A 72,089-nucleotide genomic window follows, 5' to 3' on the forward strand; every position below is an offset into this window, starting at 1 on the left:
GATTGGGAGCAGTGACCATAGTGCTATTAAATTAAACATACATGTAAATGGCCAATTGACAAGAAAATCCAACACAGTCACATTTGACTTCAAAAGAAGAAACTTCACAAAAATGAGGGGATTGGTAAAAAGAAAGCTGAAAAACAAAGTCTAGAGGGTCACATCTCTCAAAAATGCTTGGAAGTTGTTTAAAAACACTATATTAGAAGCGCAACTGGAGTGCATACCGCAGATCAGAAAAGGTACCGCCAGGGCCAAGAAGATGCCAGCATGGTTAACAAACAAAGTCAAGGAAGCTCTTAGAGGCAAAAAGTCTTCCTTCAGAAAATGGAAGTCTTGTCCGAATGAGGAAAATAAAAAGGAACACAAACTCTGGTAAAAGAAATGCAAGAAGACAATAAGGGATGCTAAAAAAGAATTTGAGGAGCACATTGCTAAGAACATAAAAACCAACAACAAAAAATTCTATAAATACATTCAAAGCAGGAGACCATCTAGGGAGGCGATTGGACCCTTGGATGATAAGGGAGTCAAAGGTGTACTAAAGAATGATAAGGAGATTGCAGAGAAGCTAAATGAATTCTTTGCATCTGTCTTCACAATGGAAGATATAGGGCAGATCCCTGAACCTGAACTAACATTTGCAGGAAGGGATTCTGAGGAACTGAGACAAATAGTGGTAACGAGAGAGGAAGGTCTAAGCTTAATTGACAATATAAAAACTGACAAATCATCGGGCCCGGATGGCATCCACCCAAGAGTTCTCAAAGAACTCAAATGTGAAATTGCTGATCTGCTAACTAAAATATGTAATTTGTCCCTCAGGTCCTCCTCCATGCCTGAGGACTGGAAAGTGGCAAATGTAACGCCAATCTTCAAAAAGGGATCCAGGGGGGATCCCGGAAATTACAGGCCACTTAGCTTAACTTCTGTCCCTGGAAAACTGGTAGAAAGTATTATTAAAGCTAGATTAACTAAGCACATAGAAGAACAAGCCTTGCTGAAGCAGAGCCAGCATGGCTTCTGCAAGGGAAAGTCCTGTCTCGGTAACCTATTCTTTGAGAGTGTCAACAAGCATATAGATAGAGGTGATCCAGTGGACATAGTGTACTTAGACTTTCAAAAAGCTTTTGACAAGGTACCTCACCAAAGACTTCTGAGGAAGCTTAGCAGTCATGGAATAAGAGGAGAGGTCCTCTTGTGGATAAGGAATTGGTTAAGAAGCAGAAAGCAGAGAGTAGGAATAAACTGACAGTTCTCCCAATGGAGGGCTGTAGAAAGTGGAGTCCCTCAAGGATCGGTATTGGGACCTGTACTTTTCAACTTGTTCATTAATGACCTAGAGTTAGGAGTGAGCAGTGAAGTGGCCAAGTTTGCTGACGATACTAAATTGTTCAGGGTTGTTAAAACAAAAAGGGATTGCAAAGAGCTCCAAAAAGACCTCTCCAAACTGAGTGAATGGGCAGAAAAATGGCAAATGCAATTCAATATAAACAAGTGTAAAATTATGCATATTGGAGCGAAAAATCTTAATTTCACATATACGCTCATGGGGTCTGAACTGGTGGTGACTGACCAGGAGAGAGACCTCAGGGTTGTAGTGGACAGCATGATGAAAATGTCGACCCAGTGTGCGGCAGCTGTGAAAAAGGCAAATTCCATGCTAGGGATAATTAGGAAAGGTATTGAAAATAAAACAGCCGATTTCATAATGTCGTTGTATAAATCTATGGTGCGGCCACATTTGGAATACTGTGTAGAGTTCTGGTCGCCTCATCTCAGAAAGGATATTATAGAGTTGGAAAAGGTTCAGAAGAGGGCAACCAGAATGATCAAGGGGATGGAGCGACTCCCTTACGAGGAAAGGTTGCAGCATTTGGGGCTTTTTAGTTTAGAGAAAAGGTGGGTCAGAGGAGACATGATAGAAGTGTATAAAATTATGCATGGCATTGAGAACATGGATAGAGAAAAGTTCTTCTCCCTCTCTCATAATACTAGAACTCGTGGACATTCAAAGAAGCTGAATGTTGGAAGATTCAGGACAGACAAAAGGAAGTACTTTTTTACTCAGCGCATAGTTAAACTATGGAATTTGCTCCCACAAGACACCATAATGGCCACCAGCTTGGATGGCTTTAACAGAAGATTAGACAAATTCATGGAGGACAGGGCTATCAATGGCTACTAGCCATGATGGCTGTGCTCTGCCACCCTAGTCAGAGGCAGCATGCTTCTGAAAACCAGTTGCCGGAAGCCTCAGGAGGGGAGAGTGTTCTTGCACTCGGGTCCTGCTTGCGGGCTTCCCCCAGACACCTGGTTGGCCACTGTGAGAACAGGATGCTGGACTAGATGGGCCACTGGCCTGATCCAGCAGGCTCTTCTTATGTTCTTAAGTTTGCCAAAGTGTTTTATAGTCTTTTTATCCTCACAACTGCCCTATGAAGTAGATCACAGTGCAATTTAGGAAAACAACAAAAAGAACAGTACTAGCACTTTAAAGACCAACATGTTTACAAAGGTATAACCTTTTCTGGGCTGAAGTCATTTTATCAGATCAGTTTTGGTAATCCATGAAACTTTATAGAATAATATATCTGCTTGTCTCTGAAGTGCTACTTGAATATTGTTTCATTTCTGTTCAGAAATAAAAGGCATGAGCATGCACAGGGTGCACCTGTCTCACCAGTGAGGAACCTTTCTTTGCATTTAATAAGGTGATTCCACAACAGGCATCCTTTGCATAAACAGTACATCTTATAATCAGCACAGTAGAGGAGCCTACTGGATCAGACCAATGGTCCATCTAGTCCAACATCCTTCTCTCACAGCAGCCAACCAAACATGTACACACAGCATTTTTTAAACCTAAAGAAAAACAGGAATGCAAAAACTCCATTACTTCTCACAAACACTACAGTTCTAACAACATATTGGAAGTTGCAACACACAGAAGCCACCCATCAATCCTCCTTCTCCATTCACAAAATAAATGCAAACGATTAAGTAAAAAAACATACATTATAGAAAGATATTCACACTCTGTCCACCATCGCTCTATTACAAACATTGTTTTTAAAAAACTACTCAAACTAGCAACCACCCCCTTCTCCTGGCTGGCTACAAAGAATGTGCTTTAGGACCTCTTTCCCATAGCTATACCTTCAGGTAAACAGCTCTGAGCATGCTCATACTGCCCTTCAAAACAGCCCTACTAGGCTTGTACTGAAACTGTTGGTTAGTCCTCATAACAACAGATGGAGTAAGACCCTTCCTAAACTAGGCTGGAAAGCTGTCAGCCCTACTACTCAATTTTTACCTGTTTTTCTGCCTAGAGACACATGGGAGGGTCCTATTTCTCATAGCTATACTTTTGGATTAGGATTGGCTAAATGCTGCAGAGACCTGATTGGCCCAAGAAAAGTAGATTGACAGAAATGTTTGCAGAGCTTCTAGGAGTTCAAACAAAAGTATAAAATGTGTGTGGGATAGGTAAGTGTGCACTGTTGCCCATTTAGTTATTTTACCACTAAATCTAGCGTTTTTAGGTGCACATCTGGTGGTGAATTTACCTGTCTAGTGGCAAGTGGGAAATCTAGTGGATGCCAAACATTTTATGGTCAGAATCTGGCAGTTTTTACAAATCAAGTGCATAATTTATTTCTCCATGTATTTCATGGAACTGTCTAGCCAAAATCTAGCCTTTTCTACACTTATGGTGGGACTGTAATAAAGTGAGACAATTCTGATGTTTTTCAAACTTCCAGTAAGGTTCTTAAAGCTACAATTACCCCAGATTCAGCCTTGGCACTTCTTTTCCTTAAAGGGGATCCCGATGTTCCTAGAACTCATATGTCTTGTCTATCCAGATTCCTACTTGCAGCGAGGATTAAAAAGCCAAACATTGGAAGGTGACAGAACATCTATCAATAAAAAATGTGTTTATTAGACTTTGGCAACTTGTTCTAGGTGAAAAATTAACTCGATAGTGAAAAAAACCTTGGCGGGAAGATATCTGATAAATTCACTCCAATGCAGTATCCTTTTATATGTTATGCTATCAAAGATGGAGCAGAAGCGAGACCACCCTCATCATTAACTTCCTTTTGGTGGGATGTATTCCCTGATTTTTAATTCTATTATCTTGCTTTCTGGTATTCTCTCTTATTTTGTACGTAAAACTGCTGTTGCTGAATGTACTTTCTTTTTTATGTAGAGATATGTTTGTTGTACTTTGATTGTTATACTTTTTTTGTTGCATTTACTGGAAATCTCAATAAAACATTTATATAAAAAAGTTCTAGTTTTAGACATTTTCTTGTATTTTTCATTATTTGCATTTCTGTTCCTGCGTACAGTCTCTAAAGTGCTACCTGGCTATTAATTTCTGCTGTAAGCCATGGCTAGTTGGCTACCCTTTTGATTGAAAGAATGTCTGAGTAATGTACCCAGCACTACACAATGAGCCAATGACAGAGAGGAGGATTTTTAAGTTAAGTCTCCAGATCTTCTGGTGTGCTTGTTTTTTAAGGGTATAAAGACAAGGAGGTTCTTGCCAATTGGCTTCCTGAGAAGGAAAATGTGCAGGCAATATTCTATCCAATTAAAACGTGATGCAGCCTAAGCACCACCAACTCCTCCTCACAAACCGCAGCCAGTTCCCACAGACTTGAGCAGACAAGACATGATGATTAGGAACTATAAACCTCAGAAATACATGGCACAAGCATGCACAGGGTGCACCTGCCTCACCAAAGAGAAACCTGTGTGCTTAATAAAGTGATGCCACAACAGGTATCCTTTGTATAAATAGTACATCTTATAATAATTACAGGAAGAGCCTGCTGGTTCAGACCAAAGGCCCATCTAGTTCAGCATTCTTCTCTCACAGTAGCCAACCAACCAAACACACTTATGCAGAGCAAATGACAAAAAAAATGTTGTTCTTTCAGCTAATCTGGCTTGTATTTCAAATTCCTTGAGAGCTGTCCTCTCCACAACAGTTTCCCCCCTTCCCTCCACCAATAGTTGCTAGTACTTTTAAATTCTATATCCACCTTGTTAAGCAATTTCTCATAATAGTGTTTCACAATAACGCAAAAATGTTATCAAATGCAGTTAGTGGGTTATGGTCAGATTTTGGTGGATTTGGGGCATGGGTCTGGGGCATATTGGGGCATATTGTTGACAACACTGTAAGTATGTGTAGTTTTGAGATGGGGTAAAAATTGCTTGACATTCTCCTTGGGAAGGCTGTGCCCCAGTAGACCCAATGGACCAGTCTCCACTGACTACAATTGGCACTATGTGTGTGTGTGTCTGTCTAGATGTGTGTGTCTGGGTGTTCCTGTGCTTTTAAATAGCAACCTGACTTAATGAAATTAAGTAGGTAAAGCTTTTTCTCTCCACTCAAGCTCGTGTGTGAAGCTACTAAGTACAGAAACAGGTTTGGATAGAGGGGGCGGGAATGGTGACAACCATATTCATTACTCCTCCCTGGAATGATCCAAAGGATAAGTCCTTGAGCAACTTCAGTATGCCTCTGGGTACCAGTTACTGGGAAACAAGAGTGGGAGACAGATTTTGAGCTTACATCTTGCTGCTGCCCTTCCCATAGTCTTCTGGCGGTCTACTATGAGAGCAGAATGCTGGACTAGTTGGGCCTTTGGCCAGATCTAGTGGGGCTCTTACGTTCTTATGAACAGGGTCAGGTTGGCAACAGGATCCAACCCAGCTAGCCACTGACCTGTCCTGTGGACAGAAATATAGCAGGGCCAGACAGAGGGGGATTTGTCCCTGTGCAGCCCAGCTACAGAACTGTTACGGGAGCAGAGGCCCTGTTTCATGGTCACTAGGGATCGAGGAGGAATCCATTTTAGATGGATTAAACACAGAATTTGGCTGTCCCAACCCAATTGACTTTTGCCAGTATCAGCTTCATGCACTGAGCACCCGCTTATGAGAAAGCCATTCATGCATTTACAATTTTTCTTTTAAAAAGCCCAACTAATTATATACAACATTACTTGCGAAAACATACATGTTATATTGTATTTTATACAATAGTATCCATTGTTGTATGTGTGGATACTTTATGGGCTGGTTACTTTAGGAAATCCGGAGTGTATATTTATTGTTGTTGTTGGGTCTGAAGGGAAGGAAGTGGTCTTTCTTAATATGCATATAATATTATGTATAACAAGGTGCATAATAATGCATATGTTATGTGAGAATTGTTCCTACGTGGAGCAATTTGTCTGATCAATTTCAATAACTAACAAGACTCTGGAATGCTAATTTCAAGGCAATCACATATTGTATATCGTATAATAATATTTATTGAATGTATATCCTGCTCTTCCTCCCCCAAGAGCCCTGTTAGCAGAACCAGTAAAACAAAACCCCTCACTTCTTGTTGAGATCAATGAGTGAGATGGGAATTAGAAAAAAAAATCTGTGTGGAGATTTTCAGAAACTTTTCAGAAAATACTAAACACCCTACTGTTATACACGCTGAGCATCTGGCAGGCCAGAGTACATGCCTGGTGAGTTACATTTGGCTTGGTGGCCCCATGTATTATGCAAGTCTGATTTTAATGTGGTGGGGGGATGGTTTAGGTTAACTATTGGTGAAATTATTACTTCTCCTTTCTTGTATGCAGTTATTCCTTATTTATTGAAATATTCCATCATAAATCCAGTTTATTTATCCTGACCGTAGTATTATATAGCTGTTGTTATGTATAGGGCCAATGCCATCATTCCAAGCAGTTTTTATCTCAAAGGCCTTAACTCCTCTCAATGTTGGCAGAAGCAGCCATCAATGTACATTGAGGTGTTGTTTGGGGAGAGATGCATGAATGCCACTGATCCTAGCCTGATATAACAGCTCAAGTATTTAATGTAAAAAATTGCATCATGACAAGAGATAATAATTTCAAATGCTTAATGAAAAAATCAACATTTTGCTGAAATAACTTGAACAAGCAGAATATAGTATAGAGTTCCTACAAGAGAAGAGAAAGTCTGCTTTGGAGTAGATGTTTGGCATCCCCCCCCTTCTTAAAGAGATATTTAGTTAGCCAATTTCCTTAATGGCATGAAGACATAAGAAGTCTGCCACTAGTAAAGTACTTGAGGTAATGGTCATTGCCCCATTAATTGGCCACAGCCAAGAAATACAAAAGAAACTCTCTCTAGCACTGCCAATTGAAAAGCCTTAATTTATCTCCTTCAATGTAAAGAAGATCTATAATTTACAGTGGGCAAATAATGAGGATTCAATTGTTATACACATCCAGGAAAGCTCTTATTGTTCTGGGATATTTGATTGCCTTTAACATCAGGACGGTATATTTTTTATACATAGCACCAATATTACTGTGTTTCTCACATTTTTTTTACTATGGGGTCTTTTTATAGATTTAATATTAACAAGAATGCTTTTTAAAATGTTTTTCTGTTCATTCAAACCACTGCAGTAATATAACAATTTGATTCATTTAAAGAGAAATTAGCCAAGGCTATTGGACATTACTAACCACCTCTGAATACCTCTTCCCATGAAAACCCTATGAATCTATCCTAAGAAGATTCATAGGGATGCCATAAGTCATAATTGACTTGACAGCATAGAACAATAACAATTGGGCATTACAAATCAATATTTGTTAGTTTATTTAATCTGATATGCCATCCTTTAATTATTATTATTTTAATTTATTATTTATTTATTTATTACATTTATATACTGCCCCATAGCCAAAGCTCTCTGGGCAGTTTACAGCAATTAAAAATATTAAAAACAAATATACACATTTTAAAACACAAAAACAATTTAAATAATTTCAATTATTAATCACCTTCCAGGAGGCATCACACAGCAATTTACAATAACATATATTATACAGACACAAGAGTGGCTGTATGCTATAGCCAGCATGGATTTTTCGCAAAGTTAAATTGAAAATACTCCCATGCCATTCTGATGCTTCCCATAAGCTCATTTCAAAACAAAACCTTACAAAACTTATAGTCCTGGACTCAGAAATGCTTCCTTAACAACCCTCTAGATTTTCATGGCAATGCACAAAACAGTCAGAGAAAATCAAAAGTTCAAAGTGTAAAAACAGAGAAAAAAATCCAGACCCCTTTTGCACTTTTTTTATCAGAGTTCAAAGAATTTGTTGAAATTAATTAAAAATCAGCCATGTTCACAGAGTACCTGTAATCCTCTTACTGACCTTGCCCCATTCTCTGACCTTAATCTTCTGCAGTTTAAAGGTTTAAAAAATGCCTGGCTGATTTTTAATTAATTTAAGAAATTTAGCATTGGAGTCGATGATAAGCATGGGCATGCTCAGTAAGAACCAACTGTCAGTGTTCTAAAAGCCAGACTCACAGCTAGAGATGTAACATTTCTGGAAATTTTGAAGCCATGGGGAAAAAACTTTTTTCTAATTTTTTTCAGAAAAAAATGAAATTTTCAGAAAATTTGAAAAAATGCAATGTTAGCACTTTTTACAGATTGAAAACCACTTTGTTACTTCAGGAACATAAAATGTAATTATGTACAAGTTGGTTTAGCATAAAAGTATCACATTTGGTATATTAAAAGTACATTTTATCCAAACAATTATTACAAATTGAATTTATTTTTTAAAATTTTTATTTTTTTGTAACAAATGGATCTACAAGATCATGAACTGTAAGGAACACCTGAACTGTAAGGAACCTCTTTTGTTTTGCAAGTTTATGAGGAGCAGGCAAAAAACAATTTTTTTTAAGAAAAGAAGAAACCATCAATATTAATAACAAAGAAAATTATTTATGTCTCCGCTAGTCCTCCACAGTGTCAAGCAGACATAAAGCATCAATTCCCATAAAAAGAACTGAGAAAAGAGAGGGCAAGATTCAATGAAACATTTTATTCATCATGCTAAAATAAAACATTCCATAATCCATTTGAGGAGGGGGGGGTGGCTTCAGGAAAAAAATGAGGGAAAATGGGTTTTTTTCAAATTTTTCCAGTTTTTTCTGGGCCTTCACATCTCTACCCACAGCTGCTTGGCTTGGCTAATCAGGGGGCCACACCCACCCCAGATATTTATTTCACTTTAGACAGTCATGGCTTCCCCCAAAGAATCATGGGAAGTTTAGTTTGTGAAGGGTGATGGGAGTTGTTAGGAGATTCCTATTCCAGGTCCTCTTCTGGGGACTGTAGCTCTGTGAGCGGAATAGGGCATCTCCTAGCAACTCTTTGCACCCTTTACTAATTACACTTCCCAGGATTCTTTGGGAGCAGTCATGACCATCTAAAGTGAAAGAATGGTCTGGTGTGGATGTGTGCAGGGGCAGCTTTAATTTAAATTTGGGTGGGAGACTACACGTGCCTGCTATAGAATAAAAAGGTGGGGAAAGCAGTGAAAAACAATAATATTGTTCACAATGTTTTCCTTTTGAACAGGGGCTTTCCCTGTGCTCAGTGCCTGCCCACCCAATCTCCTCCCCTCCCCTCTTCCCCCTCCCCGCTCCTCCCCCAGATCAGTTTCATATATCCTAAGCATGATTGCACAGGAGTAAATCCCATTGAACCCCAAAAGCATGCAAATGATCAAACCAGCCCTCCCCTCCTCCCCCTCCTATCTCCTTCCTCTTTCCTCTTCCCTCCCCTTACTTTGACCCTCCCCATCCCCATCCCCTTCCAATCCCCTCCTTCCCTCTCCTTCTTCTGCTCCCCTGTCTCCTCCCTTCCTCCTTCCCTCTCCTTTCCCCTTCTCCTCCTCCTCCCCCCAATGGTCAGTTTTATCTATCTTAAGCATGATTGCACAGGAGTAAATTCCACTGAAATCAATAAGCATGCAAATGATCAGACCTGCCTTTCCCCTCCTTCCCCTCTCCTCTCCCTTCCTCCTCCCTTCTTCCTCTCATTCCCTCTTCCTTCTTCCACCTTCCCTGTCCACTCCAGGCCTCCCTCCCGTGGTCAGCTTTACCTATCCTAAGCATGATTGCATCGGAGTAAATTCCACTGAACTCAATAAACATGCAAATGATTAAACTTGCCCTTCTACTCCCCTTCCTGCCTGTTCCCCTCCCCCACCTCCCCTCCCCATCCCCTGTGGTCAGTTTCACCTATCCTAAGCATGATTGCAGGGGAGTAAATTCCACTGAACTTACTAAGTTTGCAAATGATCAAACCTGCTCTCCTCCTCCGCTCCCCTCCTCCCTCCTCCCCTCCCCCTGCCCTTCCTCCTCCCCTCCCCATCCCCCATGGTCAGTTTCGCTTATCCTAAGCATTGCAGGGGAGTAAATCCCTTTGAACTCAATAAGCATGCAAATGATCAATCCATTCTCAGCAAATTTGCACAGGATCCCATTTCATACCTCTGAGATTAAAAAGCAGAGAAATTCAATAATGGGCAAAAAAAAAACCTTGCTGTTGAAGAACATACCTATAGCCCACGTATATTTCTATCAAACTTTAAAAAGCAGGGAAATTGGGCAGCTATAGTGAATGCACCAGGGGAGCAGGAGACCTGCCCTACAATATATGAAAACACCATTTGGGTTGGTCTTTCATAGTTGACTTCCTGTGTAGTTTGGAAAATTTTGGTAACGTGTGCTTCTGAGCATATGGTGAGTGGTGGCAACACCTGCAATCAGCCCAAATAACAGAAACAAAGCATGTTCTGTGCTGATCTCGTTTTAGCAGGAAGCAACAATATCAAAACAGCTGATATAGCTCAGATAGTCACTTTAAATATGTATGATTTACTTTGCAATTTTAGTGACGTTTCCTATAGTAAATCATTTTCTTTTGCTTCTGTTTCTGTGAATATGTGAAATACAGCAACACTTCGCAAAATTTACAGTAAAAAAACTCCAAAAACACTGACTATTCCACAGAATAGTCTCCAATGGACATGAGGATTTGTCTCAGCTTGCACAAGATAAAACAGTGGGAGGTGAAATATATTCTAGGAAAATTCTAGATGTGCTCCATGTTTTTGATTGACTAAGCCCACCTTTCCTTCAGTGGAATGGTTTAAGTAATCAGGCTGAACACATGCATCTTGGGCAGGCCAAGTTTGTTTTTTCCAACAGCTAGAGTCATTGCTTAAGCAGCAACATATTGTAATTTGTCTGATTTTACATCAAACTGCAGTTTCAGATTCAACCGCTAATGTACCCAAAATAGAAATAAAACTAACCTCCAGTTTGAACACAAAAGGCTGTCTTCACCATCATATGTCAATGACCAATAAAAAGGCTTTGAAATTAATAAAAGTAAATTTGACACAGATTTCTAGGATGAATAATGAGAGAAATATAATTTTCTAGGTTAGATTTTCTGTAGAAACAGTAGTGACACAGGAAAGGAGCAAAGTAAGAAGAACACCAACAAACATACAACAATGTAATTCTCCATCTTTGGAGATAGCAGGTGTTGCCACCACTCACCATATGCTCAGAGGCACGTTACCAAAGTCTTCCAAGCTCCACAGCAAGTGGATTGCACTGTGAAAGACCAACCCTAATTGTGTTTGCATTTTGACAAATTTGTAGGGCAGTACAATATCTCAGAGAGGAGTTCAGGTCTCCTGCTCCCCTGGTGCATTCACTATAGCTGTCCAATTTCCCTGATTTTTTAAAGTTTGATAGAAATATCTGTGGGCTATAGGTATGTTTTTAAATCGCAAGGGTTTTTTTGCCTATTAGTGAATAAAACAGTTACATATATCAGGGCAGCTTACAACAACAAACAACAAATTAAAAATGCATACAATCAATAAAGCATATAAAAACATAGCCCAGATAAAACAATTTTTAAAGGGAACAGGTTAAAAGGCTTCAGAAAATAAAGAGGTCTTCACCGGGCACCGAAATGACATCAAGGGAGGTGCCTGGTGAGCTTCTCTGAGAAGATCATGCCATAGTCAAGATGCCACTACTGAAAAGGCCCTTTCCTTATAGTCATCTGCTGCATCTCATCCAGAAGGAGCACCCAGAGAAGGGCTTCAGAAAAATATCTTAAGGAAAGGCAGGTGTACACAGAGACAGGTATTCATTCAGGTACCCTGGTTCCAAGCTGTGAAGGGCTTCACAGGTCAAAACCAACAATTTGACTTGGGCACAGAAATGACCTGGGTGTTCAGTGAACTTGGCAAAGCATTAGTGTGTTAAGCTCAATATATAAAGTTGTTGTATACAGTGTCAAACCACTGGTCCTGGTACAACTTACCCTGTACTGTTCACCAGAAGCAATTTGCTGAGTGGGGCAGAGCTGTTATGCTAGCTTCCCAGCAGGTGAGTCACTGTTGCTTAACAGGAGGGAGAGAAGCAAGGCAGCAGGGAGGTTGGCATGGTGGAAACACACGAGCAAAAGTGCCAGACTGGGTCCACCAGTGTGTTTGCACAAAACTGACTAAAATGATATTGTTAGTCAATCTTTAGAGGAAGGGCTGTAGATTGGTGGTCATGCATCTGCTTGCATGCAGAAGGAACCAGACTCAATCCCCAGCATCTTTAGGTAGGGCTGGGAATATCCCCTGCCTGAAACCTTGCAGTGATGCTGCTAGTCAGTGCAGACAGTACTTAACTAGATGGACCAATGGTGTCTGACTTGCTAAATGGCAGCTCCCTATTTAAAGAGGAAGGCTGGAAGAAGTAGGAGCCGTGACCACTGCATCATTCAACAATTTAAAAAATAATCTGAAGCAATATTTAATCAGGACTCAAAATTCTTCACCCAATTAGCAGGTGGCTAAATTGAGGGGGAGGAGATTTTGCTGAATATTCTCAAGAGCAGGGAGGTGAGGCTAAAATTCTCCAACCATTGGGTAGGCAGACAATTTCAGATTTTCTAGAAATTGAGGCCCATCTCTAGTTCTAATACCATCTTTTTTGTCCTCTCATGGACTCTGCAAAATAGGCCACTATTACTCCTATTTTACAACTGCACCACAGGTCTTTATGCTCTGGTGTATAGAAATGATGTTGCTGGGAAGAGATAGTGACTTGAAAACCTGACTGGAATTCAGATTGGAAAGTTTCAGTAAAGTCTCTGAGACTCTGTGGCCAGCTATATATACTAGGCAGTTGTCCAGGGCTGACAGTGCGCTCATGTTAATAAAGTAAGGGCATGGTTTACAGCAGAGCTATATACTGCAAATGAGAAATGGGTGAGCTCTCAAGCAGTGTGGAATAATCTGTTTCATACTGGGTTCCAAGAAGCTGACATTGCTTCCCATTGTTTGATGCTTGTAGCTGTCATAGCTGCTCTGTTCCTCGATACTATTTGTAATCCTTCTAAATATCTGACCTCTTCTAGAATCTTGCTTATTTCTCGGCTCCCACTTCATCCTTTGGCACTGGATTCCAATCAGCTAATTTTCTTGTGTGTTGGTTTGGACCCATTCCAATTGGTTCCTACATATGTGCTTAACTTTAACCATGTCTTCAGTTAATTTACAAGGATGTACCAGAGCTTTGCTAAATGGAAGCCTTTAATTGGTTTCCCTTATAGCATAGCATTCCTTCACCTAGAATTGCTAAGAAAGACTCATGTGTGTATGTGTGTGTGAAAGTTAACCCATGGAAGTCTACGCATGGAAGACAAGTTCAGCTTCTTAATCCCGGATGGGCTGCACTTACATAGTGCCAATGAAAATACACTCTGTACATCCTCGTATTTATTTGAAATGGCAAAAGCTCATTGTCCCTTATATGACCTTAGTTCAGAATTCTTCTTTTTATGTACATTGGCTGGTAGCCACCTTGTTTGTTATCATGGGGATCTGGAGACAATTTTCCAGGGAGAGCTAAGTAAATACTGCAAACAAACATGTGGAGAAAGTGAATAGGGAAAAGCTTTTCTCCCTCTCTCAATATACTAGAGCTTGGGTCATTCAATAAAGCTGAATGCTGGAAGTTTCAGGACAGAAAAATGAAAGCATTTCTTCACACAGTACATAGTTAACCTATGGAATTCATTCCCAGAAGATGTATGATGGTTTTAAAAGAGAGTTAGTCAAATTCATGGCAACCCCTCCAACCTTCAGATTCCTCCCATGCAGTCCCTCCCCAAATATCATACACCACTTTTGCTCCCTCCCTCTCTCCCCCCACCAAGCAAAATGGCCATAACACTACTGGTATAAATGCAGGGCTGGCATAACTCATGCTATCTCATCCACAGCCCTGCCCCTTGCAGTGTGGGTATAATGGTGATGATGAACTTTATCAGCATTGGCAGTAAAAAAATTTAAAATGTTTACAAACTAAAAAACACACACCACTTTTTAAAATAAGATCTGAGTTAGAAAGATCATGAAATCCTGTCTGCAGCCTTTTGGTTTTGGGTAGACACATGTATTCAAAAATATGAACAAGAATATTGTATTTTGAGGAGATGGGTGGAGTCCAGCAACCCCCTTTAATGCCCTATCTGGGGCCTATGTAGTGGCCTGAATCTGTTGAATGATACACTTAAAAATGTAGCTATGCCATTGGAATTAGCCTTCTTTTTAGGCTGCATGATGACGCCAGATGTCATAAGTCTATCTGAAGGAGAGCCTACAACATCATCAGGGATGCCGCTCAACAAGATCAGCCACAAAAGGCCTTCTCTCTATCCCACCAGTGAAAACAGCTAGACTGGTGAGAACTAGGGAGAGGGCTTTTTCAATTGTGGCCCCCACTTTGTGGAATTCCCTCCCAAATGAGCTTCCGCCGGTGAAGACCTGGCTCTTCAGGCAGGCTTTTGGGGTGGGTTAGGTTTTATTATTGTTGTTGAGATTTTTAATGTTTTAATGTATTTGTCTGTTTTTATTTTGTACGTCGTCCAGAGTGGCTGGACAGCCAGCCAGATGGGTGACTAATAAATTTAATAAATAAATAAAATTTAATAAATAAATAAATAAGGCGGCTCGGCAAGAGGGGCTGTGGACTGTAGGTCAATGCCACAGAGAGAAAGAGGGTACATCCAGGGGGCTGGGGACTTCAGATCAGTTGCCAAACATCATACATGTACAAGACTAGCATAGGAGCATCCAGTTATCTTTACTGGCTAATGGATGCCCCTTTTAAGTAAAGTGAACCTATGGCCTGGCAAGAGTACCATCAAGACCCAGAGAATGGAATGGAAATAACAGTGGCTCAGATTCAGAAGCATAGCAAAATTGTATATAAGATTGATAGTGCCCCTTGCTCAGAGAGATCCCACTGCGTACCTTGAGACAATGAGGAAGAGGAGAAAGATGTGTGTTAGGATTGTCAGGAGTTTGGCCACTGCTGTAACAACCAGAGAGGAGATTCACCAGCAAGTGAAAGAGCCATAAGATTTATCTGCTTTGACTTTGCCTTGTTCTTTTCCCCATCAACCTATGAATAAAAGCTGTTAAACAGCACACTTGGTGTTTTCTTTCATTGTCTATCTGAATCCTTTAAAGAACCTATGCCCCTGTGGCAACACAATATACTACTGTGCAGCCACAGCTACTCTAAATCCGTGGATATCTGATTCCCCACCCCATGGGGCAGCAATCACTTCTCCATCAGGGAAGACCAAACTAGAAGGCTTTAAAATGAGCCAAGAAGTTCCTTCTCTATACAAAGGGTGTGTGACTCTACCTGCCCTTTATCTAGTTGGCTAGATCTCCTTTCCTCAATGTCAATCATTGCTATGACTTCATTATTGTTGTTGTTGTTGTTGTTTGTTTGTTTGTTTATTACATTTGTATACTGCCCCATAGCCGAAGCTCTCTGGGTGGTTTACAACAATTAAAAACATTAAAAACACATATACAAATTTAAAAACACTTAAAAAAACAATTTAAAAAACAGATGCTAAAATGCCTGGGAGAAGAGGAAAGTCTTGACCTGGTGCCGAAAAGATAACAGTGTTGGTGCCAGGCACACCTCGTCAGTGAAATCATTTCATAATTTGGGGGCCACCACTGAGAAAGCCCTCTCCCTTGTTACCATCCTCTGAGCTTCCCTCAAAGTAGGCACCTGGAGGAGGGCCTTTGATGTTAAACATAGTGTACGGGTGGGTTCATGTCGGGAGAGGCATTCCATCAGGTATTGTGGTCCCAAGGTGTGTAAGGCTTTAAAGGTTAAAACCAGCACTTTGAATTGAGCTCAGAAACATACAGGCAGCCAATGCAAACGGTGAAAACCACGGAAAGGCTAGTTCTAACAAAACAAAACAAATGAGGTGGTAGCGCCTGCACATTTTACATTGGTTCTTTGGTTCAATGAAGGCTGGAATCTTTTTTTAAGTGAAAGTTGATACTCCAGGGAGTATAGCTCATCACGGGGTGGTGGAGCAACTGCCTTGTTGCCTCCCACTGTGGACAAGCATTTTGTCATTCCAAAATCCAATTTCAACCAGTTCCAACAGATTTGCTAAAAAATCTATAGATTTGTGGTGCCCCAGTAATGTCACTGGTGCACTGTATACCACGGTTGAGAAGCCTCAGTGTTTGCATGGATTGTAGCTGCTTACTTGGTCTTAAGCATGTGTACTGCAGGATCTTCCCAAAATTCAGCAACTGCTGCAGCCACCATGTCATTGAGCAAACCCTCTCTTGCTTTCCCAAGGGGGACTGAGGGAGGCACAATCCATGCTGTACTGGCCATATGAGGTGCAGAGGCCTCCAAGTCCTGACATGAACCATGATGTCATTAGTACAGGCTTAGTGCTGCCTGGTGCAATAAGAAAACCCAATCCAGGACAGAAAAAAACTCCCTGTTCAATCTAGTATTTTCTTCCTTCCTCTGCTTTCCACAGAAGGTTCTATCCAATCAAAAAAACCCAAATCTCTTGTGGAATTCCAAATGCTTCAAGAATTTTGCAGTAACCCTTTTATATACTGCTGCCACAGTTGAGGTCTGACATTCAAAACAAGTTCCACCTTGTTTTTCACTCATACCTGAAAAATGGCATGCCAATTTGTTGATCTATTTTTTCTTTGCTTTGTTTTCCTGACAGATGCAACATACAAACTATTGCCAAATCATTTATGAAAAATAAATTAAAATAACTTATTTTTATTTAACAAAACATGTATCTGCTTGCTCAGTAAAAAAAAAACCCAGTAAGCAGTTTACAAAGCACAATCTAAAATCTTCAATAAAATGCCAATAAAAACAAACATTAAAAACAAATTAACATAAACATTCTAAATATAAATAAAACCTGCAATCTTAAACCCATGATACCTAATAAATGTACATGTAAAAAATGTGTTTTAAAATTATATGCCTCAGTGGGCTTAATGAAACAAAAAAAATTAGTAGGTGCTAAAAACAACACATCAAAAGCACCTGCCTAATATGAAAGGGCAGGGAGCTCCAAACAGTAGATGCTGCCACACTGAAAAATCAATTCCTTGCAATGGTGAAATTGACATTATGTGGCACTTGGAGAGAAAAAGTGCTCATTTCACATATCAAAGCATAAAGGGCAGAGCTTGGAAGTAACTCGTTAGAAATAACGAGTTACGTGTAATTAGTTACTTTTCTGCATAATGATTGGGTAACTTTGTTACATTTTGCTTGTAACAGAACAAATGGTAATTTAATTACTTTTCAGCTGCAACTGTAACATTTCTGGCATTACATTTTAATGTTATGGGGGAGCAGGGGAAGTCTTCTGCTGCTGTGATTGGTGGAATGGTGGAGGAAAGACATGTGCCTCAAACTGGGCTTCTGCGCGGCTTAGCTCTTCCCTCCTGTTCTGTGTTAGGAGGCACGAGGGAGGAAGTGGAGAGCCAGACCGCACTGAAGGGCAAGGATGAAGGAGGAGAAGGCGGCAGCAGCAGAAGGTGAGTACCTGTGGAAGTGAGTGACGGGGTGTGTGTGTGTGTGTGTTACCCTTTCCGGCCCACTTGCCCTGCCGCCCCTTGCCTTGCCACCCCTCAGCCTGCTCCCCTGCCTCCCCTGCTTGTCCTGCCGCCCCCTCCGTGCACCCCAAAGCTCCTTTATCAGCACCACCACCACCTCCTCCCCCCCCTCTCAGCTGTCACCTTAGGTGCGAGCGTGTGACTAGCTCCACCCATTTCAATGAACATGGCTGGGGGGGAATGGCTGAGGTGAAGAGAGGCTGTACTGTTTCGTTCTTGTTGCCTCAGCTGTTGAGATGTGTGTGTTTATATATATATATATATATAGTGTGTATGAATGTGTGTGTGCATATGTTCAGATTGACTTCCCATCAGCTGCCACGCCACCCTCCCCCCACCTCCCGGTCAGGCAGAAGAACCTCATGGGGATGCGCCCCATGCACCTCCGCTGCCCCAGGAAAAGAGAGTGCTACCTGCGTGCATTATCGTCTGTCTCACATGCACACGGAGCCGCCCCCCCAACCAGCCAGTTAAAGGCATTTAAATGGAGCGACACTGTCCATGCTTTCAGTTGTTCTCCCTCCGCAACCAATGATGGTGTAAATAAATAACCCCACTCAGCGGGATTGGGGGGAAGCCTTCAAACAGCTCATACCTTAGCTCTGGAACCATGCCTTTGAACATGTGCAGAGTGCCTTCCTTTTTCACACCTCCTCACCCTCAACCACAAGCACTACCCCCTCCTATGGGCCTACTTGTGATGACATTATGGGGGGGAGGGGATCCCAGCACCTCTCTTTTACAAAAGGTGCTATGTACACAGAAGCAAGCCCCGTTGAATTAAATGGGACTACTATTGTTGCTGACCAGGGATTAAGAGTATTAAGTCATTTCCTCCCATTAGATAAGCTGTACACCTGACATACATGTAGCAACTACATGGAGGTGTGCATGGGAGGGGGTCAGAATACATTCACTCTTGCTTACAGGAATTTATCTGGTTTATTATTATTTATTATTAAATCAACTCATTTTGTCAATAACAACTGTTAATGCAGTCACCACCTTCTGTACTTTTCTGGATTTTTATTCCCTTCTGACTTCACTACATACCATCTAATATATACCTGCAACTCAGGAAAACAATATACGTGTGTATGTATGCGATAATAAACTTGTTCATCTAAGATAGTTTTTGCTACAAGAGACTAACACAACTACCCCTCTAAAAATAATAATAAATAATATTTCTTATAGAATTTGTGCATCATCTACACGAGAGCCTCTAGGTGACTTAGGGTTAAAAATAAAACAATATCACACTATGATTTTTAAAAAAATACATGAACAAATCATCACAATCAAATACCCAATAACAAAACTCCTTTTCAAGGTCTGAGAAAAATATTTAACTATACAATGTTCAATTCTCTTAATAGTGCTAAAAAGACTTGGGGAGGGGGATCTTCATTTGGCAGCATTGAAAAAATTGTAAAGTGAGTGCCAGGTGAGCTTCCCTCACAGGCAGGAGGGGCCATCACTAAAAAGGCTCCTTCTTTTGTTGCCATCCTCCACATTTCAGCAGCAGGGGGCACTCTGAGTAGGTCCTCTTAGATAACCTTAAGGTCCAGGTAGGCTCATATGGGAAGAGGCATTCCCTTCAGGTACTAGGGTCCCAAGCCATGCAAGGTTTTATTGGTTAAAACCAACATCTTGGATTGGGCCCAGAAACTCACTGGCAACCAATGCAAGTGGTTCCAATCAGATCACCCAGTCCATGTTAACAGCAAGTTTAAAAGCTGACTAATCCGCATTAAAAGTTCACTATTATCCTCCTAATCTATTGCCATTAAACCATTTTCTTCCCTAAAGATGCACCAAAAAAATGAATGATACAGCTCTGTGTAATAAAGGGGGGGGGCAATGCCCAGACAGAGTAGCCTTATGAAAATCATCTCCATGCCACAAGCCTATTTTTTTAAAAATGAAAATAGTATCCAGCAGACATTTGTGGGACTACTCCTCAGTCAGGATAAGTACAGGTATTTCTCTGGGTTTATCTATGTATTTAGCATTTGTACTAACAGGTTATCACAGATTCTCCCTATTTTATTACTGTTAGGGAGGATACGAGCCAGTGTGGTGTAGTGGTTAAGGTATTGGACTACGACCTGGGAGACCAGGGTTCGAATCCCCACACAGCCATGAAGCTCACTGGGTGACCTTGGGCCAGTCACTGCCTCTCAGCCTCAGAGGAAGGCAATGGTAAACCACCTCTGAATGCCCCCTACCATGAAAACCCTATTCATAGGGTCGCCATAAGTTGGGATCGACTTGAAGGCAGTCCTTTTTTTTTCCAGGGAGGATACAAGTGGTTTCATTTTGCTATCATGGTTTCCCCTGAAGAGACCTGGGAATTGTAGTTTGAGCAACATACCAAGAATTTCATTCATAAAAACATAAGAACAAAAGAAGCAAGTCCAGCATCTAGTCCAGCATCTAGTCCATTATATATATTCTCACATTGGCCAACCAGATGCCTGTGGGAATCCTGCAAGCAGGACCTTAACACTCTTTCCTCTTGCTGTTTCCATTAACTAGTATTCAGAAGCATAGTGCCTCCAACTATGGAAGCAGAGCCTGGCCATTGTAGCTAGTAGCCTTTGATACCCTTTGTTGTTGTTATGTGCCTTCAAGTCGATTACGACTTATGGTGACCCTTTGAATCAGCGACCTCCAAGAGCATCTGTTGTGAACCACCCTGTTCAGATCTTGTAAGTTCAGGTCTGTGGCTTCCTTTATGGAATCAATCCATCTCTTGTTTGGTCTTCCTCTTTTTCTACTCCCTTCTGTTTTTCCCAGCATTATTGTCTTTCCTAGTGAATCATGTCTTCTCATTACGTGTCCAAAGTATGATAACCTCAGTTTCATCATTTTAGCTTCTAGTGACAGTTCTGGTTTAATTTCTTCTAACGCCCAATTATTTGTCTTTTTCGCAGTCCATGGCATACGCAAAGCTCTCCTCCAACATGACATTTCAAATGAGTTGATTTTTATCTTATCCGCTTTTTTCACTGTCCAACTTTCACATCCATACATAGAGATCGGGAATACCATGGTCTGAATGATCCTGACTTTAGCTTTCAGTGATACATCTTTGCATCTGAGGACCTTTTCTAGTTCTCTCATAGCTGCCCTTCCCAGTCCTAGCCTTCTTCTGATTTCTTGACTATTGTCTCCATTTTGGTTAATGACTGTGCCAAGGTATTGATAATCCTTGACAAGTTCCATGTCCTCATTGTCAACTTTAAAGTTACATAAATCTTCTGTTGTCATTATTTTAGTCTTCTTCACATTCAGCTATAGTCTTGCTTTTGTGGTTCCCTCTTTAACTTTCATTATCATCATGGTCTGTGGGGGGGTAGGAGGCAACAAGGGAGGAGGTAGAGAGTGAGACAGGGTGGAGTGGAGAAAACAATTGTTTAAAAAAATGGAGTGGAGGGAAAAAGGAGCCGGAGGGCAAGAACATGGATAAAGGAGGAGAAGGAGGCAGCAGCAGAATGGAGATAAAGAATTGTGGAGGTGAAAGATGACAACGTGTGTGTGCTTGCACTTGGCACACAAAGTGGCCTCCACCACCGTCTCTGGCTACTGTGCTGCATTTGCAGTATTTTAACTTTTTTGCATCTCAGAGGAAAATGTTTGCTTGGGTGAGTGTCCCTTAGCGATGGCAGGGCAGGGCCCGGGAGGTGGTTAAGTGAGAAAGATTATGCTTGCTGGCTGAGTGGGGGGGGGTTGCACTTGGTTTGACATGCAAAGATCTGAGTAACGGCCTCTGCCTCCCTCCCCACCTCCCTTACTAGCGGAGAAACCACCACTGCTATCATGGATAAAAAGAATTATTCTACTACCTCTGTATGTGTGTGTTTACTTTTAATGTTGCTTTAGGCTGCTTAGATGTGCAGCAGCCAAGGCCAGCACCTTGTAGGCGGGTTTTTTTTAAAGTAACTGAAATGTAACTGTAGTGATTACTTTTGAGAAAAAGTAAAGAAGTCAGTTACTTTCAGAGCAATTGTAATTGTAACGGTAATTAAAACTTTTTTGGGCCATGTAACTGTAACTGTAATTTATAACTTTTTAAAAGTAATCTTCCAAGCTCTGATAAAGGGTTAAACCATTTCCCCACCAACTCAGACCATCTTCCTCTTCCCACCAAAGCTAAACAATCCCTCTCATTTCCTCCCAACCCTTCCTGTAGCCTCCAATGTTGTTTTGAAAGTTCCAAGGGCTTTCAATACTTCCACTGATCAATGTACCATTAGAGTTGCTCTTTAAATATTTAGATATAATGTAGCTTTGTATAGACTAGTATCATTTATGAATTAGTCCTGAACTGTCACACTTCTTATTCTCGCTTGTCAGAAACACAATGTGAATTTCTGAGAAAACTCAAGTCTGTTTGCATTACATTTCTATCCTGCAGGGAATCAATCTGAATACAGAGTGCCATTTCCCCCATTCAACTATAGAAAATGATCCACACTAAAATATGTACCTGAGAGTGAAAAGGCAGGGTATTCTAATAGGCCTTAAATGGAGAGCTAATAATTGCAATAGTGGGGGAAAGAAATGCAAAATGTCAATGCTTTCTTCTGGAGACAACAAATCTATTCTAGAGGTTTCCCCAACCCTCTGGACCAAATTTGGGGAGGGCATGGGACATATGCGGTAGGAAGGGGGGAAGTCCCCCATTTCTTGCAGAAATTCTTGCGCTGATGGTGTGCATTAGCTGAATACTGTGCCACCCCATACATTCCACATGAACATCAATTTTTTTAAAAGAGGAAGCACTAACATTCACTGGAAAAACTTTCAGAAGAAGGAATTTTCAGATTAGAAATTGAACACTACCAAGTTTCAGTGCAGAAGCAATCCATGGACACCAGATGTTATTCTTTCCCTGAAGTTGCATCCTAAGAGGTACTCGGGCCGGAATATTATCAATTGCTTTTTGCTAGCACAAGTTTGTGATGAGGACTAAAATAGTCAGTCCCAGGGCAAAGTACCCACCATCCATTGTGTCTTTTCTCTATGTGAGTTACAAGCAATGCTGTTTTGTGGGTTCTGAATACTGCTTGTGCTGAAGGTGGAACAAGTGAAGAAAAAGAACACCTAGATGCAGCCTTCACACAACCATTGTACATGATCTTGTCACACAATCATTGTATATGATCTTATTGTTCTCCTACTTTATAACAGAAGGAAGAAAGATGAAAGCAAAAACTCCACACCACTCTTTTAGTATGTCTTGTGTTTCTTCACACACATTTATTCAGCATTACAGCACTAAATTGGTGGAATGACCCTGATGAATTAGGGATGGAAAGATCTGTCAATTTTGGTTCTCTTGGTGTCTCATTTTTCCAGTTTTAACTTCAGTTGTCCACATTTCTGCAGCAATTTGCAAATTACTTTTTAAAAAATCTTCATAAAAATGCTCCCCTTTTACTGCAATTTTCTCCTAATGTACACATTTTTGCATGTTATTTTCACTCCTATATTCATTTAATGCACACTTTCCCCTAATACATACATCTTTGTAAATATTGTTTAGTTGGTGAACTACACTGCAAAATTCAAATAAGTCTGAATTTTAAAGGATGGCTGTATTTTGGTTATCATATTGTTCAGAAAGTGCGAATTTGATAAATTTGGCTTGATATGCAAACTGAATCAAAATTCTTGCCCATCCCTACTCATGATATATCTTCTCCATTTATAATGAGTTTGACTTTTCTTTGTGAGAAATCTGGGTTTAGAAGTGGATTCCATCCCTGCCTTCCATATCTCAATTTTTAAAAGGATGCAAGCTGTTTTTAAAAAACATTTAATGAAAATTTCCTTAAGGACTTTGGATAGGTGTGCACCCTGCTTGTTTTTCACGCATCTTTGAAGCAATTTTTAAAATGACGGTCCTGCCCATTTGGTAGGGGCGGGTTTGCCTACACCCTATTTCTAGGAAGGCTCGGGAAGGTTCCAGAAATTGTGTAAGAGGTCAGGTGGGGTATCTTGACCAATGGGGTAAGGGTTTTGAGCGGCTATATATAGCCTGCTCCGCTTTAAGAGTGCACCTTTTTTGCCTTGCGGCACGTTAAGAAAAGGCTCCTTGGGTGTCCTGCTACTGACCGTCTTTGGTGAATTTTCCTTGTAGAGGTTTCCTGCTTTCTACCGCCGGTACCCTCGCACCTTGTTTAACTTTGGCCGGGCGCAGGGGAGGGCTATTGGGGGGGTGCTTTCTCATCAGCTGAGAGGCGGGTCTGGGGCTTGCCTATTGGCGTTAGTGCCTCGTCTTACCTACTTCCCGGGCGTTCTTCCTGTTTGTTGCAGCGTTCCTCTTTTTCCCGCGCATCAGCTGGGCAGCGGTGTTTGACCGGCTGCCTCGGCTTGCCAGCTGGCTCTGGCGCTGCGGCGCTGAGCCTGCACGTGGCTGCTTCCTGGAGTTCTCCCTCATCGCCTTCCTTTTGTTGGGCCCCTTTTCCCGCGCGTCAGCTGTGCAGCGGTTGCAGTGTTGCTTGCTAGCTCTAGTGCTGCTGCGCTGAGCCTGCACGTGGCTTTCTATAGGACTTCTCACACTTTGCCTTCTGTTGTTGGGCCCTTTCCGTTTGTCAGCTCTTCCTGGAGCTGGCTGTTTGCAGGTGCGTTCCAGCACCAATCCCACCCCATTTATTTCAGGGGCCTTCCTTGCACCCTATTGGGGCCTTGCTAGAGTGGGCTTTAAGCAAGTGCTTTCACAAGCAACCCCTCTTTGTGGATGGTAACCTTCATTAACCCCCCACCTCCATTCAGCCTGCTACATAATTCTTCCACCCCTTTTTGGATTGTGGGGAGTTGGGTTGTTTACCCCTCCCCTTAGCCCCCTCCCTTGTTCCTTTTGCCTCTTTCATGGGGGAGGTGTGAGTTGCTCACAAGGGTGGGGGGTGTCTGCTTGTTTTGTCTTATTAATTAATTATATATAATATTATTTTATTATCAAATATATAAATAAATAGATACGTACATGAATTAATTTTCAGATATTTCTAGATATATAATATGATTTTATTATTATTAAATAAATAAATACATGAATTCATTTTAATATTTATAGATATGTATTTAGATTCCCCCCCGTTCCTTTTGCTTTTTTCGCGTAGGAGGGGTGAGTAGCTTGGAAGGGGGGGTGTCTGCTTGTTTTGATTTCTTAAATTCTTTATTATATATGGAATGATTTTATCATTATTATATGAATAAATACTTTGATAATATATAAATTAATTTTAAAATCTTTATAGATATATGGATAATCATATATAGATATATGAAGCTTATTCTGGCTGGTAGCATTGGGGATGTAGGTTTTAGATTGATCTTCATTGTTGCTTATCCCCATATCATTTATTTTATATACTTAGTTCTGTTTGTATTCCTGCATGCATGTTTTGTATTTTAAAATGATGTTCTCGATCATGTAGCTTCATAATTTGTTGTATTTCTTATGCATGGAGGAAAAGTATAGATGCTTCTACAATAGCGTCTCTAAAGGGCGATAGTTTATTTTAAGGTGAGTATAGAAAAATCCCACATCTCATATTTCTTTTGCGGTTTTTAAAATATGTGAATAGGTGTGATTCCGAGAAAGGTAATCTATGCTATGTAAGCTTATAGGAAATGCTCTGCAGCCAGATGAACTCATTGTTGTGGCGTTCTGAGCCAAGCAGAAAGGAAATGTCCTACAGCCAGGTAAACTCATAGTTGTGGCTTTCTGGGAGCCAATATGTTTAAGGTTAATATATATCTTTCCTGTAGTTTTAAATGCTCTGTTTTATCCCTGAAATATCTAAAATGAAACATTATGCTTAATTTGAGATTGACAGTTTATTGGTCCTTGATTAAAGTGCTCCTCTAGCATTGGGTAACTCTTTATTATGACGCTTTTCCACGGAATTTTTAAATCAATTTAACTTTATTCCACAAATATGAATTGTATACTGCTTGTTTCACAAGATACAGGTACCCTCTTCAATCGCATCTATTTCATGGCAGTCTCGTGTACACTGGGCGCTGCTACCAATTTTCTTCAACGGCCGTTCTTTCTTCAAAGAACAGAGGACTTCCTCCTGTAGCCTGAACTGCAGGTAAGTTTTGATACAGGCTGTAGTTGATAATTTGGTGTCAATTCAGGAGCTTGGGCGTGCCAAATAATGGCTGGCTGCCTTTAGGTGCCTGGGGGCTCACTATAGAATTTATTTTCTTGGATTATATTCCTACAGTGCCAGCGGTACATATGTGGCCTTCTGCCCTTCAGATCTGCATGATACGTTCAGTGCAGCACTTGGCTATGGTTATGGGGTAAATCCCCAGACCCTCAACGCTATTTGAGCTATGCGCTTTGTGCATGCGTTTATTCTGCAAAGTATAATACAATATCTATTCATCACTTGGTATGTCTGGGTTTACGTGCAGTCAGGAACCCATTTTATGAATATCACAAAGGGGTTGGTTACAATTCACTCTAATGCCACCTGATCTTATGAGGCCATTTCCCCCCCCCAATGAACGAATGATGTACACCTTGTTGCAGTTTATTATCTACTAAAGAGGGCAGGACGTTACCATTGGGAATATATCTTGCCTCCTTTCTGCCTTTGTCATTAATTTTCTGGCCAAGTGCATTAGGGAACCCATTTCATGAAAACCAAAGGGTGTTAGTTGCATTCCACCCTGAGACCGCCTGGTCCTATGTGGCCATTTGCCCCGGATGTGCTATCGATACTCCTGCCTTCGATGATTCTTAGTTTTCCCCCCCTTACAGGACAGTTGTCCTGGGCGGTGGCCTTAATAATATTTTCAGTGAGCCTTTTGCCCTGGAAAAATTAGCTTTCTGGGCAAGTCATTGTAAAATTTGAGCCCTGCGCTTATTTTGGCATGCTGTTTTTTTTTTTTTTTTTTAGCGCATACGCTTAATATGGACCAGTGGGCTAGTGACTGAGTGGTTAAGCTGAGGGGCTGCCCATCGCCCACTCTGTCTCTGGTTTCCCTTGGATAGAGCTTTTTCTCTGTTAGGCCAGTACTATCTTTTCATATTCATTAATGGCTACGTATTGATTTAATTTTGATTATTGCTATGTTGTTCGTATGGCCATTATGTTTAGAGGTTGCATTTCTTTCATACAGGAGTGGCTGCAACAACTGCCCTAGCGGGCATGCGATCTGGAAGTATTCTGATATTTATGCTATATTCAAAAGGGCAAAATTAATTCTGTCATAATTATCGCTTGACACTCTGCGCTGGCCTTTAATCCAAGGCAAGAGGAATGCAGGATCATTCTGTAGATTTAGGGTCAGAAAGGTCCTTGAGGGTTGGTTGTGTTCCGCTCCCAAGGCCACTGACCGGAGGAGGCTAATCACACCCGATATCCTCCTTCAGATCCTGCCTTTATTTAGGTCAATGTGCTCATCTCTGTATGAGTCGCACCTGTTCGCCGCAGTAACTCTGACGATGTTCTATGGTGCTTTTCGCCCTAGTGAAGTATTGGTTTCCTCAAAGCGCGATGTGTCCTGTAGTGCTTTATGCTGGCGATTGCACGTTAGGTGCAGATTTAATGAGGTTTTCCTTAAATGTCTTTAAGACTGATCAATGGGGCCGTGGCAGTTCTGTATCTTTATTTAGTTGCCAGGTACCTGAATTATGTCCAGTTTCCACTATGCGGCAATTTTTTGTGTGTGTGTGTTTCAGGCCAGCGGGCCAGCGTTATCTCTTATACATGCAGATAGTTCTGCCCTGACTCAGTTTCAATTTTGGGCCGTTGTTTGGCGGGCCTTGTTGGCCAGTGGTTGCGATGCTGGAGTCTTTGGGCTGCATTCCTTTCACATTGGAATAGCTACGGCCGCTGCCCTCGTGGGCATGAGCATCAAGGACGTCCAGACGATTGGCAGGTGGCGTTCTTCAGCTATAACTTCTGCCCTTGCTCCCAGCTCTCAGAGGGCATACCAGCGTGCCTTGGGAACGTTCAGGCGTTCCATGCCAGTAGTGCTTTGCCTCCTGTATGGCCTATCCCTGTTTCACATTTGCTGCAGTTTAAGTTACATCTGAAAGGGCAATCTCATTCTGTTTCTACCATCGCCGGACACCTCTCTGCGCTGGCCTTTATTTCCAAGGCAAGAGGATTGCAGGATCATTCTGTAGATTTTAGGGTCAGAAAGGTCCTTCAGGGTTGGTCGCGTTCCGCTCACAGGCCCGCTGACCGAAGGAGGCCAATCACGCCCGATGTACTCCTTCAGATCCTGCCTTTATTTAGGTCTCTGTGCTCATCTCAGTATGAGTCGCACCTGTTCGCCGCAGTAACACTGACGATGTTCTATGGTGCTCTTCGCCCTAGCGAAGTATTGGCTTCCTCAAAGCGCGATGTGTCCTACCGAGCCTTTTTGCTTTGGAGATTGCACGCTAGGTGCAGAGATAGTTAGACTTTCCCTTCGAGTCTCTAAGACTGATCAAAAGGGCCGTGGAAGTATTATTTCATTGAGAGTTTGCCAGGTCCCTGAATTGTGCCCAGTGGCTGCAGTGCGTTTATTTCTGTCAATGAGGCCAGCGGGCCAGCGTTACCTCTTTATACATCCGGATGGTTCTGCCCGGACTCAATTTCAATTTTGGGCCGTTGTTCGGCGGGCCTTGTTGGCCAGTGGTCGCGATGCTGGAGTCTATGGGCTGCATTCCTTTTGGATTGGGGCAGCTACGGCCGCCGCCCTCGTGGGCATGAGCGTTCAGGACATTCAGGCGATTGGAAGGTGGCGTTCTTCCGCTTTCAAGTCTTATGTCAGGTATTGATTCTGATGTATTGTTTTTTCTTTTCTTAGGTGTGCTGAGCCTTCCTGTGCCTGCGAGGGTCGTCATGTGTGGCCACTCTATTTTATTTTGGGCACATCGGAGAGCCTTCTCTACGCTTGCCGGGACACAGCTGCAGCTTTCCGCTAGAGCAACGGTTGGCTGGGAGGCTCAGAGGGGCATGCTTTGGGATGCGCTCATGCCTTTGGTGTGTTGCCTTATGGCATCGTTTAACCGGCCACATGTGTTGGTGGTTCATTTAGGGGAAAACGACTTGGTGCAGCGGCCAGGTATGGATCTGCTGCTTAGGATCACCCGGGATTTTAATGCTCTCATCCAGTCATACCCAGACCTTGTTATAGTGTGGTCCGACATGCTGGTGCGACGTGTTTGGAGGGGTGCAATGCACCCCAACAGGATCAACAGATCCAGAAAGTGGGTAAATAGGAAAGTTAGGAGTTTAGTTTTGTCATTGGGTGGGGCATATATTCCTCATGACAGAATCCGTTTTCATGCACCGCATCTGTTTCGAGATGATGGTGTCCATCTTTCGGATATTGGGTGTGATTTGCTATTGGAGGATTTTAGGTTGGGTTTGGGGGCTTTGTTTTCTTTGGGTTGAGGGGACCAAGCTTAAGCTGATCCCCTCTTGTGGCTTCGGACAGGTGAGGTAATTGGGGTTAAAAAAAATGGAGGTGGATGAGGCATTTGGGTAAAGGGCACTCCCTGGTGAAACATCAAGGCGTAATGCCTGGTGTGGATCCGGGGGGTGTCCACATGGGACCGGCTTGCACATCATGGTGAACGCCTGTACGGTGGGGCCAGGATGCGGAGGTTGGAACCACAAACCTGACTCCGATTGCAAGGAGGGAGAAGTTTTCCCACATCCTTGTCTGGGGAGTTGCAGTACGATGTGACTGACTTGCCTCCTGGTTTGGAGGGTCTAGACCCTCATAGATAGGTTGAGCCTCACCTGCCCGAAGGATTTGAGATTATTAATTGGCGGATTGGAATTTGATTGATTATGTGTTATATTTTAATAAATATAACATTTCAACCATACATGTGTCACGAGTCTTCCTTGGTGTGTTGGCAAAGGATCTTTCAAAAAAACACAGGAAAGCACTTGAGCACAGCTAGGCTGCATTCAGACATTGGGTTTATTGTATTATTTTTCCTGATTATGCTAGTGCTTCTGTCCCAATTTCTAATGTTCCTTTCACACTGCAGTACCTACTGTGTTATGGAACTGGTTTTTTCATCAATATACCACCATGTCACACACTAAATTTCATTCACACCAGTGGGCATGGTGTGACACAACAACAGCAGACATAATTGGACGTCACCTTTCTCCACCCTTTATATGCCTGTGTGCTTCTGTATGCCAGAATACCGCACCAAATTTTGTTATGTGAGTTGTGTTGACATGATCCCCAGAAAACTATGAGGAAAATAAAACACCCAACTCCTGCAAATTTTCAGGATAACAGGGGTGCAAACTTATTTTTTTCTGGAAACAATTAACATGGAAATGAGAGCTAAACTTACACTTTGATTTCACTAGATTTCCAGAAGTTGCTTTTACATTATATGAAAGATCACATAAAACACAAAAATTAACAGGTAAGGAAACACTGAGAAAATGCAAGTGCTGTCTGAAACTCTGAATGCAGCTCTTTAGATCTCTTTAGTTCTTTAGATCCTAGCTATTGAATGCATGCTGCAAACTACCCTGAGTTTGCTTTTTTTAAAAATCTTTGCATCAAACCCAATCATTTAAGAATAAATCTGCCGCCTCCCTGATATAGTCTCAGACACAGGCATATATTTATGCTTAAACGCCATTTCCCCCACTCCTTATTTTTCAAGAAAGAAAATAATTTCCGAGATACAGCAATGATATCTGTAAGAAATGTCATTCGATAGTATGCAACCAATACATTTCCACATTGGAAATATTGTGACACACACTTTATTACCATATGATATATAGCCATGTGGGCCTAGGTGGCAAATCAGGAAATATACAGGAATTTCATGATGTCACACAGTTCCAGTGCTGCCATGCACATATCAATTGCAAACATATATAAAAGTACATTTCAAAGGAGGGGGAGCACAAAAATCCTGCCAAGGGCCAAAGATTTGCAAGCCTGAAACTGGTGAGTAGTTTCAGCATACAAAAATTCCATTCATCAGTTATTTTCATGGAGCATGCTTTAACAGAGCAAGCATCTCAGTGTCAGTGATGAAGTATCAAGGTAACAAGCAAGTTAGGCAGTTGTATGAGGAAAAAGTAAGTGCCACCTATTTATTTATTAAATTATCAGCTGAAACTGGAAAAATGACACAGCAAAAGCACTGCATACCTGGAGCTAGATCCCAGAGGTTAAATCTTGCAAAATCTTACAAATTATTATTATTATTATTAATTCTTACCCACCCTTCACCACAAGATCCCTGGACAGTCCCAGTAACTCAAACCTGGGATGATAAGCCTGTAGAAACGGACTTTTCAGCTGTACTCTATCAGTGTAGTCTTAAGTGGCTGTAGCAAAATGAGGAAGCGGACTACATAACGGAGCAGTGGCAACCTCCTGACAGCTGAGTCACTGCTACTTACCAGAAAGGGAGAGGAGTAGGAGGTCACCACAGAGTACTCTGCCAGTGCAGTTCTACCATGCAAACCTCCCTGCTGCCTCACTCCTTCCCTCCTCTTCCCTGTATGCAACAGCAACTCAGCTGTCAGGAGGTCAGGTGAACCTCAAAACCCCATCACAATGTCCACTACTCCTAAAATGTAACCAGAAACCTTGATGAAATCCCCTTCTTGAAGAAAACTTTAAAAAGCTACTATATAGCACTGTACTTTGCATACCAAACTAGTAGAAAAATCAGCTTAAAATAAAAGTTTAGGCTTAACTGTCAGCTCAAACTCAGTGTGGGCTCAGTTTTTGATTTATCAAGTACAACATATAAATAAACTAAAGGTAGATCTCAGTCCAAGGTAAGGGAAAAATTAGCTTTTGGTTAGTTTTAAATCTTAATCCCATCTTCCATAAACTAAACTGATATGAACTCTCCTTTTAAATTCCTACACATTTGGTGTAGATCAGCAGCTACGCCACACCTCTGTGTGTTTTTAAAGCAAAGCCTCTGGATCTAACTGTTACAATAGCAACAACTAAGGGGAAGATAGCTAAGACTATAAATTTAGGGCAAGGGAGTGCTAGGCAGAAATCATGAGTGTATGCTTGGTGTAATGAGTAGGTGGGCCTCAGGGATCAAGCTTAATCTCTTGAGGCTAAGGCAGTTGACCTGATGAAGATGAGAGAGGCACTTTTGCAAACTTACAAGGTGGTGGGAAAATTGTTGTTAAGACTAGAACTGGGGGGGGGAGGTCTCCTAAGATGTTTTGGAAGGCTCTTAGGGAACCATAGATATTAACACTTTGTGATGTTAAGCCCGGTGCTGTGTCTTCTGTAGTTTCTCATTCTGAGCATGGTAGGAGTCTGAATTTCTGATGCTCACAAAGTGCAGGTTTTGTAAGAAAAAATTCTTTCATCAGAAGGACTAAAAAAACCACTGTAATTCCCAGATTATCAATGGATAATGGATAACTAAGCATGCTTCTAAATTTGCAGCTTTGTAATGATGGCTTCTGAAAAGCCCTTGGCTTTTACAAGCCCTCTTAGCTGCCATTCCCCTCATCCCTTACCTGGTGATTGTGGGAAAGAGAGATTTAAGAAACTGGTTAAAAAGAGGGCTGGTGATGATGGAAGGGCGTCCCCAGGTTGGTTGCCTCATAATGTTGGGAAAGTTTTCAGATTAGGGACACATGAGCATTTACTAAGAATTGCCCCCAAAGACTCAGAAAAACCAAATGCTTTCTGAATGCTTTCATCCATCTATAGTGAGTCATAGGTATGGATAGATCGGTATAATTATGGACCATGTCCCATTCATATATCTGTTCTATGCAATTCTTGCATTGATCTACATTTTTTTAAAAAAATCACATGAAAATTTGTATTAAAACACATATTTATAGAATGTAATATATTTTATCACAAAATATGCATTTCTAAACATATTTTCTCTAAATATTTGCATTTTTAAATGTAGTTTATCCTAAAATTAAAATAAACATTAATGTATATTTTGGTTCATTTTTTGAGCAGAGAACTTTGCAAAAATTTGCAGGAGTGTAAAATTCACAGAATAACTGTGTTCTCACACTAGCCCAGGAGGTATGATTAAGGTTTGTTTGCATCAGAATTCACACAAAATGAATTCCTTGAGCATCCTTGGTTGATGGTCTTGTGAAGAGCCACGAATCCTGGCATAATTCTAGTACGTATTGAATTGTAGCAATAGCTACTGAACTGGACTCACTGGACACTCCTGGTAATATGCTAAAAGTCTATGGCTGTTTTCACACGACACTAGCAATTTGAAGTCAGAATGAGAAACAGCCGTCATGCTGGTGGCGGTCATGAAATTCAGCCCTTTGTTTGTGTGTGTGTGTGTGTGTGCGTGTGTTAAAGAAACTCTTCTTTTAGATGCAAGAATTATAACATCCTTTCCGGCAAATACAACTGTAGAATTTGCTGCAGTGACAGATGGGCCACACCCAGCTGCGCTTTAAATGCAAAACAAAAACCACAGGAGAGCCAGCTGAGATCTCACCTGCTGAGGCAATACAAATGCTATCTTATGCATTGTGGCTAGCATCTTAAAGGGTGAAATTACATGATTAGCTTGCCAAGCAGCCAGAAAAGTCCACATCCCTTTATTCACTGAAATCCTTTAGTAAGCCCGTGGCTCCCACAGCACCATGTGTTTCTGTTATATTTGCGTCCTGCCATTTCTCTTCAAAGTCTTAAGCACAGTCTCTCTAACTGGACATGCCAGGAGTTAAATCTGAAATTGCATACATATGAATAACACACTCTGCCACTGAGCTACAGCGTCTCCTCACCAGAGCTTGGAAAAGTTACTTTTTTGAACTACAACTCCCATCAGCCCCAGCCAGCATGGCCACTGGATTGGGCTGATGGGAGTTGTAGTTCAAAAAAGTAACTTTTCCAAGCTCTGCTCCTCACCCACTGCAATGTGATATCCGAAGCAAGCTTTTTCATACATAGTGTTTTACTGGAAATGTCAGGGATTAAGCCTGGAACTTTGAAAACCGCTGCAAAATATGAGGCCTTCCCCAGTGGAAATATATGAAGCTGGCCTAGGACACTGCTTGATCTAAGGGGTCAGCATTATTCCCAACCAACAGATCTTGCTTGTCAGCCCCTTCCTAGCAACTGGACTTTGAAGAAAACCTTTAGCATTTTGTGATTTTAAACGGTTCCACGTTGGGTGGATTGAACTGGTACAGAACCTAATTTGACTGAATGAGCTTGAACCCAAGTCTGAACCAAGTATCAGCATAGTTCAATACCTGTTTCAGAGAGGCTGCAGTAGTAGGATAACAGTTCATCTGAGGAGCAGCAGTCCTGACTGAACTGCTATATACCAGGTGGATAATTTAATTTGCTGCTCCAATCTAAATTCAGACAGAGACTGTACTCTCAGCTCCCTCGCTAAGATCTCTTCATGAATCACTTTACTGCTGTACCATTGTGATAGAAAGGCCTCATTGTTACTTGAGAAAAGCGACAATAAATTCATCTCGCTTTTATATTCTTTGTTGACAAAAAGAGCACACCTCACAATTCTTAAAAAATGAGAACTTCAGATAATACTCCATTAGCTTTTAGAGTCTGCAGTCTTGCTTGAAACTCCTGCATTACTCATATTCTTACTAAACTGTGAGGTATAGTTTGATCCATACTTAACTGCTCACAGTTAATACACACAGAAAATCTTCATGGTGTGAAGCACATGGGCCAGTGAAAGCTGTAACAGAAAGTTGGTGTCTGAAAAAGGAGGAAAATCTAATAAAACCAATCAATCTAGGAAAAAGTTAATGCTGAAGGTGCATATCACTTATTTTTTTAGAATTTGTTACTGACTTCTTAATGACTAGCAGCTGACTTGCTTACGGAAAAACATAGTTGAAGTGATGGCATGCAAACTGTATATTCTGTCTAAGTTTCTATAAATTTGATAGTTTGTTCAGCCATCATTTGATCTTACAGCCTACCAAAATTCATATCCCTGGCTTTCTTTTTCTTTTTACTTTCCTCCAGCATTGCAAGTAGATACTCTGGAACAAATGTTTCGATTAAACTTATGTTTCTATCCAAAAATGACTAGATTCTCAAATCAGGAGTAAAATAGGTCCATCTAACAAGCTAATAGCCTTCTGTCTTTAGTTTTAAAATATTTCATATCATTCCCTACAAATGCATTAAGACTAACCAGTGGTCCAGAGGGAGGGAAAAATCTTTACCTCATTTTCTGCCTCTTTGCTTCCTTTGCCCTGGGGGAAAAATAAGTCCAAGTTATCTCTTGACATTAAATGAAGAACAATCCTTTAAATCCTCATTATTCTTAAGCCTTCAGAAGATTACAGGTTTATACAGCATTTCCTGAAATCAGACGCAAGGAAATGACAAAAATGTGCAGAAATGGGAAGCTGAGCATGCTTTCCTTTCTAAACAGGAAAAGAAGAAAAATAATATTGACAGTCCTTCGGCGCTCTCCTGTCCTCAAAGTACTATGCTAAATGAGAAAGAGTATCTTAAAGAATTGCTTAAAGAGAGATCTGTGGAGGGTATCTGAACAGTAATATTTTTTGCAACCTATTTAGTAAACAAACAAGCTCTGTCAGATAAATATGTACTGTCTACTGAAGTACTTTCTACTGATGTTATGAGTCCTGCTGCACTGAATATGGCATTCAGTGGAATTAGTATGTCCTTCCATGCTACTCCTTTTCTCTTGAATTCCTATCCTTTCTTTGTTGTTTAAGCAAGCTTGCATGCCACCCCCTTTGATAGGGAGATGTCTCCTCTAGCTAGAATTGGAGGACATCTTTATGCTTGTTTACCATGAGGTAACTTCCTAAAGGGTGGGGTTATTTACCTTCTCTTCTTCCTCCTTTGTTTATTGATCCTTTTTGCATGTTCTCCATTACAGTCAGGGAGTGAGAAGCATACACATGCTTCTCTTCCAAGATGACCATTATAATGGACTAAGACTTCTACTTTTTCTGTCTAAGCTAGAGCCTATGTTTCCTGAACATATGAAAGGTCGTGAGTAAATATTCTTTATACTTTTTACCTAAGAAGTCTGTCTCTGTTCTTTATTTAACTAGTGTGCATGAGGTGGGACTGGTTATTCTCAAATCTGCTGCTGCAAATATACTGTGCTAAGAAACAGGATTACAAACTGTTCCTATTTCATTTAAACCAAACATTCTTCACTCCCATTTATGGAGAATTCAGACATTGTCAGCACTGCATCATTGTAGTCCAGTATTTTTTGTGGTGTTCTACATTTTTTTCAGACCTGAATTGTGGCATATTTTTTTACAATGAAAGGCAACTTCACCACCAACTCATCCAGGGTGGACAAGCAAATCTCTACAGAGATTACTTTTAGTTGAAAAGCGCCTTCCTGTTCATAGGTCCTGCTTGTTTGATAGCTTCCTGTTTGTCATAGCTGAAGTTTAGTGATAGCTTCTTAATTGTCGCAGTGTCAGCTTCTGTTCCTGTATTAGTCTGAGAACACACTATACATTTAAAACACATTTCCCTCAAAGAAACCTGGGAACTGTAGTTTATCCCTCACAGAGCTACAATTCTGAGCACCCTTAACAAACTACAGTTCTAAGGATTATTTGGGTAAAATATTTTTTTTAAATGTATGGTGTGTACACAGCCTTATAGTGAAATAGGAACAGAAATAGGAAACATGTGGATCTTGAGGACATTGACAAGGTGCTTGGACAGGTTCGTGCAACCACTTCTGTGCCGGATCCTTGCCCTTCTTGGCTAATAAAAGCTAGCAGGGATGGAACAGCCAGCTGGGCCAGGGAAGTGATTAATGCCTCTCTGTGAGAGGGGGTGGACCCTGGCTGCCTGAAAGAGGTGGTAGTGAGACCACTCCTGAAGAGGCCCTCCCTGGACCCAGAAAATCTTAATAACTATAGGCCGGTAGCAAATGTTCCATTCCTGGGCAAGGTCCTGGAACGACTGGTTGCAGGCCAGCTCCAGACACTCTTGGATGAGACCGATTATCTGGATCCATTTCAGTAGGGTTTCAGGCCTGGTTTTGGCACGGAAACAGCCTTGGTCGCCCTGTATGATGACCTTTGTCAGGAGAGAGACAGGGGGAGTGTGACTCTGTTGATTCTCCTTGATCTTTCAGCGGCTTTCGATACCATCGACCATGGTATCCTTCTAGGGAGACTAGCTGAGTTGGGAGTGGGAGGTACTGCATTACGGTGGTTCCACTCCTACTTGGCAGGTCGCCTCCAGAAGGTGGTGCTGGGGGAACATTACTAGGCACCCTGGACTCTCCAGTATGGGGTTCCGCAGGGGTCAGTTCTGTCCCCCATGCTGTTCAACATCTACATGAAACTGTGGGGTGCGGTCATCCAGAGCTTTGGAGTGCGTTGCCATCAGTATGCTGATGACACACAGCTCTATTTCTCCTTTTCATCTTCTTCAGGTGAGGCTGTCAATGTGCTGAACTGGTGCCTGGCTGCGACAATGGACTGGATGAGGGCTAATAAACTGAGGCTCAATCCAGACAAGACTGAGATGCTGCTAGTGGGTGGTTCTTCTGACCAGATGATGGATGTCCAACCTGTCCTGGATGAGGTTGCACTCCCCCTGAAGGAGCAGGTTCGTAGCTTGGGGGTTCTCCTAGAACCATCTCTGTCACTTGAGGCTCAGGTAGCCTCGGTGGCACGGAATGCCTTCTACCAACTTCGGTTGGTGGCCCAACTATGTCCCTATCTGGACAGGGATAACCTGGCTTCAGTTGTCCATGCTCTGGTAACCTCCAAATTAGATTACTGCAATACACTCTACGTGGGGCTGCCTTTGAAGAAGGTTTGGAAACTGCAGCTTGCGCAAAATGCAGCGGCCAGATTGGTGACAGGGACCAGATGGTCCGAACATATAAAACCGATTCTGGCCCGCTTGCATTGGCTGCCTGTATGTTTCTGAGCTCAATTCAAGGTGCTGGTTTTGACCTATAAAGCCTTACACAGCTTGGGACCACAATACCTGATGGAACGCCTCTCCCGATACGAACCCACCCGTACACTACGTTCAAGATCAAAGGCCCTCCTCCGGGTGCCTACTCCAAGGGAAGCTCGGAGGGTGGCAACAAGGGAGAGGGCCTTCTCAGTGGTGGCCCCCAAATTATGGAATGATCTGTTTGACAAGGTGTGCCTGGCACCAACACTGTCTTTTCGGTGCCAGGTCAAGACTTTCCTCTTCTCCCAGGCATTTTAGCATGTGTTTTTAAATTGTTTTTATATTGTTTTGAATTTTAAAATTGTGTTTTAAATTGTTTTTAAAATATGTTTTTATATTGTGTATTTGTTTTAATGTTTTTGATTGTTGTAAACTGCCCAGAGAGCTTCGGCTATGGGGGGGTATACAAGTGCAATAAATAAATAAATAAACAAACAGAAAATAATTCAAGCCACAGTTAAGAGACCATTTATCAGTAATCCCCAAGCTGCAGTCAGCAGGAAGCAATAAAATGGGCTGAACCTTGCAAACAGGAAGCCTTTATTAACTACAGTAGGGCCCCGCTTCCCGGTGTTCCGCTAATACGGCAGCTTTCATTCCCTGTTTTAAAGCCGATTTTGCGCTGTTGCGGCATTTTCGAGCAACGTGCCCCATTATACTCAATGGGGTTCCACTTTATGGCGATTTCCGCTTTACAGTGGGGGTCCAGAATGGAACCTGCCCTATAAGCGGGGCCCGCCTGTATGGAAAGCAACTTGTTGATTAGGACTTATATCTGAGTAAACATAATAAGAGGATTTTGGCTATGGGGAAGGGTATTACTAAAGAATGGGCTCCTGCTGGGAGGAAGGGCGGGATATAAATCAAATAATAAATAAATAAAAATAGAGAATATAGAGCTATACCAAGTGCTACATGGAACCTCCATTTTAATTCTATTTTCATCTAATTACAGTAAAGGAATGCTTCACATAGATAAACTCAGGTGAGAGTTGAATTGGATTCCCTTTGGCTCCATTCCCCATCCACCTCCTCCTTTGATATCCAGTGAAGTCATACTGGAATAGACCCGCTGAAACCGATGAATTTGTGTTGGACACCATCCATTGTATTATTATAAAGCACCTAACTGTTTTCTAAACACTATACAGTGCACACTATAGACATGCACACAGCCTAGGAGCCTTTAGTCACCTGGACAATGGCAAGAGGTGTGCTATCCTTCACTTTTTCAATTTCTGGACAACTGGTAGCTGAGTTAATGTGACTCAATCACATGCTACAGCAGGGGTGAGGAAGCTCAGACCTGGGGGCCAAATTCAGCCCTCCAGACCTGCATCTGGTGCTCATCTCCCCAGATAAACCTTTTCTTTTTAATTAGAATGTTTTAAAACTGTTTTAGAATGTTTTAATGATGTGTTTGCCACCCTGGGATCCTTTGCAAGGAAGGGCAGGACATATTATTATTATTATTATTATTATTATTATTATTATTATTATTATTATTATTAATGCTTTCTTATCTGGATAGAAGATAAAGAGGTGTGTGTGTGATTGTGTATAGAAACTAACTTATAATACAAAGGTAAAATTTACATTTATTGCTCCACCCACTTTTGCCTCTGACACCGCCTACTGGTGGCATGTGACCCCCAGAAGGTAATGAAACAAACTGAAAAAGTCAAACAAGGATCTTTCTGTTGGCTTTTTCTCCTTGTATTTTTTGTAAGAATCTTGCCTGAATGCATATAGGTGAACTGGGAGAGCATGTTGTTGCATTTTCTTACAACATTCTATGAAAAAAAATTACATCTCTCATATTATTTTAACCAATTCCTTCCTTCCTTCCTTCCTTCCTTCCTTCCTTCCTTCCTTCCTTCCTTCCTTCCTTCCTTCCTTCCTTTCTCAGTAAACATTTAACATTTCATTTTAGACTGTGAAACTAATACTTTATCCAAACATACCAACCTCTCATCTAAATTCTATAATGCCATGATTTCCCACAAAACAAAGCATACTGCCAGATTTGTAGGAGGTTCTCAGGAGCAATGTAATACAACTTTCTAGTTTGCTCCCCACAGAAACCTTAATTCAATACTTTTTGACAATACTTTACTTTTGTTCATTAGGGAAAACTGGTTTACAACACTGTTTTCCAAAAAGCTGATTTCCAGTTAATTTCTTTTGGGTATAGTAGCTTTGCCCAGAAGAGGAAATAGTTTCAGCTTTCAATGAACATTGGCATGCCAGAACCTAATATGGATTATGTCTTATGGCTAAACTTGCAATAAATATTATTAAAGACAGGCGGTTTTCTTTTAACCAGTATCCTGATCAGATTATTAATTAGCCCAAATTGATTAATGGTTGCTACATCAGCAGATGTTCTGATATCAAGGAAAATATTTTAAACACAGAAAAATTCAAATTCAGAATTCCATTAGTGGAAGTCTATGTGTGTGTGTGTATGTGTGTGTAATATATATTCTCCATTTGTGTTCATTCCAGAGGAGGCTTCCATGAACAGGAGAGAGAGATTTTCACTGTTTCCCCCTTTCCTTTGCAGCCCCCTGTGCACCCCCCATCTGCTCCAGGGAGTTAGATTGAGTCCTTTGGAGCAATGGGGTATGTGTGCAAAAATGGCATCCTTTCCCCTTCATTTACCCCTTACTGTCATTGAATTGCTATGAACTATGTAAATAAAAGGCTGATTTGATGGGTGATTTGTTATCTTCCCTATTTGAGTCAATATTCTCAATTGATGGTTTAAAGAGGTTGTTGTTCCCCTCCCACCAACTCTAAAACCCTCTTTTGTTCTTGGATTTGTTTCTTCAAGAGTACGGCAGTTGAATTTCCAAGTATGACAAACATTAATGAGCAATATGATAATATACATACATGTGGCACTATCAGTGAACTAATATTCCATTCTGGCAGAAAACTCTTGAAAAACAGATGAGCTTTGTCTGAATAGTCACTAAGAAAATCATAAAGTAAATGCTAAGCTGATTCCAAATTCAATGAGCAAAAATTGCCCATCAATAACTGGCAAGTTCCCTGCCTTGAGCACATATGGCAAAAAAGATGGGATAAAAATTAATGGAAATAAATACAACGTTTTTAAATGACAGCACAATGCTTGATGGGGTATGGTCTTGCTCCAGATAAGGCAGAGCCTAATATCCCTAGGTTGAATGGGCAAGAGAAATGTTGAAAAAGTTTTAATTTGTAAAACCAAACCAAACTCATTTATCTTAGCAACCTACATGTGGTGGTAAAAAGACATCCATAATTTATTAACAGATTTTTTTTCATATGAATGGAGATCATTTATATGCAATAGATTATAGTGGCATCCTAATCTATTCTTTCATAATAATGTTTAATATCCAAGGCAAAAAACATGCAATTAGGCAGGGGGTTAGCTTGTATAATGGAAAACAATAATATATACTACATGACTAATAGTGGAATCCTGTACAAGTCCACTCAGAAGCAAGATCAAGGAAGTTCAATGGGGCTTACTCTTAGGTAAGTAGGTAGTACAGTATTATTATTATTATTATTATTAGTAGTAGTAGTAGTAGTAGTAATAGTAGCAGTAGTAGTAGCAGCAGCAGCAGCAGCAGCCTTTCACATAGGTCTCAGGGCAATGTTCAATGAAAGACAATAAAAACAACTAAAACACCATTTAAAACAACACAGAAAACAGCAACAGAAAAAAACAGTACCAACTATACACCAATAGCAGAAACCTATTCATCCAGCGGGGAAGACTGCAAACCTATGGACACTTATCTGTTGTTGAATGTTGATTCTCTTCTTCTTCTTGTTCGCCTTCAGAAAATCATTGTTACAAAAATTGAATTGATTCCCAATATTGTCAATATATTTTCAAGACCCACACCAGTGAAAGGTATGTTCACATTTCATAGGCTGTTCACTTATATTAGTGGTGGGGAACCTTTTCCAAACCTCCCCCACAGGCCATTTTGACAGGTGGTCAAACTGCTCACCTGTCAATTATTTCACATCATTATGACATCGGATGACAACTTCAAAGGGGCTTGTTGCAAGCCCCACTTGATCAGACTGAGAGCACAGTTTGAATACAAACTATTCCTGCAAACAGGACATTTTTCCTCTGCAGATCAGCAAGATGTCAGCAGATGAAAAATGTACATATACAGGTGTGGTTTGAATCCAAACTGCACCAGCCAACTGTCAAAGGGGCTTGTAGTAACCCTTTTGGAAAGCCCTCTGCTAGTGCCAATCAGATGATAGGCACTAAAAGTGCACCTCCAAAGGGGCTGGCTTTCAGCACTGATCAGCTGATTGGAGCTGGCATCGACTTCCCTCAGTTCTACTTAGGAAAATTCCCTGGTACAGCTGATCTCAGTGAGGCTCACTGTCAGCACGGATCATCTCATTGGCACTATTAGCAAGTCTTACTTGCAGAGGAACAATCTGGAGCTCACTTCAGGCTCCCAATTGTTACTTTGCAGCCATGCCTTTGTCTGCCCCACACTTGACATCAGGTGTAGGACAGCTGGATGTGGGGAAGCAGTCTTGCAGATTAAATTGGGGTTTCTACTGGGCCTAATTAAGCCTGCAGCACACAGGTACCTGACCTCAACTTGTGTTTTGTTTTATATATAAAGATAAAGTTATTAGAAGAAAACAGAGGATTCATAGATAGACCTGAGATGGACAAAATAATACTGGACACAATTGTGTTGCATAAGGCTACCATTGGTTATACTTGGAGCCTTATGTAGTCAATTTGTTGCTCTTTTATTCATGAACTTGTCCCTAAAATGTGGATATTAAGCAAACTCAGCATTCAGCATTCCTTGAGAACAAAAAGACAGCTGTCTCTGGATTATCTAACAGCTTGCTGGATTACTGCATAATCACATTTTTCCTCTAGGTATAACAGAAATGTGTTCTGCCTGTGAATGAATTGGCTCAGCTGAGCCAGTTAATCACTCTGACTCTCTTCTGACTGAAAATATCCAATGCACAATCCTATGCTGTGAACGCAAGAGAATACAGGAGAATACAGGGAAAACATGAACAAAGCAACGAGTGTGTCTAAGCAGGAATTCCTTTGAATTTAACTTCATTGCCTTCTGTACCCATACAGTCCTATTGGGATGGAGTTTATTTTCCCACAGTAAGTTAGGGCAATATACTGTTGAAGAATGAGTAATTCACTTCTTTTACAGCTAACTAAAGCATCTGCATATTATTAGACTGAAAAGTTCAGATTGTAAACCAGTATTTACACCATTGCCTACCATTTACCATAGCACAATGGTGCATCCCTTCTCTTATTCTTCTTCTTGTTCGCCTTCAGAAAATCATTGTTACAAAAATTGAATTGATTCCCAATATTGTCAATATATTTTCAAGACCCACACCAGTGAAAGGTATGTTCACATTTCATAGGCTGTTCACTTATATTAGTGGTGGGGAACCTTTTCCAAACCTCCCCCACAGGCCATTTTGACAGGTGGACAGGTGGTTTGAGGAATTCAGTTTTGGTGACTTCTGATACAAATGTACCTTATCCCAGGGATGGTGCAAGTGTTAAGGTGGAAGCCCACCCATCAACTCCTCCTCCTCCTCTGCTCCACCACCATCCTGATCACTTTTTAACTGTTTTGCTACTGCTAATACAGTGGCAGCATTGGCAGTATCTCTGCAGTAGTGCAGGCAGACCCCTAGGCCACCTTGCCCAAAATATCTTGCTCTGAGGAAGGACCTGTTTCCTCAGAGCAAGGTATGGGGATGGAATAGGCATTCTGGAGAGCCCCACAGGAGCCAGCTGAGGCATTGGTATTGGCAGCCAAGTTTGTGGGTTGACAACGCAAACAATGGGCACTGGGAGTACAATCCACCACCCTCCACCCAAGATAATTGTCTCACTTTTCCTAACAGAAGCACCGGCCCTGCCTAATCCACACTTCCCACATAACAGTGTGGATCAGAAAATAATTGTTTCAAATTTTGCACTGCTCTGAATTTTGCAATACTGTTCTCAGCTGAAGAAAAGTATCAAAATTCAATTAACAAGCATACTTTAGGTTAAAATACATTTGGAAATGTGCATATTGAAATAAAATACCTCCTTACATTATGCATTTTTGTATGGGTTAAAAGATACAGATTATTGCTGAAAGGCCATGGAATAAATGCATACAAAATTGGCACAGATTAGAAATAGACTGATATATACACCCCTAATCCCTAACTTCCCACATGATAGATAGGAATCACAATTTCTTTTCTTTTTGTATATAGGACACAATGATTTTCCAGTGTTGATTTTCAGCAGAGTAAGCTGAACAGTGTTATTCAGCACATTTGGCACTACCAATTCACCATTTTTTGTGGTGTGGCTTGCAGGGCCGGTTCTAAAGGGCGGCCAGGTGGGGCACTGGCCCGACAGCCCCTGGAGTTACAGGGGGCCCCTCAGCCACCCCTCAGCTCCCCTTCCATGATCCGCACCCCCCATGCCCCCCCACCTACCTGTCTGCTGTCTTTTACCATTGCCCTTAACAAAGATGGCGGCCACAGTTTCCCTAAGGTACTGAAGCCCCTGCCGCCATCTTAGTTGATGGCAGAGATGCGCATGCGTAGCACGCATGTGTGCCCTCAACAAAGATGGCGGCAGAGGCGTCATCCCCTTAGGGAAACCACAGCTGCCATCTTTGTTAAGGGCAATGGTAAAAGACAGCAGACAGGTAGGTGGGGGCGTGGGGGGCTGCATGTGTGCATGCGTGCACACGCACACACGCTGGGACCCAGGGCAAGCTGATGCCCAAGGGCCCTGGCATTCCTGGAGCCAGCCCTGGTGGCTTGTGTTCAGTACTTCTTAGATAAGAAGTAAAAAAAAGTTGTTCAGTAGTTTGCAAAAGAGTGTTTGAAAATGTATAGATCACATGGAAAGACTTGTCATATAAACTGCTTCCTTTGTGGCACTGCACCCATGCAGTCATAATTCAAACATCAATCATGAGCTGGGTCTTTGCCTCCGTAAAACCACATTCACACCATACATTTATTCCACTATTATTCCATTTTAAAGTCATGTCTTCTCCCAAAGAATCCTGGGAAGTGTAGCTTGGTAAGGGTGCTGAGAGTTGCTAGGAGATCCCTATTCCCCTCACAGAGCTACAATTTCCAGAGTTCTCTGGGAAGAGGGGCACTGACTGATAAGCCACTCTGACAATTGTAGCTCTGTGAGGGGAATAGGGGTCTCCTAACAACTCTCAGCGAAATTATACTTCCCAGGATTCTTTGGGGGAAGACATAACTGTTTAAAGTAGAATAATAGTGGAATAAATGTATGGTGTGAATGTGGCCTAAGAAATCTGTGCACAAAAGTTTCTCTAAAAGTTTTATTCCCAGCATTTTACTTCAACATTGCATGGAAATCAAATGCAAATAGTGCTCTAAAGACTAACCAGCTCTAACAGTTTGTTGGCAGAATGAACTTCTATCAGCCCTGAGGCAAAACAATGAACAGGTTGTCTTGATGGTATTAAAAGAAGAACTTGAATCCAAACAGAACTCTTTCTGCCTTTAGTCATTTTCCCTTGATGGCAATGAAATTTATTTTTCCTGCTAAAGGACACTGTGAGCTATAAATTGGTGAAAAGAAGCTATTGTTTCTGCAAATGTGGAGGAAAGCTGCTTGTTTGTGGAAAATATGGGGCCTTTATTGAAAAGTGTTCTGTGTAATTTGTCATTATCTTTAATTAGATTTATGGCCTTAGAAATGTATACTGCATAAGGCATGAAATCCTCAAACCACTTAATGCCACCAAAATCAATCAAATTATTCTGGCGCAAATGATTAGAAGATTTGAATGTTTGGGGATAGAAATGGCCACTAGATTATTTAATCTGAATTTTTTTTATAATGTTCAGTGAACAGGGGCGTCACTACCGGGGTGCAGAGGGTGAGGCCTGCACCCGGGTGTCACCACGAAGGGGGTGACACCCAGAGCTGCCCCACTCCGCGCCGTTGCCCGGCAAGGCTGCTCCAACTCCTCCTCGGAGGCAGGCAGGTGGGTGAGACCGGGAGCAGTGTCGGCGGGGCGAGGGAGGCGCGCCGGCATTCCCAGGCCTTCTCCGGCTGGGTGCCCCTCCAGTGTGCGCCCTCCCAGGGGCATGGACGGGGTGGCTGGCCTCGAGTGCACACGCACACATGCACACGTGCACACAGGCCCAGCCACCTCATCCATGCCCCTGGGAGGGCGCGCACCGGAGGTCCGCACCCCCCTGCACTCCTGCTAGTGACGGCGCTGTCAGTGAACCCTGATATGCCATATTTGACTAAGTTATGCTTTTAAGGAAGTAAAAGACAGGCATGCACTGCAGAGGCAGGGGGAGACAGACAAGGGGCTTATCCAAACGGAGCGGGATAATCCACGGTTTCCATATTCGGTTTGTCATCTCATAGTCCTCACTTTGCCTTTTAGTTCGCTCTTTCCCAATTAAAAAAAATGCTTTTTTGCACCCGCACATGCAGCGGTAAGACCCTTACATTCTTTTCGCTTTTTCCAAGCTCCGCCTCTAAAACCTTCCCCTATCAACCAATTGGTCAGCAAAAAAATTACGTATGCTCCTCTCCCCCTTTGCAACGAAGCACAATATGGCTGTAAAGGAGTTCTCGCCTCGGAAGGAAAGGCTGCTGGTCGGTTTCACGCCTGCCTTGTTTGTATTTGCGATATTACACTTAAACGAATGTATGCTTTTCTGATTTGAAGCAAAAAACACAGCAAGTACAATGAAATTGACAAAGCTTTCCGGAGGCAGGCTGAAACTGACCACCCCCCTTTCTCGCTTGCTGTGCATTGCAGATCTCACCCAGAGCGGCCACCCAGTTTGCAGGCTGGCAAAAAATAAAATGCATCTGCGCAGCAGTTGCAGACACACACCCCAACACCCCACCATTGCGATAATTGGTTCAATTTTCCCAGGCTTATTCTCACACATGCGCAAAAGTGCAGATACGTGATTGGCTGGAATGAGGAGAAGGGGCAAGGGGAAACACCCAAGAACCGCCCATCAGCTGTAAAGTCCACTGTATTGCATCCTAATTCCTGAAGGCACAGTGGATGATTCCCAATTTTAAACAGCAAATCGCATTTTTGCCGGTATTGCAAGGAGCGGATTTAACCCGCGAAAATGCGTAACAGCATGAGACGTCATTTGGACGACCGAAAAATAATGAACACACATAGCGGGCGTGTCACACATTTTGCAGTTGTCTGGATGAGCCCAAGATAGCAGTACATATAATGTCTGAATGCCTGAATGTAATGTGAGAGAAAACACAAGCATAGTGACTATTACAGGTCTATGCAACTTTAGGGCTATAAAAACCATGACGCAACATGATTGTTGCTCACAATACGTGAGCAAAAGATCCATGCATGAAAAGCATCTGGAGTCTGTATCTGAAGCCTTCAGTTGAACGTAAAGATCAGGCCAAGTTTTTGAAGAGCGACCCTATGCATGTTTACTCAGAAAGAAGTCCCATTGTGTTCCTTGGAGCTTAGGTGTGTTCAGAATTGCAGCCATAGTCTTACACATGCAAAAGGATAATGTGCAAGGTAAATCGTGTCCTGTAGATAATCATAATTTATGTTTTACATTTATATCCTTCCCTTCTTTCATGAAGTTCATGATGGAATCTCCCCTATCCCATTTAATTCTCACAACAACCCTGTAAGGTAGGTTAGCCTGACAGAAGTGTGACTGGCTCAGTATAACCCACTGAGCTTCATGACTGAATAGGGATTTGACCGTTGATTTCTCCACTCTTTGTCTAGTACAATGCCACAGTGAATTGTTCATGTTGTCAGCTTTGATCCTGCTGTTTGCTTCTGTGAGTAGGTTGAGGGATCAGAGTCCAACCCTTCAATTGCAGCCCTTTTTCCCCCTCCAAAAGGTGATTAGTGTTGTCAAAGCTGATAAGATAATACATATTACAGACATTCATGTGCAGCATTAGGCGCATGGCCCCTTGCTACATGTGACAACATTTGATCAGGACCAGTGTTTTTCACCACAGCACGGCTTCCAAACTAATTGCACCTCAAATATCTTTAAAGTCAACTTCAGGTTAGGCAGAAATGTCCTAGAATCATAAACAGATGTGCAAATACCCTAGTAAATCACCAACTCTCTTAGCAACCCTAAATCCCATCTTTGTCAAAGGCATTTATTTGCATTTGTTTTGCTGAGTCTTGGGTAAGCTGTTTTTGAGAAACCTGTCAAAATTTATATATTGAAATGTCCAAGGGACTATAGGGAACATCTAAGAACCCTTCAGTTTACCTTGAACTGTTATTAAGGCAATATAAAATGGTCATCAAAATAATAATAAAAAAAATTCTATTCCACAGAATGACAATGGTGATTATCTCAGTATTGCAAAAATAGGGAAAGTAGGCCAGACCAATACATTATCATACATGGTTTTAAATGTAAATGTGGAACCTTTCTGTAGAAGTCAGCCTGCAAAATGCAATTTAAATTCAGACAGGAAAATGGAAGACATGCATCTCAAAGACCCTACTGAAACTATAAATATTGAAGCCAAATAAAATGTATAAATATTTTTAAGAAAGTTTCACTAGGGATGAGCTCCTCGATGGGAGGTCTCTTCAGGCAGTCTAATTCATAGTGATGTGTGGAGATCCAGCTGAAAACTTCATCAAAGGGAGTGGAAATGGATGCTTATAAGAGTTCCAAAAGTGTATTCTGACCAGGGTCGAGCAAAAATGACCTCCAAACATTCTCCACATTATTTGTGGGAGGAAAAATGGGGCACAGTATTTTGCCAGTTATTCATGCAGAAGACAGGGAAAATTCTGTTCTGAGACTTTGGCTCATTTAATGTTGAATGAAGCTCTATTGTGAATACATATTGGCAGTGGAGGCCAGCCCTTTAGGGCAGTTGGGGAATTGCCCCACCAACCACACTTGTCCCACCTGCCTGCCTTTGTACTTACAACAAGCAATCCGAGGAGTGGCGCTGGCTGTCAGCTTCATCCTCCTTAGGCTTAGTGTTGCTCCTGTAGAACTCAGCAGGGAGGAGGATGGGGCAAAACTAGGATTCGTTAGTTCTGCCTGTCGTTGGCTCTGGCTCCACCTACTGCTGGCTACCCTTGTCCTCCACTCTACCAGTCCCAGGCTGCATTCACACTGTATATTTATTCCACTATTATTCCACTTTAAACAGTCATGGCTTTCCCCAAAGAATCCTGGGAAGTGTAGTTTGTGAAGGGTGCTGAGTAGGGTTACCAGACCTCAGTTTTTCCGCCAGAGACTCTGGTTTTTGGGGGTCCCCTCCAGGACTCCAGGTGAGTCACCTTAATCTCTGGACTTTCAGCTTTCATTTTTTTTTAAAGTTTCTAGGTAGCCTGGTTCCAGAGATATACACCAAAATGTCAGCCGCCCCTATGCAAGTAATGAGTTGCTCTAAATTCTGCTCTAATTCCTGCCCTTTCAGGTTTTTAGACAATAAGAAGTCAGGGTTGTGATTGACAAGGAATTATAGAGCCAAAATGTAGAGTCAAATTGAATTGTCTGCCTTCAAGTCAATTCTAACTTATGGAGACCCTATGAATAGGGTTTTCATGGTAAGCAGTATTCAGAGGGGGTTTACTATTGCCTCCCTCTGAGGCTGAGAGGCAGTGACTGGCCCAAGGCTCAGAAACGTGATTTTTCCTGCTTTTCTGAACATCTCACAGATTGAATAAGTAAGCTTTCAGTCTTTTTCTCTCTTGTGTGTAGGAGTCAGACAGGTTTAAATTTTGAAGAGGGCAGTGTTTTGCAAACTTCCCAAATTGAAGCTTTAATCCTCTTTCCTCTTCTCTCAGTCATTTTAACAGCATTTTAATAACATGTGATTTTAACTTGCTTATCTGTTTTTATGGGTTTTAATTGTTTAAATTTGTATACTTGTTTTTAATGTTTTTAATTGCTGTAAACCACCCAGAGAGCTTTGGCTATGGGGCGGTATATAAATGCAATAAATAATAGTAATAATAATCATCACTGCTTGCTTTTCCAGAGTAAACATACCCAGAGTAAACCCCATTGAATTCAATAGGATTTCCTTTTGAATGGACATGGTTAGGATTGTGCTGTGAATTGATGGGGCTTTTGAGTGACCATAGGAAAGAATTGTGCTTGTGTTGTATATCTTTCTCTCCCCCTCCAATCCTATTTTTAAAGCAATTAGGCAGGGCTTACTTAGGTATCACTGTTTTTATTATGGAGGAAACTAATATTGATTTTTTTTAATGTTCTGCAATGATCAACTGGTTTTGACAATAAACTATTATATGGGGTGTATGTATTTTTATATCTCCAGTGTGTGTGTGTGTGGGGGGGGAATTTTCCAACAACCCTGTGAGGTAGAGTTGCAGTCTGGAAACCAAGGCCACTCACAATAAGAAATAAATCCCTTTAAAATCCAATAATCATAAAAACAAGTATAAACAGTTGCAAAACAGCTTAAAGTGGCATGATTCTGAATTTTTGGTTGCATGAATGAAGTTGCTTATCACTTGAGGTTGCAGTTACGTTCCCTGTTTGAGTAAGCCCCACTGAATACACTGGGACTTGCTTCTGAATAAATAAAACGTAGGATTGCACTATAAATATCTTTATAACTTATGTAAATAATAAGTATATTTGATAGTCATGCTTATACAAATATTCATTTTTCATATTTTGGGGTTTTTGTTAGGAATCCTGACTGGTTGTGAGTTGCTTAGTTTTCTGCCTTATAGGAATCTTGTTGTGGTTGGTATGGAATTGCATTTAAAAAATCATCACTGTTTTTTGTTCTTCTTTTTCTATTTGCATTTCATTTACCTTCATCCTCACTCCTTTTTATCCATAGAAGCAACAACAGTGGTTCCCTGCACTCCGCTCAACCTCCTTAAACCCACTGATGATGCATCTTGCTGTTTGTTTCTTGCCCAATAGTGGTAAAAGAGAATTCACATATTTGGAAGTGTGGCTGCAATTGTTGTTCCCAAGCTGCTGCCTATGAAGGTAGACCAAATCATGTGTGCTTTCTCTGTCCTGGTCTGTAGCAGTTCACATTTCATTAAATTAGGTTTCTTTCAACCCGATCCACTAGTTACAAAAAAAAAAAACCCACATAATTGATTTTGTCTTCTGTAACGATTGTATAATGGTCTTTTATGTTCTTTATAGTATGGTTGATGTTATATCCATACATTTCCTCATTATTTTTATTCACAAATTAATGAGCCAGACAATTGCCCATCAAGTAGCCATTTTCCATTAGGGTTATTTTATGTCTTGGACATGAATGATGAAAGGACAGAACAGGGTCCCCACCCCCCACCCCAGCTAGTAAATGAGGTGTGAAAAGAATTTTGTTTTAGTTTTTTGCTGTAAAAATGACCATCTTGGTTGCATGCATATTTCTGCTGGGTATCAACAAATCTACAGTCTTTACCAAATGCTGGTTATTATGGGTAAAGCAGGTATTTCTTTTGTAAAAAGGGATGAACCAAAAAGTGATCATGCTGGATGCATTTCTTTTACTTGTTTGCTTGCATTCCACCCCCCACCTCACCCCATACCTCACCTCAGTGTGCTCAAACATTTTGCTTCAGGCAAGAGACATCTAAAAAGATTTGATTGTGAAGCCAATGCATAAGCCACTTCATTGAATGGATTAGCAAAATATAGACATTAACGTTAGTGGAATGCTATCACTATAAATGGCCTCAGTTTGTTAAAGATATTGTAAAGTTTAAGCAGGATTGTTTTTTAAATTGTATCTATGAAAGCCACTAGCGGCCGGCCGCAATATTAACATTCAATCATTGCACAGTGCAAATGATTAAATTACATCTGAATCTACATCCATGTCCTAAAATAGCAGAATTCTTCACCATTCATAGCCATCTTGGAAGCTTCTGTTGCAAGGCAAGTGAGACATCTTTTAAAATAAATAAATGCTTCATCAGTAGATTCTAAAAGGCATTATTTGTCATTTGCCACAAGAAAATCTGATTAAAAAATGAGTAGCAGTTTATTTAAAACAAAATGTAGACAGAGCAGTAAAACAATACACACGTGTGTGTGTGTGTCCTGTTTCTTATCAATGTTTGCAAGCTGACAGGACTGTTGATGGTTGTTTTCCATGATTACAACTTTGAAAATTCTCAGAAACTCTCCTGTCATATTTGAACTTTAAGCACATGTATGAACAGGGCCTTCTCAGTCATGACCTGCATTTGTGAAATTCCCTCCCAAGGGATATATAGCTAGTTCCATGAGTACTGGCTTTTGAATGAGCCTTGAAACCCCATTTGTTATGAGATTATTGTAACTGAGATGCTGGGCTGAATTTTTAGTGTTTATATTAACCTGCTTTTCCAGTAGTTTAATTAGTCCTTTAGTTTAATTAGTATTATATGAGTGTTGGGCTGAGATATTTTTAACAACTGTTTTAAATTATTGTATTTTATTAAAATAGGATTTTTATATATTATTTTTGTGTATTTTATGCTCTGGTAGGGCTTTTGCTCGAAAAGGGGCCAGACATTATTTAAAATAAATGCAGAAACAAAATAAGCAAACTCCTGTTTATCAGTCAGAACACCCTGAACAGTGCCGCCCTAGGCTCCTACTGGAAGGGCAGGATATAAATTAAATAAATAATAAACACCTGTCATGTTCATTGAAGCATGAAGGCAAATTGAAGTAAGATTATCCCCAGCATTACAAGTGACACCCAGTACACGTAATCACAAATCTGGTCAAAGGGGCATGGTTCTCGGGCTTCCCAATGAAGTTCTCAGTTTTTCTGGATCATGTTCAGACTGAACTGATTAATTTACCATTAGTGATGTAATCATCCTATTTCTAAAGAGCTCCTCCTCCTATGTCTATCAGGTCAACCTCCTTTCTTCCTCTGAGTCTGGTATAACCTCACAGATGTTGCGCTATCCACTGTGGGGTGTGTATCAGTGTCAGGCTGAAGCTACAGAGGACAGGAGAAAACATGCCTTTGCATCAGTCTTACAGTCCTGAGGACAATCCCTCACCTGAAGGTGGAATTTGTATTGGGAAGAAATCCCCAATTGCTGACAGTGCATGGACCTCAGAAGGTTGTGGACACAGCAGCCACAGGATGGGAGAGGTGGCACCACTGAACAGGAGGGAGCCTCCAGCTGAAAAAGCATCAAGAAAACAACTTTAACCCTTCCAGGGAGATGCTGACTTTAAAACTTCTAGACTGAGTGGAAAAAAGCAAGGACCTCCTCCTCGATCCCTGAGAGCTCTACTGCCCCTCGGAATCCTCTCTTTGGAAGAGAACTGAGGAGGAAGTGAGTGGAATCAGCTGTTGCAGCTGATGGACAGCCAGCCGGAGAACTACTGCTGAGCCAAACGGGTGCTGGGATTGTGTTGCGGGTGCCCTCCTTCAAGTGTTTGTTTGTTTTGGAGTGCTTCTTGTATGGGAGTAGAATGGGATGGGCAGTAGGTGTTTTTTTTATTTGTGTACATGTAATGGCAGAACTTGGGTGTGATGTTTATGTGCTAGTGGGTTGAGGGCTGCATATTGTGAGTGAAGAGGATAGGAATCCCTGACTCTAAAATGTTTTATACTGTCCCGCTTGGTTTTTGTTTTGGGGGATTTTATTATATTGTAGTTTCTCAGTTTCATAGTTTGTCATATATGCATATTGTATTTGTTATTTTGTAAACCGCTTAGAGACTGTCTCCAGTAATAAGTAGTATCTAAATATATTAAATAAATAATAAATAAATAAAGTTGTTCATTGTTATCTGAACTACTGCGTAACTTGAATACTACATTTATAAGCACTTTTTAAAATTCTTAATAGCAGAGGAAGTAAAGTAATTATTCTCGGTGGAGAATATTGCTGTGAGTGATGGCTTGCCATACAAATCAAATCCAGAAAAGAAACTTTGCCTGATCCAGAGAAGGCTGCCTGTGCTCCAAAACAGTTAGCTGCAAACATATCTGGAATTTGAAAGACCCCTTAAGATCAAGGAGGAGCCACACCATGCTGTGGATTGTGCTGCAGGCCCTGCTTCCAATGTGTACTTCCAATGCGTACTACACGCGCGCGTTGCTGCCATCAGTCAAGATGGCAGCAGGGGCTTCAGCCCCTTAGGGAAACCTCGGCAACCATCTTGATTGATGGCAACCCTGTGCGCGCAGTGTGCTCAGCCACAGAAAACAACAGAGAGAAAGGTAGGTGAAGTGGGGGAATGGCAGGCAGCTTGGAAGCTCCTGTACTGCGATCCACTGCAGCAATCCTGCCACAGATTGCAGAAGGGTAGCACAGGGGCCCCACAGGGCCCTTTAGAGCCGGCCCTGATTATAAATAAAATTGTTTACTGTATATGCCTACCAAGAGCCTGCTGTGATCTTCTGTTCAATCTGTGCAATCCTATGCATTTTTACTGAGAAGCAAATCCCAATCCTGTACAAAGAAAGTACTCTTTATGTTGCTGAAAGCTATATATTTACTGAATTCCAGATGTGAGACAAGCAGGAAAAGGAAATGGGGTTTAGTTATTGCCTGGGGGTCAACAAATCTTGTCAATCACAATCTTGACATCCCTTATTGGCTAAAGCCCTGAAAAGCCAGGGATTAGGGCAGCCAGTACTTACAGCAGTTGCGGGGGTGGGGCTGACATTTTGGTCTATATCTTTTGAACCAGACCACCTAGAAACTTTTTTTTAAATGAAAGCGAAGAGTCCGGAGATTAAGGTGACTCACCTGGAGACTCAGGGAGGACCCAAAAAAAACAGAGTCTCTGGGCAAAAACCAGACAGCTGGCAACCCTACCAGCTAATGTTTTAACAAAGAGAGAGAGAAGCCAACTCCCTCAGCCATACATAGGAGTGAGGCATCTGAAAAAAGCAGCATGTAGCAGCCTTCTGGTGTGGTCCTAAAAAGTTGAACAAAATGTGGATGTACCCACTATGCAACCTGAATCTAAAAAACACTTTTCACACAGGTTTGGGCTAGACAGGAGTGTTGTTGTTGTTGTTGTTATTCCCCCCCCCTTCATCCTAAAGTCCCAGAGGGGTTCACAACAATTTAAAAGACAACATTGAAACAAATTGCAATTACAAGAATAGGGTAGGCCCTAAAAATATACATCTCAAGTGTCATAAGAAAGCATACAGTATTACATAGCAAAACATATAGTGATGAATTTCCCTGTGTCATCCTGAATCATGAAGGGCTAAAGCAAAGTCCTTCCATCCCTGCCCATCAAATCTTATTCTAAGGAAAATAAGGAGATCTTGTCCCTGCTGAAAAGGACCATGCTTGGACTTCTAGGAAAAGCAAAAGGGACACATGGCTTAATCAAGGAGGAGTATGCTTCCGGACTGGCATCCATGTGCTTCACAAGAGCCAGTTAATGGATTAATGGCCAAATTAGTCACATTCCTTGTATTACATAGGGCAATGGGTTCTGAAGATTGATTGGGCAGTTATAATCTTCTGTTTGTGGCTGGCGTGTGCTGAGATCAGCAACAACTAGCACCACAAGAGCTTTCTCAGTTTACCACAATAACACTCTCATTACTCAGAGTAAAGTCAAATTACACACAGTCTTGGGGCCTGTGCAGAATTTCAGCTGGACAGAGCAACTCTAAAAATGCCATCTAAATGCTTAGGCCACTGAAAGAAATGAGGCACAGATAGCCTATCTCCCAATTCAGTTGGCCTTTTCAGTGGTGTTCCTGTGACTCTGGATTCATTGCCTGTCAACCTCTGAAAGTACACCACACTTAGAAAGGCTCTGAAGACTTACTTGTTTCATGCAACTTATATACGAGGTATACCCTTTTTGCTATACTGCTCTGTGAAATTGATGGATTGGGGAAAATTGATTTTTTGGTGGGTGTTTTATCATTGCTGGCTCATTTAGCTTTCAATGCTGGTAGACATGTAGAAATTATTATACATGTATATTTTGTATTTCTGTTGTCTTGTGGAATTTTATCACGTAAACTGCCTTGGGGCTCTTAGCTCAGAAAGGCAGCCTATATATATATTAAATAAATCAATAATAAATAAGATGTGCATCCAGTATACACTCACTTTTCCTTATGTGTATATGAACTGCTTCCATCTGTAGATTGCCTTCTTGGGACAGGTGTGCTTGCTGGCTTAAGGAAGCATAAAGACTATGATTTTCTTACACACTGTTACAGCTTTGCTTTTCTAAAAGAAAAAAAATCATTTCATTGTTATCTGCATTTCCTTCAAGAGCTCAAGGTTGTGTACACAGTTATCCCCTCTGCCATTTTAAACCTCACAATGACCCTGTGAGGTAGGCTAGGCTTAAAGTGACTGCCCAAGGTCATCTAGTGAGCTTCAAGGCAGAGTGGGGATATGAACCTGGATTTCTCTGATCCTTGTCTGACACTCTCAGGTCTGTAATGGAACAATATGTAGGCTTTCCTTGTCATTCAGGGGAGTGGGCTGTCAAAATATCAAGAGCAGGGAAGGGAGAGAAATTTGATTCAGTCTGCACTTAAAGGCAAACTTACCCAATCTACATTTTCTGAAACAATACACAAACTGACACACAGCCATCCTTTGAAATTCGTACTTCTCCAAATTTTTCAGAGTAGTTCGCCAGTCAGGCAATGTGTACAAAGATGCATAAACTAAGAGTGCATATAAATGTTTATATCAGTGAAAATAACATACAAATATGCATTAATATTAGAGAAAATTGCTTTGCAAAAATGTGTGTATTAGGCAAAATTGCATATAAATGTGTGTACTTTAGGAAAAATTTGCACTAAAATGCTGATGAATTTTCCTGATGACTTAAAAAAAATTCACAGATGTGGAAATGGGGAGAATTGAACTTAAGATGGGAAAAAATGAGAAACAGAGAGGAACTTAAACTGACAGATTCACCCACCCCTAATCAAGAGTAAAGTGGCCGGATACAAATACAATGGCTGTTATGTGTTTTATATACTCATCAGGTTACAATTCTTCCCTTTAAGAACTCATTTTAAAGGCATGTCGGTTAGTTCTCCCGTGACATTTCTAATTATAACACAAATGGGGAAATGCCTCCCAACATCAGAAAGCTCCTGCAGCACCCTTTTCCCTGAGGAGCCGTTTTCCACATAATACACCACACATGTGAGCCATCTTCTACCTTCTGATATAGTCCTTTATGGTATAGTATTATATTTGGTTTCCCAAAGTATTTGCACTGACAGGACACACTTTGAAAAGAAACAAAAATTAATGTATGCAATAGCCATCATATTGGATTAAGCACAGACCACTTCTATGTGCCTCTATATACTTCAAAAAACCTGCTGACTTCAATACTGTGAGAAAGAGTGAATGCGTTTTATGATAGCTTGTATTAAGTTAGTTAGTTAGTTATTAGATTTATACTCCTCCCTTCCTACCAGTAGGAGCCCAAGGCGGCAAACAAAAGCACTAAAAACCCTCTAAACATCATAAAAAACAGAGTTTAAAGTATATCACAACAAAACATCCTTAAAAACATTAAAACAAAACATATTTAAAAACATTTTTTTAAAAAAAAGTTAAAAACATCTTTTTTAAAAAAGCTTTAAAAACATATTAAAAAGCAATTAATGTAACAAAAGACGTGAAGACTTTTGCATGCTGACAGGTATATACAGCTGTTTAAAATATGTTTTGAGTAGCCAGTGTGGTGTAGTGGTTAGAGTGTTGGACTACAACCTGGGAGACCAGGGTTCGAATCCCCACACAGCCATGAAGCTCACTGGGTGACCTTGGGCCAGTCACTGCCTCTCAGCCTCATGAAAACCCTATTCGTTGGGTCGCCATAAGTCAGAATCGACTTGAAGTCAGTACATTTACATTTAGCCAGTAATTTTAATGATTGTTTTGTATTTCTTTTAAATGTACACCACTCTGATGTTTTGCAGGAGCGTGGTATATACATCCTTTTATAAATAAATAAATAAATCAGGGGAATTGAACATTTATATTAGAGGGGGGAGTGAAACATCTGAAAGACCCAAAATGTATTGAACTGTTAATGATTTTTTATGCACATATTAAATATTCTTTTAAGCACCTTTGGGTTATTTGCATCTGTTTTTGCTTTCTTATGCAGAATGTATGTGCGAGACTCAGTGCTTACATATATAGTGACTAAGATTGCCACTTGTTTCTTATTTCAAGGAATAGTTGATTATTTAGTGATACTAAATTTTAATACTAAATAAGGAACTGTTCCTTGAAATACGGAACAGGCAGCAAAGCTTTTCAACATTAGCCTCTTCTAACCTGAGCAGGGTGATTAATTTGAAAGCATCTGAAACAGTATTGAAGAGGCCCTCAAGACACAATTCAGAGTTTACTTTGCTGATCACTAAGCACAGGATTTTTCCCCCTCTCTTTTTTGGCATTTAAACATTCCTGACTTTATACCTCAGCTCTGCGCTTAACAGTTTTTTCTGATTGCTTTTGTTATTGGATTGGACAAGTCTGGAGAGAGCATGATGTTTCACTTCATTTATCAAGAATCTGAAACATTCATGACTTGAGAGTTCAAGACAAAACAGGAAAGGTGACATTCAGTGACATCCACCCACTTGCACAATGGTAATCCACTTGTGCAATGGGGCTTCTTGTTGCACATCTCTCCCAGCCACCTTCTGCAAACCCTCCAGGGCAGGTTATGGAGGTACCCATGAGCCATGAGGCTGCAGGAGAGAGACAAGGAGGGAGAAGTCCCATTGCATGAGCAGAAAACTGCTTGCACTACATTGGATATCACCTGAAATGTCAAAATCATTGCAATTCTATATTTGGTTGGAAGTCATACAATAAACTTTGGAAAAAGGTTTATATGGGGAGGGGATGCAAAACTCCCCCCCCCTCCAAAAAGAGACTCTAGAGAGTAGGGCCAGTCTTCCTAGTAGAATATATTCACGTTTGAAGCTATACATTTAAAAGATCAGACTAGGAAAAATGCATCACAATTCTATGCACATTTACGCTGAAATTTCATTAAACTTGGCAGGACTAACTTCTGAATAAACATGCTTAGAGTTGTGACCTAAGCAGTAATGTAGTGGCAAATCCAGAAGTGCAGGGTTCCTTCATGATAGTCACAGCCAAGCACCCTCACAGCCACACCCCTTCTAAGATTACACAACTTTCCAAAATTACAGAATGATCTGGCCGACCTTGAATATGACTTTCTATCACTGTCCCCATTTGACTGTTCTTTCTCACTGTCAGAGAGACTGCTTGAATTCATGAATTCAGCATCTACACATTTATCTCCTGCTGCTACCAAACTGCTTTATGATATGGATTATTTTTAATTGTCTTACATTTATATCCCACCTTTCATTCATCAAGAAACCCAAGGGGGCATACATGTAGCTCCCAGGTTATCTTCCATCCAGGCACTGACCAGACTCAGACCTGCTTAGTTTCAGCAATATGGTGACTTCATGTGCCTTCAGACATGGTGGGGTGGTATAGATGGGATGCTATCATCAGTATTCACTGTATCTTCTTCTGCAATTACAGAATTCTCACTCTCCACAACTTGCCAACTGTTTGAAGTAGTAGGACACTGAAGACATACAGACCCTGCTTGGACCTGGTGCCAAAAAAGGAAGAGGACTAAGACACCCCCCCTCCCAGTACCCTGGACAACTACACCCCTGGCCCTTAGGCTTCTATGCACATTTACACTAGGAGCAAGCTCCATTGAAGTCAGGGGGACTTATTTCCCAGTAAACAGGGAATTGTAGATTATGCTGGAAAAGTAATGTTTGAAAAGGACACACTGCACCTGTAAATCTAGGGAGTGTAAACTAGATCTTTCCATCCATCTTGATAAATGCCTTGCTTGTTTAATCATTATGCAGTTTTGTGATTACGCATTTTTTAAAAACCATTCTGGTAATACTGCAAAATCACACTTTTCTATATCACTACCAGAGTTGTGATTTTCTGCCATTATGCACTGGTTCAATTAGATCCTTACTACATGTAATGACTATCTCTGTGTGTGCAGCAAAGAAGCACCAGGGAAACTAAGCATAGATTCCACAGCTTTCAGATTTGCTTCTCAGTTTACTGATTTGTTGAGCAGCATATAGTTGAGCACTTAACTTTTTGGAATTAGACTTGGTGAGGAAGGAATGTGGATCTTGGAGGAGAAGCTATCAGACATATTTGAATGTGTCATAAATGGACTGGCTCCATCACTTTTCAAGGAATTTATGAAGCATGTCTTGGAGGGATGTAGCTCTCACTCTCTGCGCTTGAGAATGTGATCCACAATCAGCTGCAACATTAAGAGTAAAACATACTGAGGAACTCTGATTGTGAAAATCATGTGTACTGTTTCAGAACTTCTCATTTCTTTGGGCTGGATGTGAAGATCATGTCCTCCGGCTGGTCCACGTGGCTGATGCGGACTGACATCTGGCTCTGGTAGAACAGCCTCTCTCTGTGTCTCTGTGTCTTTGCAGACTACATGACCGATTCTCTGCTATAAGCCCCAAGTGAAAAAATTGCTACTTCTACTACCACATCTCCTGTTATCCAGTTCTTTGCTATTATAGCCAGCAAAGAATTATCTAAATTTCCATGTTTCTAGACAACAGTGTCTATTAGCAGGGAAAAGTTACAAATCTCTCAACATTATATTTTGTCATGGTGTGACTTGTGAGCAATACTGTGAATGCTGTTGTGATCCCAAACCACACAGGTTCCTCTCTGTATATTTTGTATGAATGGGTAAGGACCATGCTTGGAATACTTTTACTTTTTGAAGGATTTCCCAGATTTGGATATTATCAGACAATAACATTGACTCCTATCCATACAATCAGATAAACCACATGAAGGGTTACCTATTTGGTTCAGCCAAGACAACTCCCCTGCCAATAGGGGTGGATTGAGCAGCCTAATTGCGTGCCATTTCAGTCTCACTCACAACCCTATTCCATCCCATTTGGTGTGATTTTTTTAAAAAAAAATGCATGAAAAGTCCACGTTGAGATTGTATGTTTGGCTGCATGTTGTATGCACTTTTTTTCATAAAAGACACACTTGCTGATGCTTTCAATGCATTCATCCATAAAGCACATCTTTTATGCATCTGTGAGGAGGCAACAGAGATGTTGTCATACCTCCATAAGTCCTTGCAGGAACCCCCACCTGCAATAAACCAAGTCAGGCTGGAAGGCACACCTTTCCTCTCAGCATACAGATATAAAACAGAAACACCAAAGGAGAGGTGTAGGCTTGATGAACCAGAAAGAAGAAAGCTGAGAGAAGAAGCAGGAAAGTGGGGTGGAGGAGAAGAATGGTTGGGATGCATTTCGATTCTGCTTGTAGGGTGAGCAGCTTTGGAAAATAGAGATAAGGCCATGATACCCTCTAAAAGAGCAACCTTCAAAAAAAAGCTGAGAGGAAGAAAAGAGATTTGGAAGGGGGAGTCGTCACACCAATAATAAGGGAAGAGAAAATAAAGTTATTGCAGTCAGGATCTGATACAGAAAGTCTAAGTAGTGGGTTTACAATAAGAGATTGGTATAAAATAAGGAAAGTAGGGGCAGGACACAAGATAAAGGACAAATCCAGGGAAGGCATCCAGCGATAAAAAGATATCTGATCTCTTGTAGCATGGCACCACCCAGTCTGAAGTAAGAGTATACTGAGATCCTGTGGGGGTGGATGGGAGATGGTGTGTAAACATAGAGTGATTATAACATATCTTTTACATGAAATAATATTTTTGTGCACACTTTTGGGGCACCAAGACTGCACTGCAAAATCTTGAGATGTGCATAATCTACCTGGGAACTGAGTTTCAATTCCCCAACAGGTTCAAGAGTGTTGACTTAGAGCTCATTCACACTGGAGTTTTAAAGACAAAGCTTTTTCCATCACAATGGGAGTTTAAAGATCACACTTCCTACCTTTGCTATTTTCCGTTCATAATGAAGGGAAAGGGTCAATCACGCAGCTTCCTAATGACCACACCCTCTTAAGGGCAAACTATCACTTCCTCTGGTTACCTTGGCAACTGAACATGCTCAGTTTGTTCCAGAGTAAGTTTCATAAAAAAGAGAAAAAATCTTCAAGTTTGATTATTTGTATTTTCAGTTGTTGTTGTTGTATGCCTTCAAGTTGATTGTGACTTATGGCGACCCTATGAATCTTTTTGGATATATTCTTAGGGTTTTCATGGTAAGAGGTATTCAGAGGTGGTTTACCATTGCCTTCCTCTAAGCCTACGGCACCTGGTATTCTCAGGCAGTCTCCCATCCAAGTACTAACCAAGCCTGACCCTGCTTAGCTTCCAAGATCAGATGGAATCCAGCAGAAATACAAATATTTGTTTGAACAATGTTATGCTTTTTTGTACAAGTTAGGGGAGGGGGGGAAAGCACCATTTGCAGGAGGCTTGCAGAACGGGAGCCAGCAGGAAATGACATAACAAAGGGAGGAAGAGGGAGTGGGCGTGGACTCATAAAAGTATCAGAGCTAAGCATCTACAAGCTCCTAGAGATATGAAGCACAGATGGTTTTTCCTTCCCTTTTTGGATTAAACTTGGATTTATTTGCTGCAGATTAAAAGCTGAAAGCACTGGGACACCTTTCCTTTGCCTCCTACATCATGTGATCACTGCAAATTAAACGGGCATGCAAGTAGAACCCATCTCACATTAAATCACCATGTGAACTGGCCCTTAGTCTGTTGCAACAAGCAGATCCAATGAATTCCTCTCTGATCCTTATCAATCAGCATTTGGTGTGCATTAGACCTGGAGGGGTACACACGGTAGATTTTTCTCTCTTTTCACCCACACTCATATATTCATGCATAATGGACCGTTCTTGGTGATTTTTCAGATCTGAAGCTATCACTAAATGATAAAACTGTAAAAATACAATACAGAGATTAAAAAGAATAAACAATGCATATTTCGGTTATACATATTCCCAGAAAATTAATTGGAAGCATGGATTTGCAGACATTACCGAATCAACCTTACAAGATGCTTTGCTAGACTTATCAGCTTTCTCAGTTCAAGCCTATGCAGGTTTATTCAGATGTAAGTGCCTCAAAGTTCAATGGGTGCATTCAGCCTTAATCATGCTTAGAACAGACACACTGAAACCAATGGGGCTTCAGTTAGTCATTAGATAAAGAAAACTGGTCTACTCTAAGCATGATTAAGGTTGGATCCAACTCAGTGAGACTAACCTTCTACTATGATTAGGATTGCTCTCCAGAAAGGGATCTTCAGATTTTGCCCCAAACAGGAACTTCCAATATCTCCTCAGAACTGCATTCCAGGAAGAAAGTGTAGAAATTTCATCAGTAAGAAATTTCTTTGGCAGTTTCTTTTCCCTCTGCCACAGTGGAGAAGTTCCACAGAAAAGACTTCTCTAATATCAAAATTCCTCAGGATTCTATTACTTTTCAATTATTGGATTAATAGTTTTTTAAAGACAGCTCTAAAGGTTTCCGAGTGTGTACAGTTGTCTTTCAGGTATGCAGATAGCTTGACCTTGTCCTCAGTCCTGATTTGCTCATTGTGCTTCTTGCAGCTATTCACGGAAGGAAATGCACTCTGTCCCCACTCAGAAGTCCTAGATCCGAGAAAATCCATGGATCTAGAAAATCCTACCTCTTGTTCTGCAGCCATCCCCGTGGGAGCTTTTTCACCTTAGTTATGATCCCATTTTCCTTAAGCTCAGATCTGAAGGTGCTCACTATGAGCTTCTGTGGATGGCTGTGAGTTCTGACAAACCTGAAGACCATAAAGACAGTCATTGCTCCATTATAAGTAATTCTGTCACAACAGAAGAACTCCATCACATTTTTCTCCCTATGAAAAAAATGATCTGACTGGTGGTCCTGCAAACATTTCCATTCTTCCCTACAGTAATGCATTATCTATTCATTTAGCAATGGACAAGGACATGCAAACCTTTTCTGAGAACTTCACTCATCTTACCAGGCTTCCACCCAAATTCCTTGGATATTTTGCCCAAGAAGGAAACAGACTGTATTTACATTTAAGATGAATGAATCTGAACAGTTAAGAAAAATTGATTACGTGCCTAAGGTCTGAGTTTAGCACCTGGCAAATGTTGTTTCCTTTCTTTTTCTTTTTCTGGATCTTTTTAAAAAAACTGTTTTGGGTAGTGATAGGTAAGAAATTTGATTTGGTTTGCTTTTAAAGGCAAACCTACCTAATTCACATTTTCCAAAACAGGATGCAAACTGAAAGGCAGCCATTCTCTGAGTTCTCCAACCTGGTAATATGTACAAAGATGCTTATATTGGGACACAGTGTGCACTAAAATGTGTATATTAGTGAAAATAACATACAAAAATGCATTGTATTAGGGGAATTTGCTTTGGAAAAATGCATATGCAGCTCGAGGAAGGGGACAAGGTGCTTGGAATGGTTCGGGCAACCACGTCTGTTCTGGACCCTTGCCCATCTTGGCTGGTGAAGGCTGGCAGGACCGAAACCACCGGCTGGGCCAAAGAGGTGATAAATACCTCCTTGAGAGAGGGAGTAGTCCCTGGTAGTCTCAAGGAGGCAGTAGTGAGACCTCTGTTAAAGAAACCTTCTTTGGACCCAGATGTTCTTAACAACTATAGACCGGTGGCGAATGTCCCTTTCTTGGGCAAGGTTTTGGAGCGGGTGGTCGCCGGCCAGCTCCAGGAGCTCTTGGATGAAACCGATTATCTGGATCCGTTTCAATCCGGTTTTAGGTCTGGTTTTGGCACTGAAACAGCCTTGGTCGCCCTGTATGATGACCTTTGTCGGGAGAGAGACAGAGGGAGTGTGACTCTGTTGATTCTCCTTGATCTCTCAGCGGTGTTTGATACCATCGACCATGGTATCCTTCTGGGGAGACTTGCGGAGTTGGGAGTTGGGGGCACTGCTTGGCAGTGGTTCTGCTCCTACTTAGCGGATCGTCGCCAGAAGGTAGTGCTTGGGGAACATTGCTCGACACCCTGGACTCTCCATTGTGGAGTCCCTCAGGGGTCGGTTTTGTCCCCCATGCTTTTTAACATCTACATGCAGCCTCTGGGTGCGGTCATCAGGAGTTTTGGAGTGCGTTGCCATCAGTATGCTGATGACACGCAGCTCTTTTTCTCCTTTTCACCTTCTTCAGGTGAGGCTGTTGATGTGCTAAACCGCTGCCTGACCGCGATAATGGACTGGATGAGAGCTAATAAACTGAAACTCAATCCAGACAAGACTGAAACACTGTTGGTGAGCTCTTTCCCTGCCCGGATGGTGGATGTTCATCCTGTTCTAGATGGGGTTACACTCCCCTTGAAAGAACAGGTTCGTAGTTTGGGGGTCCTTTTTGACCCTTCCTTGTCGCTTGAGGCTCAAGTGGCCTCGGTGGCTCGGAATGCATTTTACCATCTTCGTTTAGTAGCCCAACTACGCCCCTATCTGGACAGCGACGATCTCGCTTCAGTTGTTCACGCCCTGGTAACTTCTAGACTGGATTACTGTAATGCACTCTACGTAGGGCTGCCCTTGAAGACAGTTTGGAAACTTCAGCTGGTGCAAAACGCGGCAGACAGGCTATTGACGAGGACCAATCAGTCTGCGCATATAACACCTGTCCTGGCCCGTTTGCACTGGCTACCTATTTGTTTCCGAGCCAGATTCAAGGTGCTGGTTTTGACCTATAAAGCCTTACATGGTGTGGGACCACAGTACCTTGTGGAACGCCTCTCCCGCTATGAACCTACCCATTCACTTCGTTCAGTATCTAAGGCCCTCCTCCGGGTACCATCTCACCAGGATGCCCGGAGGATTGTTACCAGATCTAGGGCCTTTTCTGTAGTGGCCCCCGAATTGTGGAACAGCTTACCTGAAGAGATACGCCTGGCGCCTATGGTGCTTTCTTTTAGGCGCCAGGTTAAGACCTGGCTGTACTCCCAGGCTTTTTAATGTTTTTAATGTTAATGTTTACGTCTACGCTTTATTTTAATATTGTTGTTGATATATGTGATTGATTTTATTATAATATTGTATTTTTAATCTGTTTTGTACACCGCCCAGAGAGCTACTAGCTATGGGCGGTCTAAAAATGAAACAAACAAACAAATAAATAAATAAATAAATATATTAGGCAAAAAGTGTATACCAGGAGAAATGTGCACTAAAATGAGGATTAGTTTTCATGAGGACTTTTAAAAAGAAAAAGAAAAGAAAAATGCAAACTGATATGATGTGGCAATGTGGAGAAACCAAAACTGACAGATCATCCTATCCCTAGACATGGGTTTATGTATTCAAAAGATTTTTGTCATGTGTTTTAAAGATTTTCAGACCATGTAAACTTTGGTGATGATGATTTCACTTTTCTCAGATAGGTGAACTTAAGTGACTTACAAAACAAACATTCTATAGCATGTGTGCAACTAATGTCAGTTTTCCGTTTAAGCTCTTGAAGGAGTTCTTAACAGCAAAACATATAGAGCTGTAACAAATAATCTCGCTTCATTGAGCACCAGAACTTGCTTCCTCTGTTTTGGCCTGCTGTTTTGAAGTGCTCCTTCTCACCCACCCTGTTCTCTTGCACAGAGTCCTGTGGGGCAGATAGAGAGGCCAGGAATGGCCCCCCAGCCTAAGGTTCCCCATCCCTGAACTATCAGTAAAACAAAGAGACTCTACATCATTGGAGCAGTTGTCATGTACAATATAAAGGAAATATTTTTAAGTGAGGCCATCTAAGATATAATCCCAAGGTTTCTTATTATCTTCAAGTTTACTGTCTGATGAATCCCACAGTATCTTTTCTGTCTAAGCCACTTTAAAGAAACCATGCTTTAAGAAGACTAGTTTATGTGGATACTATATATATGCTGAGAAAACTTGATGTTCAAGTAGGAAAAGTAGGGCAGGGGAAGCACGTAAGAATGTAAGAAGAGCCCTGCTGATCAAACCCAAGGCCTGCCTATCTAGTCCAGCATCCTGTTTTCCACAGTGACCAAGCAGGTGCCCATGGGTAGCCCATATGTAAGACATGAGGGCAATAGCTCTCTCTTCCTGCTGTTCCCAGCAACTGAAATGTTGTCTCTGAACCAGCCTCTGCTTGTAGCCATTGATAGCTTTCCCTTTAGGAATAAAGCCATGTAAGCTAGTGGCAATCAACACAGTTTGTGGCAACAAATTCCATTGATTAATTATGCATAGTCTAAAGAAGTGCTTCCTTTTGTCTGTCCAGAATCTCTTGCCAGTGAGCATCCTTCCATGCCTCTGAGTTCCAGAGTTCTGGGACAGTGAGAAAATTTCCCAGTTCATGAATAATTGTATAAACTTTGATCAAAAAGTGGTCACACTTTTTTGGAACATTGTGTTTATTAAATTTAAAGCAAAGCTTGTGCCTTGGATCATAGTGAAAGTGACAATGCCAGATGTGAATAAATATTTACAGATGTGAATAAATATTTCCGGGCATTTACATTCAGGGATTTCACAAGAGCGCCTTTATGTTCCTTAGTTTAATGTATGTGTGAATGTTTCCAGAATGGGCAATATACCTGCATGGGTGGAATCTCAGACTGCTGCTGATTATGTAGAAGAAACAAGCAATTTTGCAGTTTAACACAGGAACAGCAGTAGAGGAAGAGAATAATCCTAGAGTCTCTAGTTGGAGTTAGCTTGTGCTAACTATGCTCTATGTAGGATCTGCTGCTTGTTGAAGAAGTGCCTGTTCTCATGTATATTTTCAATAAAACAAACATAATAAAGATGTCATAAGTCTCCAGTCCTTTCTCTCATCCAAAGGAAGCTATACCTGGGCTGTATATACATCATACATTTAAAGCACATTATTTCCCCCAAAGAATTCTGAGAGCTTTAATTTGTTGTGGGTGCTGGGAATTGTAGCTCTGTGAGGGGAAACTACAGTACCCAGGATTCTATGGGGGGAAATAATGTGCTTTAAATGTACAGTGCATACGCAGACCCAGGAGCTCCTGATACTTATTGCTTGGGGAAATGGGTAACACATACATATACCTGTCTGGATAATGCCCCTGATTTACCATTGCTATTCTTTATTTTTATCAGTGCTCCAGATGCTGTCCAGAATATAGATAGGCATAGTCCCTGCCTGGCATGCTTTCAAACACACTCCCAACAGATAAAGAGAAATCAATGGTTGGCAATGACTATTGGGTTAGAAGAGATTAAGGTGACAGAGGAGGCTAGGGTGGTCCATTTAGCAAATGACTTTGTTAAATAAATGGTTCTGGCCTAGGGAGGAGAAGTGAGGAAAGCATCATGAGGAAGAGAGAAGGGGTGGCTGTTCTAGGCACAGAACGTCTTAGTCCTACTCCCAGCACATCCAGTAGTGGATGGTGGAAGGCTAGAGAGACCCAAATGAGGCAATGAGGATGGGCTAAAAGAGACAGGGAGGTCTGGGATCAGGAGCAAAGTCCCCAAGTTGCTGAGTGCAGTGAGCAGAGCTGAGCTAGAAGTCTTCATAAAAGTTAGGAATGTTCAGCTGATCTGCTCTTATCTGTTGGGGCAGAAACAGGGGCAGGCAACCTGTGGCCCTCCAAATTTTGTTTGCCTCTAGAAGCTCCAGCCAGCATGGCCAATTGTCTGGAATGATGGGAGATGGAGTCCAACAACATCTGAAGGAACACAGGTCGTCCACCCTCAGGCTAATGGATTCTGTGCTGGTGTGGCTGAACTCCTATAGGCCTCTCCTTTAACCAGAGCTGGGAGATGGTGCACAAACTACATACCTGCCTAACAAGTCCAAATTCAGGACCAAGTGCATAGGCTCAAGCCTTAACAGGAAGAAGCAGCATGGCGATGGCAAAGGAAAGAAAGAGAAAAATCAAGGGAATAAGAAGCAGTTAAGGGAAGAAATGAAATTCAATTCAACTGAGCTAAATAGAATTTCAAATAGATTTTTCAATCTTGATTTCCACCTACCTTGCCTCATAACCCTATTGGGATATGTAAAGAATGTGGTTTCTCCAAAATATGTCCAGTTATTAAGTCTTTCATTAACAACAGCCAGGATCATTGTGACTAAACATTGGGAAAGTCTACAAGGCCAACACTATGTGTTTAGCTGTAACTTGTTTCAAGTTAGATGGGAACCAGAATATGCAAAACAAAAGTAAATAGTTCATAGTTTCCTGTTGAGTATGGAGTCTCCCAGGGCATTCTTCTTAAATTCATTTTTGTCTGTCTAAAAAAATATGGCATCATGGCAAGTGAAGTATATGTGGAGATTGCCCTAGCATGGCTTTGAGTAATTATGTCCATGATGAGCAAGCTCTCTCCTGGTCCCTGGTCTGCTTGAAGCTTTTTGAAAGTAAATAACACTTTGAATTGTGCTCACTAATGGACCAGTTACCACTGAAATTGTTTGAGAGTCAATGAGATATGTGAAATATGCTCCCACCAATTGGCCCCTGTCAATAGCCTTACAGCTGTAGTTTGAGGTAGCTGAGGTTTCTGAACAGTCTTCAAAGACAATCCTGTGTGCAATACAATGCAGTGGTCTAACCTGATGATTACCAGAACATGGATAACTGTGTCCAGGCTATTTCTGCTCAGAAGGGGGCACAAGCCTAACCTGGTGGAAGACACTCCAAGCTACTGCCTCCATTTGGGCCTCCAGTGACAAAGTTGGACCCTTCTCCCCAGGCCATACCAGCTGTGCTCCACAGCCTCCTCAAATGTTTTTTGCCTGGTTGGAATGCCAGCAAGAACTGTGAAAATGCCTTTTGCTTGCCCAGATGGAGAGATACTATGGCATGTTGGAATGCTATCTACTGCACAAGATGCTGAAAACCGTAGAGTGTCATAACTTAGGTCATGGGCTAGAGCAAGTCTCCCAACACTACCTTCTGGGAACAGCCCTCCAGAAAGGAACAGAACCAGTGGGACTTAATGCCTCCAGTTCCAAACCCAAAGAGTCTATCCAACCAGGTATCATGGCTGATAGTATTAAAGGTGGCTGAGAGGTCCATGAAAAGGAGCAGGCTTTCATTTTTCCTATCCCTTTCCTGGCATAGGCTGTCAGGATGACTGACTTTCACTTGCATAGTTTCTGTATCAAAATCAGGCTTGAAACCTGATTGAAATGGATCCAGATAATATTCTCATCTAAGAATACTGAGAACCCAGATACACATTCTGAAAATGGGCAGTTTATCTTTTTGCCAATCCCACTAACTAAAGCCAGAAATTGAGGAAAACAATCTGGATGCTACAGAGCATGCTTCTATTTATTAGAAATGTGTGAGAGATAACTTGCCTTGGATTAACTCAGAAAATATCCAACTCCTTCCCTCCAAAATCAAGAACAGCTAGTTTTTATGAGCCATTTTGATCCCACCAGCCCTCCTCATCTCCAAAAGCCCTCCATACAATCCCCCCACCCTTCAAAATACCCTCCAGTTCCCTTACCTGGCCAGCAGCTGGGGGACAGGAGGTGGCAGGGAAAAATTCTTCTTTGGCCCAGATTTTAATCCAAGCTGAAGAAGAAGAGAGTGGTTTTAAAGGTTCACTCCTCATTTGAAGTGGCCTTTTATGAAATCCTTCTCTGACCATGACTTGGGAAAACACTGTCAGCTACTATTTGTATCACTGCTTTCCTAGACTGTTAGAAGCTATTAAGTACTGTGAATGCTGAAGAAACAGTACTTCTGGGAATTCTAATGTTTCAAAATGCATCACTGATGCGAGTTGGCTTGTGTGAGTTCTTTTTTCATATAACTTTGCAGGATTTGGAGGTATCTCAGGCTTTCACATAAGTTATAATTTATTAAATATTTGTTCTTGCACTGGGGTTAGATTTATTTCTGCAGATATGGCAATTTGCAAATCCATACAGTAATAGAAATATTGTCTCTGTAATGTTTTCATATTTGTTTGGCAAACTTCTCTCTGCAAATGTCAGGAAGGACCAAGAAGAGCCCCGTTTCAACACAAATATTGCATATATTTTCAGCAGCAGCAAATTCTTGGGAGTGTTTGGTTAAATGGAATAATGCAGAACCTCTGTCTCACCTACTGTAGGCATGAACCTGTGATTATTTAGAGAAGCAACCCAACATCAAGCATCTACTAGTTGCTGCTTGACTGAGCATCTGGCATTTTTAAAGAGGAGGGGGAATCCTTAAGAACATAAGAACATAAGAAGAGCCTGCTGGATCAGGCCAGTGGCCCATCTAGTCCAGCATCCTGTTCTCACAGTGGCCAACCAGGTGCCTGGGGGAAGCCCACAAGCAGGACCCGAGTGCAAGAACACTCTCCCCTCCTGAGGCTTCCGGCAACTGGTTTTCAGAAGCATGCTGCCTCTGACTAGGGTGGCAGAGCACAGCCATCATGGCTAGTAGCCATTGATAGCCCTGTCCTCCATGAATTTGTCTAATCTTCTTTTAAAGCCGTCCAAGCTGGTGGCCATTACTGCATCTTGTGGGAGCAAATTCCATAGTTTAACTATGCGCTGAGTAAAGAAGTAATGCGCTGAGTAAAGAATCCTTCTTGGAGATCAGCAAAGCCAGCTTGTCTCATTTGAGAGGTACATATCTTTTTCTGTCACCTAGGCAACCTTCACCTTTCTACTGCATAGATAATGCTGCCCATTCACCATTAATTGCCCTTTTCCTAGTTCCTGGTCAGACTTGTCCAAAGAACTGGAAATCTTAAAATTAGATCTTTTTTTCCCTCCTGCAGTCATTACTTTGAATTCGCAAAAACAAAGGGACAGCTCTCCTGGATTGGGCTTTCCAAAAAACCTGTCTCTTGCTGTCTGTCCTGTCCTGGCTGCAAGCAGGAGCCTGTGAACAAGACAATGTTCTGGGAGGGGCTGATCTGGCTGTGGTCAGCCAGTCAGTTGATCAGGGTATCACATCAAGCCGGAGTTGTAGGACCTCAGACAGCTTTGGGCAAACCATTTGCAATGGCAACTAGATATCCCTGCCAGGCACTGTTCCTTTGCTTGGAAACAAAGACTTTAAGGAGCGGTTCAGAGCCTAGCATTCCATCACATTTACACTAGTTCTCACTGGATGCATTGTCTGTTTTGAATTTAAGGCTCTTTGGGGCAAAGTTGT

Source organism: Rhineura floridana, chromosome 8 (assembly GCF_030035675.1).
Source record: "Rhineura floridana isolate rRhiFlo1 chromosome 8, rRhiFlo1.hap2, whole genome shotgun sequence".
NCBI classification, from domain to species: Eukaryota; Metazoa; Chordata; class Lepidosauria; order Squamata; family Rhineuridae; genus Rhineura; species Rhineura floridana.